At 34.2% G+C, this 72,089-nt stretch overlaps 3 protein-coding genes across 3 annotated transcripts; all 3 read right to left on the bottom strand.

Annotated features, from left to right (window-relative positions):
* Positions 1–14,277: 14,277 nt before the first annotated feature.
* Positions 14,278–15,210, bottom strand: LOC141522633 (olfactory receptor 13G1-like). Its single transcript, XM_074236174.1, has one exon. The coding sequence runs from the start codon at positions 15,208–15,210 to the stop codon at positions 14,278–14,280; it is 933 nt and encodes a 310-aa protein (XP_074092275.1).
* A 24,796-nt stretch (positions 15,211–40,006) lies between these two features.
* LOC141523044 (olfactory receptor 13A1-like) lies at positions 40,007–71,887 on the bottom strand. The gene is made up of 3 exons (XM_074236331.1): positions 71,803–71,887; positions 41,807–41,908; positions 40,007–41,047 (listed from the first exon to the last, which is right to left on the bottom strand). The coding sequence occupies exon 3, from the start codon at positions 40,931–40,933 to the stop codon at positions 40,007–40,009; it is 927 nt and encodes a 308-aa protein (XP_074092432.1). The 5' UTR covers positions 40,934–41,047; positions 41,807–41,908; positions 71,803–71,887.
* On the bottom strand, positions 67,560–68,492 carry LOC141522632 (olfactory receptor 13G1-like). Its single transcript, XM_074236173.1, has one exon. It carries the CDS (start codon positions 68,490–68,492, stop codon positions 67,560–67,562), a length of 933 nt encoding a protein of 310 aa, XP_074092274.1.
* Positions 71,888–72,089: the final 202 nt, after the last annotated feature.

Here is a 72,089-nt window from a genome sequence, read left to right as displayed (position 1 = left end):
AAAGAATTGTGGAATTACACAAAAAGACCAAAGACTACCTTTAATTTAAAAAAACTCATTACCTTATTATATAATTTTGCTCTCATACTTTATTATGATTTCTCTCTCATCACATTCAACTTAGATCAATGCATACCATGGAAACAATGTAAAGACTACCAGACTGCCTTCTGTGGGGGTTGGGGGAATGGAAGCAAGATTAGGGAAAAAATTGTAAAAGTCAAAGAAAATAATAAATTTAGAAAACACTAGAGCTTATGTGGATAAATGGATTTTACCTTAAAATTTCAAATAATATTTCTCTAAAACCTTCAGCAAGCTTTATCTATAATGAATAGAAGCTAGAAGCCTTCTCAATGCAATCAGGTCTGAAAGCATGACCATTATTACATCTATCGTTCAATATTGCTCTAGTAATGTTAGCAATAGCAATAAGAAGAAAAAGAATTCAAATAAATTAGAATAGGCAATGAGCGAATAAAAATAGCCCTCTGCAGAGGACATGATGTGATACTTAGAAAATCCTAGAAAACCAGCTAAAAGCTATTTGAAATTATTAGCAACTTCAGCAAAGTTGCAGTATACAAAATAATCCCCTATGTATTCTACACAGGTCTATATACTACCACCAAAGCACAGCAACAAGAGAAAGAATTAGAAATTCTATTAAAAAAACTGTTGACTATATAAGGAACACGGGAGTATTTCTACCAAGACAAACTCAGGAACTATATGAACACATCTATAAAACACTGTTCACACAAATAAAGTCAGATCTAAACAATTGGAAAAATATGAACTTCCTATGGGTGGACCAAGACAAGATAATTAAAATGACGATTCTATCTAATTTAATCTGTGTATTCAGGGCCACACCACTCAAACTATCAGAATTTATTGTATAGAGCTAGAAAAATATAATATTTCAAGGTCAAGGGAATTATTGGAAAAGTGCAAAAGAAGATGTCTAGTTAAACCATATCTACAAAGTGTATTATAAAGCAGTAGCTATCAAAATGATCTGGCACAGGCTAAAATTGAGTGTGCTTTATCGACGGAATAGCTGGGGCACGAATTACATTATAGTAAAAGACTATAATAATCTAGTATCTGACAAATCCATAGAATCAAATTTTTGCAGAAAAAATTAGAAAGCAGTAATGCAATAACTAGGTAGAAAGCAACATCTCATACTACTTACAAAGATAATGTCAAAATGGGTACATAATATACACATAAATGGTGATACCACAAGCCAATTAAGAGATTGTGGGATATTATTCCAGTCAGATATAAGGACAAGGGAAGAAATTCGAAACTAAAAAAGAGATTGTGAGTATTATGAGATATAAAGCGAATAATTTTGATATATAAAATTAAAAAGTTTTATCACAAACAAAATTAAAAGAAAAGACAAAAAGAGGGGAAATTTTTGGAACAAGTTTACCTGATAAAGGCCTCATTTCTCAAATATATAGGGAACTTAATCAAATTTATTAAAATACAAGTCATTTTTCAATGGATAATTGGTGAAAGAAATCAAAGATATCTGTAGTCATATGAAAAATGTTAAATCACTTTTGATCAGAGAAATGAAAATTAAAACAACTCTAAGGTACCACTTTACATCTACAGATTGTTATGACAAAAAAGTAAATTTATGGATATTGGAGGGGATGTGGAAAAACTGACAGTATTGCACTGTTGAAGTTGCAAACTGATTCAACTGTTCTGGAGAGAGATTTGAAAGTATCATCTTTACAAATGGACCATTATTGGGGCACCTAGGTAGTGCAGTGGATAGAGCACCGGCCCTGGAGTCAATAGTACATGAGTTCAAATCTGACCTCAGACACTTAATAATGAACTAGCTGTGTGTCCTTGGGCAAGCCACTTAACCCCATTGCCTTGAAAAAACTAAAAAAAATAAAAAACTAAATAAATAAATAAAGTATACCCAAAGGGCAATCAAACTGTCCAGTTATACCATTTCCAAGTCTATCTCCCAAAGATATCCAAAAAAGGAAACATTTTTTATTATAGCATTTATTATTATAGCACCCTTTTTGATGAATTAATATTGGAAATGATTGCAAATCAAAGGGATGCTCATCAGCTGGGGAATGACTGAATAAGCTGGAGTATATTATTATAATGAAATATTATTGTGTTATAAGAAATGACAAGCAGAATGATTCCAGAAAAACCTGGAAAGACCTACATGAACTGATATATAGTGAAATGAATATGACAAAGAGATCTTTGTACACAGTAACAACAATAATGTTTGTCCTTCATTTTCGAAGAATCCCATAACATCATGGAGGTGATGCCATGACAAGCATGTAAATTGGATGTGAGTGAGGGGGATGCTGTGTAAACCACAGCCTCGCTTTCTCCTTCATGTGGATCAGGATGACTGAAGAGGGTCCTGGGGGAGAGGCAATTGGGGTCAAATAACTTGCTCAAGTTTCCACAACTAGTTAAGAATTAAGTTTCTGGTTTGAAATTCAAACTCCTTCCTCCTGGCTAAAAAGTTAGAGTGGATAGAACACTGTAGCACCTAGCTGATGAAAACTGCAAACTACTTACCTATTCTCAGCAATACAATGATTCTCAGCACTACAAAGAGCTGATAGTGATACAGACTGAATCATATTGCTTTTCATTTTTTTTAAGTTTGAGTCTTCTTGTACAAAACGACTAATACATAAATGTTTTATATAATTGCATATGAATAATCTATATCTGATTGCTTACCATCCCAGGAAAAGGGAAAGAAAGGGAGGGTAGAAGAGATAGCAGTTGGGACTCAAATATTTAAAGAAAAATGCTAAAAAACTTGGAAAAATATCTCAGCCTCTTTGATTTCCTACTGAGTACTTTTTTCTATCCTGCTTCCTGTTTATTTTGTAAAAATATGTCCTGCACCATATCTTATGGTGCACAAAGATTATTTACAATAAACTTTTAGTGAATAGCTTAATAATAGTGCCTTATTATTCATGCCATTTTAAAACAGGACCAAATTCCACAATTAATATAGTCTTTTACTCATCAAACAATAATTTAATTGAATTAAAATATGTATATTAACCACCTATTGTGAGTCAGGGAGGAGGGAGAGGGAGGAAATATTAATTTTGTGACACATACTCCTGAAAGAACTCTTTGGTGCACAAAATCCCTCCCCAAAATAGTGTGAGACTTAGACTAAGACAGCTTACTTCAACAATAGAGCTATTGCAAGTTACCTTACTTCAGAGAAATGGTGATGAGTTCAAAGGCGCCATACATAGGTATACAAAACTTTTTGTTCACATTATTTATGACTTCGTTTATTTGTATTTATCATTAAACATTTTCCAAGTAAATTTTAATCTTGTTGGCTCTCATTCTGGGAGATTTGCAGGTCCCCCGTTTTGAGAGTTCCACACAGTCATAACAGGGGTGTCACATAATTAGACAAAAAAAAAAAGATTTCAGAGAAGCCATTGCTGACACCAAGTGATAGAACCTACTTTATTCCAGAGCCCAGTCTAAGAGAGGAGTGACCACACCTCAGCTTGAATCACATCGCCCAGGAAGCACCAAAAACTTACAGAATTCTATAACTAGCTAGAGAAATAGCTGCAGCAAATAAAAAAAAAACCTGAAGCATGGGAGAGTGACCTCTTTAATTTAGGTGCAGAGTCTAAAACTAATATAAAGATCAAAGTCAATTCATGTTCTGAAAAAATGAGCAAACAACAACAAAATTTGACCAGTAAATAGCTACCATTGTACCAGGGAAGATCAAAACCTGAACTCAGAAGAAGATAATAATGTCAAAGTAGCTACAAGTAAAGCCGCAAAGAAAAACTGTGAATTGGACTTGTCCTTTTTTTCTTTTCCACTTCAAAAAAAAAAAAAAAAGAAAAGAATAATCACTTATAAGTTACAAAAGCAAGTAAAATAAACTCTCTCAATGTCCACCTAAAATACATGTCTCATCCTGCATCTTGAATCCATCACCTATCAATCAGGGTGTAGTATATACTAGTCTCTTGTTAGAGCAATTATAATTATTGTAATTGAATAAATTCCATAAAATTCCATAGTCCTGGGGTGCTCACCTGGGAATTTTTTTTCAGTCTAAAAGATCCAAGATTCTTTATTCTGAAATTGAGCTCCTAGCATTATGGGAAAGGAGGCAAAAAGGACTTCAGTCAATTCCAAAACAATGTTCAGGGAGAACATAGTATATGATTTTTATAATGCCATCTTCAGGATACTATGCTAAGGAACAAATAATAAACCATTCTTTAAAGAGAAGGGTGGCACTAGACCTGAAGGAGATATACTACAATGTGCCACTTGAGATCTGGAAGGTGATTTACTGGGAAGGATGCCAAAGAAACAATTAAGTGCCTTAAGTACACTAAGGACTTTAGGAAAATAGAACTTATTTATAGGTCAGGACACCAAGGAAATATTCAGAGAAATAGGGACATTTAGTAAAAATTCCAACACCTCCTTTGATACCCACTACATATCTACTTACATTTAGTAAGAATTCCAACACTTCCTTTGACACCTACTACATAAGTGACCTGGGTCAATTCACAGAAATTTTTTGAACTTCAGTTTCCTCATCTGTAAAATGAGGAGATTAGACTAGAAATCCCATGAGGTCACCTATATACACCAATACTATAGTATCAAAATTTTCTTAAAAGAAAAATTAACAAGCAATAAGCAAAAAATGATTTAAATACTTTGGATATGAAATCCAGATTTTACAAGACCTACAACTTCTACACTAAAAGATCTTAGATCTGTGAATATTATGTATCAAATAGGAAAACAGCTGGGATTACATAAAAGAATAACTTATCTAGCAAAATTGCACATATTCATGGATTTTTTTTAAAAAATGACTTTATATTAACTGAAAGATTTTCAGTTATTTATGACAAAAAGACAAGAAGACAATGGAAAATTCTATATAAAAGGTCCAGAAGAAATAGAAGGAAAAAATTAAAAGCCAATTAAGGAAACTCATTGAAATAAAAATTCTTTTTTTATATGAAAATGTTGTCAATATTGTTCTTTTCGCAAGGGTTAAGTGATTTATCCAAGGTCACACAGCTAGGTAATTATTAAGTGTCTGAAAACATATTTGAACTCAGGTCCTCCTGACTCCAGGGCTGGTACTCTATCCATTGTGCCATATAGCTACCTCCAATGTTCTTAATTCTGTAATCATTATTAGGGTAGTTTGATAAAAAAAAAAAAAGATGAGCTGAGTTGTGTTGGATGGAGTGATTCTCAAAAACATAATTGGGTAGGGAAAGGTAAAAAGCATCAATTTTATCAAAAAAAATGACAGATGAGAGCAAAAAATAGTCCAGAAGAAGCAGGTGAAAATAAAGAATTCATAGTGCTGGAATTTTACTTTGATCAGATTTCAGCAAAGAGGGAAGAGCATATTCACCTAAAAGAGTACAAAAATCTTCTCAACTTATAAAGAAATAAGAAGTCTAGGAAACCTAGAAGAAGAACCTAGAAAGGATGGGAGATAAGATAAGGGAGGGACTCTTGGAGTGTGCCTGGAAAAAGGAATGGAAGGACAAAGTAATAGGGATGCTGAGAAGGACAATAGTAAGTAAAACTTAGGAAGGAAATTCACAAACAGTATTTATATCTCTGAATGTGAATAGGATAACTTCAGCCACTAAACAGAAACAGATAAAATAGATTAAAAATCAAAATCCAACCATATGTGTTCACAAGAGACTCATTTAAGAATTGAGAGAGACACACTCAAATTTAAGATGGTTTGGAGAAGAATTTATTATATTCAGCTGATGCAAAAAAGGAAAAGGTAGGAATCATGATCTCAAGCAAAGTTAAGGCTAAAATAGACAATAAAAGAAATAAAGGCCATACTTGTAATTTGTGAAAAGGTCCTTAGACAATGAAGCAAAATGCATACTTAGCCTATATACACCCAATCCTCTGGTATCAAAATTTTTAAAAGAAAAAATAAATGAATTGCAGGCAGGATAACTGTGAAGAGCTTTAAATTTCCCCTCTCAGCACTATATAAATCAATTAAATAAATAATAATGAAATCAAGGAAGTAAATAAAATTTCAGATAAATGGGATATGATTTATATCTAGGGAGAACTGAATGGGAATAAAAAAGAATATTTTTTTTTCTTAAGAGCTTATGGTACTTTTTTTTAGCTTTTTTTTTTAAGGCAAACGGGGTTAAGTGTCTTGCCTAAGGCCATACAGCTAGGTAATTATTAAGTGTCTGAGACAGAATTTGAACCCAGGTACTCCTGACTCCCAGGCTGGTGCTTTATCCACTACGCCACCTAGCTGCCCCTTGAGCTTATGGTACTTTTACAAAGCTTTTCCATATACTAGGACATAAATGTTTTATAGTTAAAGGTAAAAATATTAAAAGTATCCTTTTCCTATCATACTGCAATAATAATCATATGTAATAAGGGATCACAGAAATATAGATCAAAAACTAAATGGAGATTAAGCAACCTAACCTTAAAGAATGAATTGGTTAAAGAAAAAAAAATCACATAAACAATCAATTTCACCAAAATTTATAATAAAGCAGCATATTAAAAACTATGGCATACAGCAAAAAATATAATCAGAGAAAATTTATATCTCTAAATGTTTTCAACAATAAAATAAAGAGCAAACCAAAGAATTGAACATGAAATTTTAAAAAACCTTGAAAAGGAACAAAAAATCCTCAGTTTAACACTAACATGGAAATATTAAAACTTAAAGTGAGATTTAATAATATTGAATATAAGAGATCCATTGAATTAGTAAATAAAAATAGTTAGGGTGGAGCCAAGTTGACAAAGTTAAGGCAAGAACTTCCAAAAGCTATGCACCCTAACCACACCAAATACCTTTAATTCTAGAGAGGCAGAACCCACAAAAAAAACCATGTAAAATGATTTTCCATCCCAAGACAATTTGGAAGATATGAGAGAAGAGTCTATTATACCTGGGTTAGAAAAGATCGTTGGTGCAGCCTGGGCTACTCTGGAGGGAACTGGCTCCAGTCATCCAGGAACTAGTCCTCACTTTCCTGCACCCCTGGGGGCTTCTAAGCCTGCAGTGGTTTTCATTCTTCTCAGTCCAGGGATAGCCAAGGACAACTTGGAAGGTCAGCTGGAAAACTCTGCCAGAACAGAATGAGAAAGGAGCCTACAATCAGGATAACACAAGATTTAGCAGCTTTTACATTAAGGTCTTTTAGGGCTTGGAATGTGATATTCCAGAAGACAAAAGAGCTTGGATTACAACCAAGAATCAACTACCCAGGAAAAATGAGTATACACTTTCAGGGGAAAAGTTAGACATTCAATGAAATAGGGCACTTTCAAAGGTTCCTGTTGACATGACCATAGTTGAGCAGAAGGTTTGATCTTCAAGGACAGAAGTCAGGTGAAGCATAGGGAGAGTATACTGGATGGGCAAATTATGAGGGATTTAATGATGTTGAACTGCTTGTATTCCTGCATGGGAAGATGGACTTTTTAGACAAGGCACAGGAGAAAGTTGAATTTGAAGGTATAATATATTTTAAAAATGAAGTTAATATGTGAGAAAGAAATGTACTGGGAGAAAAGGAAAGGAAAGGTAGAATAGGCTTAGTTATTTCTTATAAAAGAGGCAATAAAAAGCTTTTTCAATGGAGTAGAAGGCAGGAAGGCGAGAGGAAGTGAGTGAGCCTTTGCTCCCATCAGAAGTGGCTCAGAGGGGTGGCTAGGTGGCGCAGTGGATAGAGTACCAGGCCTGGAATCAGGAGTACCTGAGTTCAAATCTGGCCTCAGACACTTAATAATTACCTAGCTGTGTGGCCTTGGGCAAGCCACTTAGCCCAATTGCCTTGCAAAAATCTAAAAAAAAAAAAAGTGGCTCAGAGAGGAAATAATAAACACACTCAATTTGGTATAGAAATACTTCTTAACCTAGAGGAAAAGAGGAGAAGAAATGGATGGGAGAAAGGGGAAAGGGGGAGGGAGGGCTGTAGGTGATAGAAAAGAGGGAAAATCATGGAAGAGGATAGTAAGATACAACACACTTTTGAGGAGGGACAGAAAGAAAGGAGAGAATAGAATAAATGGGGTTTGAGGGAATAGGATGGAGGTAAATATAGCTAGCAATGACAACTCTGAGGAAAAAAAATTAAAGCAATTTCTTTATGTACTTATGATAAAGAATGCTGTTCATCCCATAGAAAGAGCTGATGGTTTCTGAATATAGACTAACACACATTTTTTCCCTCACTATTTTTCTTGACATTTCTCTTTCTTTGTGTGGGGGGAATTGTGTTTACTTTTAAAAAATGACTATTTTACTTATGTAGTTCATGACTACATATTTTTCACCTACACCAAGTTACTCTATTTCTCAATGGGGGGCACAGTGTGGAAAGAAGGGAGAGAATTTGGAACTCAAGAAAATTAAAAATAAAAATGTAGTAGCTGATTTTATGAAAAAAAATCACTAGTATCAAAAGATGAAAAGACTGAACCGACCAGTAATGAAGTTGAAATTTGAAGAATTATAAGTGGTTATTTTGTCCAAGTATATGCCAATGAATTTAAAAATCTCAGTGTTACTACCAAAAGTAACAAAATGGGGAAATAGAATATCTAAATAGAACTGGTTTAGGAACAAAAATTGAACAAGGCATAAATGAGCTATCAAGAAAGAAATACCAGAATTAAATGGATTGACAAATTTTAGCAAACATTTAAAAATCAACTAATTTCAATACTAAGTAAATTATTTGGAATAGTAGGCTAAGAAGGGATCATACCAAAATTTTTATGAAACAAATATGATACTGCTACATAAATCAGGAGAAACAAAAACGAAAATTCTAGGCAATTTCATTAATGAATATGGATGCAATTATCCTAAATAAAATACCAAGAGATTACAACAATATCACATATTGGGGGTAACTGGGTGGCGTAGTGGATAAAGCACCAGCCCTGGAGTCAGGAGTACCTGGGTTCAAATCCGGTCTCAGACACTTAATAATTACCTAGCTGTGTGGCCTTGGGCAAGCCACTTAAGCCCATTGCCTAGCAATAAACCTAAAAAAAAAGATCACATATTATGACCAAGTAGGATTTTTAACTAGAATGTAAGGATGGTGTGACAGAAAGAAAAATATTAACATAATTTATTTTGACAGTAAGAAAAGTTTTTAAAACAATCATATAATTATATCAGTAGATGCAGAAGAAACTTTTGATAAAGTAAATCAAGCATTTTTATTTAAAAACAGTTGAAATATTGGTATTAATGGATTTTACTTATATTGATAAAAATGTATTTACCTTGTAAATTAAAGCTTCTCTAAGGTATCACTTCACACCTCTCAGACTGGCCAATATGACCAGAAAGGACAATGATCAATGTTTGAAGGGATTTGGGAAATCTGGTACACTATTACATTGTTGGTGGAGCTTTGAATTCATTCAACCTTTCTGGAGAGCAGTCTGGAACTATGCCCATAGGGCAACAAAAATGTGCATACCCTTTGATCCACCAATACCACTACTGGGTCTATACCCTGAAGAGATAATGAAAAAGGGTAAAAACATCACCTGTATAAAAATATTCATAGCAGCCCTGTTTGTGATGGTAAAGAACTGGAAATCAAGTAAATGTCCTTCAATTATATTTATGTCACAGAACACTATTGTTCTATTACAAAACAGGAGGAATGGGAAATCAGGAAAGCCTGGAGGGATTTGCATGAACTAATGCTGAGTGAGATGAACAGAACCAGAAAAACACTGTACACCCAAACAGCAACATGGGGGCAATGATCAACCTTGATGGACACACTCATTCCATCAGTGCAACAATCAGGGACAATTTGGGGCTGTCTGCAATGGAGAATATCATCTGTATCCAGAGAGAATTGTGGAATTTGAACAAAGACCAAAGACTATTACCTTTAATTTAGGAAAAAAACTGATATCTTATTCTCTGATCTTGCTATTTCTTATACTTTATGCTTCTTCCTTAAGGATATGATTTCTCTCTCATCACATTCAATTTGGATCAATGTATACCATGGAAGCAATGTAAACACTGGCAAATTGCCTTCTGTGTGGGGTGGGGAAGGGAACTAAGATTAGGAGAAAATTTGTAACACTCAAAATAAATAAAATCTTATAAAAATATATTTCCCTAAAACAATCAGCAAACATTAATTGTAATGGGGATAAGTTAACAGGTTCCAAGGAAAATCAAGTAGGAAAAAAAAGGATGCCCACCAATGTCACCAATATTATTTCAATATTGTATTGGAAATCTTAGCAATAGCAATAAGAGGATGAAAAAAGAAGCATCAGAAGATGGAATGAAGTAATAAACCTATCTTTTGGCAAATGATAATAAGAAATACTTTGAAAATCCCACAGACTCAACAAAAAAGTCAGTTGAAACAATTAATAGTTATAGCAAAGAAGCATGATATAATATAATCCTACATTAATAATCAGGATTCCTATATATCACCAAAGAATATCTTCAGGAAGGCATAGTAATAAATAGATCATTTAAATAATTCAAGACAGCATAAAATATTTGGGAATATACCTGACAAAAATATTTTAAAAGATTCATACAAATAATATCAGATTTAAATGTTTGGAGAAAATATTAACTGTTCATTGGTAGGCAAATCCAATATAATAAAAATGACAATTTTACAGAAGCTAATTTATTTATTTACTGACATCATAAATTATCAAAAATGATTTTAATGAATTTGAAAAAGAGAAAGAAGATTTAGTTTTACTAAACCTTAAACTATATCATAAGGCAGTAATAATTGAAACTGTGTGGTACTAAGAAATAGAAAGGTGGATCAGTGAAAAAGAGTAGACATAGAACTTATAAAACAAAATACATATACAAATCTTATATTTGAAAAATGTTTGTGATATGAATTCAAAATTAAGTGAAAATTTTGGAGAAAATGGAAAGCAGTCTGACAAAAATTGTTATAGACCAGTACTTATTTTCACTGTTTACTAAAGTAAGATGAAAATGAATACAAGACCTAGATACAAAGAGGGAGATTATAAGAAAATCTGAAGAATTACTAGACGTAGGAATAGACAAACTATTATGAATAAAGAAGAGATAGAGAGCAGAGTGAAGTATAAAACTGATAATTTTGATTGCATTAAATTATTTTTGTCAATATTTTTTCCAATTAAAAGATAATTCTCAACCTTAATTTTGTAACAAGATTGAGTTCCATATTTTATTCTTCCCTCCCTCCCTCTCTCCTATTCTCTTCCCCATGATGAAACGCAAACTGATATAGATTATACATGTGCAAACATGTAAAACATATTTCCATAGTAGTCATCTTGTGAAAGAAGAAACAGAGCAATTGGGGGAAAGCATGAAAAAAAATAAAAACAGTATGCTTTGATCTATACTGAGATTCCATCTGTTTTTTCCTCTGGATGCAATTATTTGCCATCATGAATCTTTTCAAATTATGTTGTATCATAGTTATACTGAGAAGAGCTATCTATAGTCTATCAAAGTTAACCATCATACAATGTAGGTGTCTGAACTGTCCTGTGTATAACTCTGATTCTGTTCATTTCACTCAGAATCAAATCATGCATGTTTTTTTTTAAATTTGACTGCTCATCATCTCTTACATCAAAATAGTATACCATTACAGTTTTATATCACAATTTGTTTACTCATTCATCAATAAATGGGCATCCCTTCAGTTTCTGATTCTATGCTATCACAAAAGAAAAGAACTAGTAAAAATGTTTTTGTTCATGTAGTTCTATTTCTCTATTGTACAATCTCTTTAGGATAAAGATCTAGTAGGGATCAAAAGGTATGTACAGTTTGTTTGTTCTTTGTGCATAGTTCCAAATTGTTCTCTAGAATGATTGGATCAATTCACAACTCCACCAATAGTGCATTAGTTTTCCAATTTTTCCAACATTTTCTCCAACATTTATCATCTTCCTTTTTTGTCAAATTAACCATTTTAGGTGGAAGGTGGAATCTCAAAGTTATTTTAATTTGAATTTTTCTAATCAATAGTGATTTAGAGCATTTTTTAATATGATCAAAGATAGGTTTGACTTCATCTAAAAAACTGCCAATTCATATCCTCAACCACTTCTCAATGGAAAAAGGAAAAATTTTGATTAAAATCAAATGTTCTTTCCAAGACTTAAGCTTTTCTTCTAATCTTGATTGCAGTCATTTTGTCTGTGCAAAACCTTTTTAATTTTACAAAATCAAAATTATCAATTTTACAGTTTCCCCTACAGTTTTTGTGAAATAGTGAATTCTTTTCCCCAGAACTGAAGCCTTTGGAATTATCAAAAAGAAGCTTAATATAGTCATTTATTATTATATCTTATATATATATATATATATATATATATTTCAGTAATCTACTGTATTTATCAGTATTAGTTTTCATGATTGCCACCTTAATATCAAAGTATTAGATCTGATATGCCTGAGCCACCTTCATTTGCATATTTTTCATTAATTCCCTTGATATTTTTGACATTTTTTCTTCCAGATTAATTTTATAATTATTTTTTTCCAGAGATATAATCTAATTTCTAGTAGTTTGATTGGTATGGCATAGAATAAGTAATTTAATTCAGGAACAATTGTCAAATTTTATTATATTAACTCTATCTGCCCATATGGAATTATATGTTTTCAAAAGTTTAAATCTGACTTTATTTGTGTGAAAAGTTTTTTGTAACTATGATAGTATAACTCCTGGGTTTGCTTTGGCTTATAGACTCCCAAATATTGAAAGAATCGTATAAGATATATAAATAGCTTCTTTGGAAAAAAAGATGGCATTAAGGCTTTAGATTCCCAGTGGTCTCAGACAAAACAGGGAGTCTTTACTCCTGGGTACAAAAGATTTATTTTCTAATCTTAGCAAGAAAAAAGAAAGAAAAAGAAAGAAGAGTGAGAATGAATGAGTGAGAAAGAGAGAGAGAGAGAAAAGAAAGAAAGAAGGAAAGAAAGGATTGGAAGGAAGGAAGGAACGAAAGAACGAAGGAAGGAACAAAGAAGGAAGGAGTAAGTCAGAGAGGGAGAAAGAAAAAGAAAGAGAGAGAGAAAGAGAGAGAGAGAAGGAGGGGAGGGAAGAAGGAAGGAAGGAAGGAGGGAAGGAAGGAAGGAAGGGAGGGAGGGAGGGAGGGAGGGAGGGAGGGAGGGAGGGAGAAAAAAAAAGGAAGGAAGGAAAGAAAGAAATGACTTGCCCAGGGAAGAATCTCTTACATTGTATACTACTTTGAAATTTTCCATGTACTTTCCTATACTTCAGGAAGACAGCTTGCCTACACAGGAAGATGTCTCTGGACTTAGAGAAAGAAGACGTGTTACATTCTTGATACTTATAGCTTTGGACAAGTGATAGAAACATTCAGAGTCTGTATCTCTTCATTTGAAAAACAGGAAAACTATTATGTATCCCAAAGCATTGTTGAAAGGATAAAATAAATTAAAATTTTTAAAAACAAGTTTAGATATAAATCCTAAAAGAAATGAGAAATCATTCTTTTAATTAGTGTCCATACACTGCTTTGGGAAAAAGGTAAGGCAAAGCTCAGATGAGGAAACTCAAGTCCAGAAAAAGTGATTTTTACAAAAGTAATGGCAGACATTTTTTAAGTGACATGGCAGTGAATTCATGGAATGATTTTTTTTTCTGAAAAAAAACAAGGATGGAAGAACATGCCCAAAAAAAGATAGAAAAAAAACAGAAAGTTGGAGGAGGGCAAAAAAGGGAATTCAATGACACCAATATCTAAGCCTGTTGTTATCTACTATACCTTTATCCCTCCAATAAGGTTTAAGGAATAACGGTAAGGACTTTTACAAATGAAGTATTCAAGTCCACTTCTGGACTGTTGTATATTATTCTTAGGAAAGACTCAAAAGTTTTCTTTCTCTATTACAAAAGATAATGGAGAAGAAATAGCAAAGAAAGCTCAGGAAAAGCTATTCAAACAAGTGGTGGGAGAAAAGTTCACACTTTTAAGTGTCCAGAAGAACAATATTTTTGAAAGTCAAAAAAGTGTGTCTCAGATTAGAAAGCCCTGTCACATCAGGAATGCCCGATCATTACTACAAAGCCGGATTATGGGAAGGGCATTTCGAGATGTCCTCAATTTCAGCTTCAGCGTCCGTAGAGTTCAACATCTCTTGAAGAAAGAGAAGACTTTCTTGAGCCCCACTTTGACATCTTTGTTCCTCAATGTGTAAATGAGAGGGTTGAGGGTGGGAGCCACTGAAGTGTAGATCACAGATACGACTTTATTCTTATCCAATGAATAGCTGGAAGATGGCCGTATGTAGGTATAAATCACGGTGCTGTAATACATGCTGACCACAATGAGGTGGGAGGAACAGGTAGAGAAGGCTCTCTTTTTTCCCTCAGTTGTGCGGATTTTCAGGATACTGGAGATAATGCAGGCATAGGAGAGCATTGTGATCATGAAATTCCCCACAGCAAGAAATATATCTGCTGTGAAGGCCATGGTTTCATTCAGATAAGTAGGAGTGCAGGAGAGCTTCAGTAAAGGGGGGATCTCACAGAAAAAGTGATTGACTACATTGGATTGGCAGAAAGACAGTCGGAACATAAGGCTGCTGTTGATGCTAGTGTTGAGGATGCTGATGGACCAAACAGCAGCAGCTAATAGCATACAGACCTTCTTGCTCATCATGGTGCTATAGTGGAGGGGGTGGCAGATGGCCACATAGCGGTCATAAGCCATGGCTGTGAAAAGCAACAATTCAGCCCCTAAGGACCAAGTGAAGAAATATAATTGGGCCATGCAGCCTTTATAGGATATAGTCTTCCTGCCCAACATGTTTTCAAGTAGCCTTGGGATAATTGTGGAGGTGCACAGGATATCAACCACAGCCAAGTTAACCAAAAAGAAATACATAGGGGTGTGCAGTGTAGGATTAAAGCTGATTGTTACAAAGATGAGGATATTCCCTGACAGGGCCACTGTGTAGAGGGAGAGGAAAAAGACAAAAAACAAGGACTGAAGATGAGGGGCTTCTGAGAATCCTTTCACAAAGAACTCAGTTACCAGTGTCTGATTCATCCATGCCATTGGGTGGGAGAGTCTTGACTATAACCTAGATTCCACTCACCTTTCAGTTTAATTTTGGCCTAGGAAAAGAAGAAAAATATGTTCTTTTGAATATTAGCATTGACCTATTGATAGCCAATCAGTGACAACAAGAATTATTTGGGTTTAAGGCAATGTCAAATAGTTCTAACTGAATCCCAATGAGCTTTATCAAAGTCTGTTTTTTTTTCCAGTGCTGTATTTCAAGAAATCATAAATGATACTGTATGGGGCAAAAGAGTTAATTATGCCAGTCTTTTGGGGGGTGGGGTCTTTTACCAAGTCTCACTCGGTCATTATTTGGTTTTGCTATCTCATAGAAAGTGTAAATAGCAGATTTTTTTCTCGTTAGATGTTTTGGGAGTTTTCTACTTCCAAAGTGGTCTTTTTTTGCTTCATTTCTCATCTAGTCTTCATCACTGATTGGGTTTTGCCTCAAATAAACTAAAACCTGAGAAAGAGTTTGGCTTAAAATGCTCAAGGTCTCTCATTGAATCCAGTGCCATCTCTAGTGATACTGAATTATACCTTGGCAATGGACCTGAATGGCTCTGGAGGAAAGAGTGAGGCTTGTGACTTTGAGCTGCCCTACCTCACTTAAATCCAATTCACTTTCAAGTCAAGATGACATTTTCCTAATGCTCTTTTAAGAATGAAAGACAAACTACATTTTGTGAGTAATAGAAACTATCTCACAGGGGATCCAACTAGCCAGTTTTGGGGGTGGGGATGCTTTTTCCTTCTTTACTTCCTTCTTTTCTTTCCTTTATTCATTTCCCTCGCTCCTTCCATCCCTCCATCCACTTTGGGAATCTTAATCTTATCTGAAATATAAATTTTTATCATTGAAATCTCACAAGATATTGTGGGGTTAAGGGACCAGCTTCTTTGTTCCTTCCCTATTTATTTATTCTATCACTTAATCACATGATAATGAGGCTCTGAAAGTAAACATGGGAGAGCACAGTGGTTCTTGAAGTGTGGTCTGAAGACATCTGGGATTCCTCAGGATACTTTCAATGAGTCCTCAAGGTCAAAATGATTTTCATAATAATACCAAAAGATGATTTACCTATTGAAATGCTTCTTCCTTTTCTAAGTACATATCTGTCTAAAACAGGTTTTATTCACATAATAATAGCTATGTTCTACAGCAGATGGAGTACCAGAATGAGTTGTGAAGACTCAACTTCTTGACCTCAAATCAGACCTCAGATACTTAGTGTTTGCCCTCAGCAAGTCACATAATTTCTGCATCTATAAAATGAATGGGAGAAAGAAATAGCAATCCATTCTTGTATCTTTGTCAATAAAACTCTACATGAAGTCCAAATAGATACAACTGAAAATGACTAAATAATAAAAGTATTTATAAAGTATTTTAACATTTTTGGAATACTTTAGAAATATTATCTCATTTGATCCTCACAATAAAGTTCTATCCCTATTTTACCTAAAGGAAAAGGGAGGCAGAGAGAAATTAAGTGACTAATCCAAACATTTTGGAGAGCCAAAAAATCTGGAATTGCACCCAAAGAGTTATTAAACTGCCTACAACCCTTAACCCAGTATTGCCACTACTAAGTCTTTTTCCGAAGATTAATAAGAGGAAAAAAAAAGAATCCATATGTTCTAAAATATTGAATGTACTCTTTGTGGTGACAAAGAACTGGAAATTGTTGGGATGCCTATCATTTGGGAATTACTGAGCAAATTGTGGTATAAAAATGTGACGGAGGACTTCCGGCCAAGATGGCGGAGAGAAGACAGACACAGTTCTAAAGTCTCCTGATCTCTTCCCCATCTACCACATGAAACAAACCTCTTAAAAGCAATCCGACTCAAAAAAACCCAGAAAGAAAATCCAGAAGAAAGAACATCTACCTCAGTATTTGTCTCCAGCAGGAGCTGTGGCTGAATTCTGGTGGGTGAGTCTGGGCCCAGAGGGAAGATGAGCCCAGATCAACCAGTGTAGCAGCTAAATTGGAACTGGGAGTCTGAGGGCCTGAGAATTGGACCTGCTGGATCAGAGGTGGGGCTGGACCACAGGGGCCTGAGTCTTCGGGGGAGCAGAGGCGCTGGTGTTGGAGCTGTCCCCCTGCAGATCTTGGACAGGGCTGGGGGTAGAATTCTGGAGCAGGGGAGCTGTAGACACCATCCCTGGGATCCTCTGGTCTGAGTCCCATTACAACTCAGACTTCTCCCCTAACAAACAAATGCAAACTACTTCTGCCTCAGGCCCTGGTGTGTGAGTAGAAGAACCAACCCAGCTGAGGAGTGACCTCAGGCCAGGGTAAAGCCCACCTTTCATTGAAGGCAAAAGAATTCAATACCTCCAACTCCTCCCTTCAAGGAAAAGGAGAGGGCCTCAACCAAGGTCACAGACTCCAGAGAGAACAACCAGTACCTCCTACTGGCCAGCCAGAGAAACTGCACTCAGTGAGTAAAGCCTTTAGTGATCCCAAGGCCCTGTGAACCAGCCCCTCCAAAACTCAGGTCTCAGCAAAATGAAGAAGGGCCAGCGGAAAGGTGAATCCATAGAAAAATTCTTGGAAGGGAAAGACACTAACTCAGAGAGACCTGGAACCTCTGAGGAGAATACAATCTGGTCTTCAGCACAGAAAGACTTCCTTGAAAAAATAAGGAAGGAGTTTAAAAATCAACTAGAAAATTTGGGGGGAGACAATTAGTACTTTGCAACAAGAAAACAAATCTGTCAGATCTTCAAATGAGCAAATGCAAAAAAGAAATTAATTCTCTCAAAACCTCAATTGGTCAAATGGAAAGCTCTTTCAAAAGTAGAATTGAACAATTAGAAAAGGAGTTTCAAAAGGTTAACGAAGAAAACTCCTCCCCCCAAAAAAGAATGGAGTCTATAGAAACTAATGACTCCATGAGACAGCAAGAGTCAGTTAAACAAAATCAAAAAATAGAAAAAATAGAAGCAAATGTAAAATACCTCATCAACAAAACCACTGACCTCAAGAATAGATTGAGGAGGGGCAACCTGAAAATTATAGGACTTCCTGAAAACATTGAAGAGAAAAAAAAAAGGCTGGACTTAATATTACAGGATCTAGTGATGGAAAACTGCCCTGATATCATGGAATCAGAGGGCAAAGTAGTTATTGAAATAGTACATCGATTCCCACCAGAAAAAGATCCTAAAATGAAAACACCAAGGAATGTTGTGGCCAAACTGCAGAACTATCAGATAAAAGAGAAAATCCTGCAAGCAGCCAGAAAGAAACAATTTAAATATCAAGGAGCCACAGTAAGGATCACACAGGACCTGGCTGCAACAACTTTAAGGGATTGAAAGGCCTGGAACGAGATATTTTGAAGAGCACAGGAGCTTGGAATGCAGCCAAGAATCTACTTTCCTGCAAAGCTGAGCCTTCTCTTCCAGGGAAAAAGATGGACATTTAATGAAATGGAAGAATTCCAAAACTTTCTGATGAAAAGCCTAGAGCTAAACAGAAAATTTGGGTATCAAACAGGAGGTTCAAGAGACACAAGAAAAGGTAAAAAAAGGGGGGGTGGCGGTAAATTGAAAAATAATTGCAATCCAGTAAGTTGAAACTGGCTATATCCCAGCATGGGGGTAAAAAAAAAAGATTCTCATAAACCTTGAGAAATGTAACTCTAACAGAGAGAATACACCTAGCCAGAAATGATGGACATTCATAACCTATCCATGAGACTACTATCTAATGGAAGGTAACTGGCTTTAACTCCACTTGGGAGAAAGACTCTAATAACTCAGGAATTTTGACTCTATTCGATAGAATATACAGAACTAAAAGGGACAGACACTTAGAATTTTCTATGACTTAGAATGATCTAAAAAAACCCACTACTGCCCTAAAAAGGGGGACAGGAAAGAGATGAGAGGAGGGAGGGGATTGAATGGGGTAAATCTCATTACACTAAGAAGTACAAAAAACCTATGGTAATAGTGGGGAAGAAGGGAGCAGAGAAGAAACACTTGAATCTTCTTCTCATCAAACCTGGCTTAAAGTCAACCTACACATACTCAGTTAACTTATAAAACATCTAACCTTTCAAGTATTAAAAGGGGAAAAGGGGAGGGGGGATGGATAAAGGGAAGGGGAGTGGGGGAAATAAGGGGAAATAGCAAAAGGAAGGGAAGGGAAAAGGGAAAAAAGGAAAGGGGAAAGAAAGGGGAGGGCGTGATATAGGAGGGCAAACACACTGAAGGGGGTGATTTTCAGAAACAAAAGACTGGGGAATATGGATAAAAGGTGGGGAAAGGGGGAAAATACAAACAGAGGGAAGATAGCATGGAGGGCAATAAAGAATTAGTAATCATAACCTTGAATGTGAATGGGATGAACTCTCCCTTAAAACATAAGCAAATAGCAGAGTGGATTAAAAACCAGAATCTTACAATATGCTGCTTACAAGAAACTCATTTGAAGCAGAGAGATACATATAGAGTAAAGGTAAAAGGCCAGAGCAAAATATAATTTGCTTTAGCTGATGTAAAAAAAGCAGGGGTAGCAATCCTTATCTCAGACAAAGCAGCAGCAAAAATAGACAGCGTTAAAAGAGATAAGGAAGGAAACTTTATCCTCCTAAAAGGTACCATAGACAATAAAGTCATTTCAATATGGAATACATATGCACCCAGTGGGACAGCACCCAAATTCTTAGAGGAGAAGCTGAAAGAATTACAGGAAGACATATACAGCAAAACTCTACTAGTGGGAGACCTCAACCTCCTGCTATCAGATCTAGATAAAGCGAGTCATAAAACAAACAAGAAAGAAATTAGGGAGGTAAATAGATTGTTAGAAAAATTAGATATGGTAGACTTATGGAGGAAACTGAATGGGGATAGGAAGGAATATACCTTTTTCTCTACAGTACATGGAACTTATACAAAAATTGACCATGTACTAGGACATAAAAACCTAATGACCAACTGCAGAAAGGCAGAAATAGTGAATAAATACATCTTTCTCAGATCACAATGCAATAAAAGTCATATGCAATACTGGGCCAAGGAGATATAGACCCAGAACAAATTGGAAACTGAATAACCTCATTTTAAAAAATGAGTGGACTAAAAAACAAATTATGGAAAGAATTAACCATTTTATCCTAGATAATGATAATAATGAAACAACATACCAAAACCTATGGGATTCATTCAAAGCAACTTGCAGGGCATATATTATAGCTCTAAATGTTTATATGAATAAATTGGAGAAAGAGGAAATCAATGAACTAAACACACAACTAAAAAATTAGAGAAAGAACAAATCAAAAATCCCCAATTAAATACCAAATTTGAAATTCTAAAAATTAAAGGAGAAATTAATAAAATTGAAAGCAAAAAACTATTGAATTAATAAATAAAACCAAAAGTTGGTATTATGAAAAAACCAATAAAATTGATAAACCTCTGGTCAATTTGATTAAAAAAAAGAAAGAAGAAAACCAAATTGCTAGTATCATAAATAAAAAGGTGAACTCACCACCAATGAGGAGGAAATTAAAGTAATAACTGGAAATTATTTTGCCCAACTCTATGTCAATAAATTTGATAATCTAAGTGAAATGGATGAAAATTTACAAAAATATAAGTTGCCCAGGTTAAATGAAGAAGAGATTAAATACCTAAACAACCCTATCTCAGAAAAAGAAATTCAACAAGTCATTACTGAACTCCATAAAAAAAAATCTCCAGGGCCTGATGGATTCACAAGTGAATTCTACCAAACATTTAAGGAACAATTGGTTCCAATCCTATATAAAGTTTTTGGAAAAATAGGGAAAGATAGAACTCTGCCTAACTCTTTCTATGAAACCAATATGGAACTGTTATCTAAACCAGGAAGAGTTAAAACAGAGAAAGAAAATTATAGACCTATCTCCCTGATGAATATAGATGCAAAAATCCTAAATAAAATCTTAGCAAAACGATTACAACAAGTCATCACTAAGATAATACATTATGATCAAGTAGGATTTATTCCAGGAATGCAGGATTGGTTCAATATTAGGAAAACTGTTAGTATACTCAATTATATCAACAACAAACCTATCAGAAATCATATGATCATATCAATAGATATTGAAAAAGCTTTTTACAAAATATAGCACCCATTCCTATTAAAAACACTAGAGAATGTAGGAATAAATGGACTTCCTTAAAATAATTAGCAGTATCTATCTGAAACCATCAACAAGCATTATACTAAATGGGGAGAGGCTAGAGGCATTCCCAATAAGATCAGGGGTGAAACAAGGGTGCCCATTATCACCACTACTATTCAGTTATTGTATCAGAAATGTTAGCATCAGCAATTAGAGAAGAAAAATAAATTAAAGGAATCAGAATTGGGAAGGAAGAGACAAAATTCTCACTCTTTGCAGATGACATGATTGTCTACCTAGAGAATCCCAAGAAATCATCTAAAAACTACTGGAAACAATTAGCAATTTTAGCAAAGTTGCAGGTTTTAAATAAAGCCTCATAAATCCTCAACTTTTCTATATATGTCTAGCAAGAAACAGCAGGAAGAGCTGGAAAGAGAAATCCCATTCAAAGTAACCTCAGACAATATAAAATATTTAGGATTCTATTTGCCAAGACAGAATCTTTTTGAAAACAATTATAAAACACTTCTCACACAAATTAAATTGGATTTAAATAACTGGGGAAATATCAACTGCTCATGGATAGGTAGAGCTAATATGATAAAAATGACAATTCTACCAAAACTAAACTATCTGTTTAGTGCCCTACCAATCAAAATTCCAAAAAAAAATTACTTTAGTTTAGAAAGAATTGTAAGTAAATTCATATAGAGAAATAAAAAGTCAAGAATTTCCAGGAGCCTAATGAAAAAAAGTGTAAAAGAAGGTGGCTTAGCCCTACCAGATCTAAAATTATATTAAAAAGCATCAGTCATCAAAACTGTTTGGTATTGGCTAAGAAATAGAGTGGTGGACCAGTGGAATAGACTAGGTGTAAAAGCAGGAGATGATTATAGTAATCTGCTGTTTGATAAACCCAAAGAGTCTGGCCATTGGGATAAAAACTCCCTCTTTGATAAAAATTGCTGGGAAAATTGGAAGTTTGTATGGAATAAACTTAGATTAGACCAACACCTCACACCCTTTACCAAGATAAGATCCCAATGGTTACAGGACATAGACATAAAAAACAATACTATAAGCAAATTAGAATATCAAGGACTAGTCTACCTGTCAGATCTATGGAAAGGGGAGCAGTTTATGACTAAGGAAGAGTTGGAGAACATCACCAAAAACCAATTAGATGATTTCGATTACATTAAATTAAAAAGCTTTTCCACAGATAAAACCAATGTAACCAAGATCAAAAGAAATGTAGTAAATTGGGAAACAATCTTTACAACTAATGATTCTGACAAAGGACTCATTTCTAATATATACAGAGAACTGAGTCTTATTTTTAAAACAAAAAGCCATTCTCCAATTGACAAAGGTCAAAGTATATGTAAAGGCAATTTACAGATGAGGAGATCAAAGTAATCCATAGCCATATGAAAAAATGCTCTAAATTATTAATTATTAGAGAAATGCAAATTAAAGCTTCCCTGAGGTACCACCTCACACCTCTCACATTGGCCAGTATGACCAGGAAGGATAATGATCATTGTTGGAAGGGATGTGGGAAATCTGGGACACTATTACACTGTTGGTGGAGCTGTGAACTCATCCAACCCTTCTGGAGAGAAATTTGGAACTATGCCCAAAGGGCAACAAAAATGTACATACCCTTTGACCCAGCAATACCACTACTGGGTCTATACCCTGAAGAGATGAGGAAAAAGGGTAAAAACATTACTTGTACAAAAATATTTATAGCCACCCTGTTTGTGGTGGCAAAGAATTGGAAATCCAGTAAATGTCCTTCAATTGGGGAATGGCTTAGCAAACTGTGGTATATGTATATCATGGAACACTATTGTTCTATTAGAAACCAAGACGGATGGGATTTTAGGGAAGCCTGGAGGGATTTGCATGAACTGATGCTGAGTGAGATGAGCAGAACCAGAAAAACACTGTACACCCTAACAGCAACATGGGAGTGATGTTCAAGCTTGAAGGACTTGCTCATTCCATCAGTGCAACAATTGGGAACCATTTGGGGCTGTCTGCAAAGGAAAGTACCATCTGTATCCAGATAAGGAGCTGTGGATTTTGAACAAAGTACGAGGACTATTCCCTTTAATTTAGAAAAAAAACAACTTATTGTCTGATCTTGTTACCTCTTAGACTTCTCTTTAAGGATATGATTACTCTTTCATCACAACCAATTTGGATCAAGGTACAAAATGGCAACAAAGTAAAGATTGACAGAGTGCATTCTGTGGGGGGTAGGGGGGAGGGAAGCAAGATTGGGGGAAAAAATGTAAAACTCAAATAATATCTTTAATAAAAATAAATTTAAATTAAAACAATGTGATGGAACAGTACTGTGATATAAAATATGATTAATTCAATGATCTCAGAAAAACATGGATAGACTAGGTGGTATAGTGGATAGAGCATTAGCCCTGGAGTCAGGAGAACCTGAGTTCAAATCCAGCCTCAGACACTTAATAATTGCCTAGCTGTGTAATCTTAGTTTAGTCACTTAAACCCGTTGCCTTAAATAAATTTTAAAAAACTTAAGTGACTTATCCAGTGTCACATAGGTAATACGTTAATTTGAACTCATTCTTCCTTACTCCAGATCCAACAAACTCTCTCCATTTATTTCAAACAAAATAACTTGCCTCAATATATTGAATCCAGAAGCATAAATGCAAAACTAGCTATTCTCTATAAGGCAGACATTAAAAAAATTACAAGAATGCATAAAACAATGCCACTGTTCTCACTGGAATTAAAAATAAATAGCTATTTTTCATAAAAATATGTTATTTTGGGGCAGCTAGGTGGTGCAGTGGATAAAGCACCGGCCCTGGAGTCAGGAGTACCTGGGTTCAAATCCGGTCACAAACACTTAATAATTACCTAGCTGTGTGGCCTTGGACAAGCCACTTAACCCCCTTTGCCTTGCAAAAACCTTAAAAAAATAAATAAATAATAAAAATATGTTATTTTGTTAACATATGATGGCGCTGTGACTATTGTTGAAGAGTAACTCAATTCTAGGTCAACTCTCCAGGAGAAAAGTTCCTAAAATCATTCACAGAACTTTAGAAGAGGAAGAACTGTCAATGATCATCTATCTTCTACCCATTTTACATATAAGGAGCCTGAGATACATAGAGTAAAAATGAGTTAAGTCATGGAATATATCAGTTGCAGAGTTGGAACTGGAAGCCAGACCTTCTGTTTTCTAGTACATAAGTCATTACTATGTAATTTTGAATTCTAAAAGAACTGTTGACAAGCAACATTATATTAATATTCCTTCTTTATCAGCTGTGGCCTTTAGAGAAATTGAAATGCAATAGAAAATATCAGGGAATAAAAATTGCCTGGTCTAGCCACTGTGTCACCACTAACAGTCTTTTCTAAATCCCTGTGTTTCTCTGTACCTCAGGGGCAAGGACTTTTTGGATTCTGTATTTTCAGACCCTGGACCTTGTACAGGGTCTTGAACAAAACAAGTGCTGAATAAATGTTAATTGATCGAATGATTTCTAAGGTTTCTCAGCTTCAGAGAATCAGAACAGAAGAATTTAAGAGTCATATTTCATGAATCCCCCAGAAAGTAAGAGATAAACAGAATTTAATCATCAACATGTTATTGTGAGAAAGGGTTGGGCAATTCCTATTGAAAAGAGCAAGTTAGTGTCACATTGGAAGCATTTTTGTGTTCCAGTTTTGAGTGACCATGAGACTTGGAAACGATGGAAGACAATGTATTAAAGACCTTAAAGTGTGTTGACCTGTATATCTCTCAAGGGAACCAGTAACACTCCCTCAAATCAGAAAGGGCAACAATAAGGCAGAGGTTCAAATGATGGTGAGAATAAATATGAACAATCAAGGGCACTAGAGGAACATCACTAGACCAACTGTAGAGAAGAAGGGAATCAATGACAGCCAATTGCATATGGGGCAAAATGGGAATCAAGAGAGTTAATGGATTATGCCAAAGGTGGGGAAGAGGAAGAGACTAGAGCAAGGAAAATAGACAGGTTTTTGGAGATGAATTTATAGAGGTCTTTGATAGAGAGATCTTCCATTCAGGAAAAAAAGTAGTGTTACCTTATGTTAAACACTACTGTTCTACAAATTTACTTTCTGGAAAATTTTTCTACTGCTATTTGACATAACTGAGATTTCATTGCTTCACCTTCCATAGATAATAACTGTGCTAATACCTCACAATTAAACACTTCAAATTTATTAAAGTTTTTTCCTGCTATTTTGGTAAATAAGGTACTAGATTGGGCTCAAGTTATACTTAGAATTGCTTTGAATGATAATAATGGGAAATTTCAGTATGAATGAAGTATGTTCATTGTGGGAAAAATGATCAAATGAGTATGAATTATTTTTAAAACATAAAATGTTGAATTTCTTTACTCTATTGATATTTAAGAACACTAACAATGGATTTTATTATTAATTTTTTATTATTTTTCAGCTGACATTTATTTGAAAAATCTGCATTGTTAGGCAATAAAAATTACCATATTGTCTCTATCTGAAATTTTGTTTCATTCCTTATGTTTAGTTTATCCATTCTTTACATGGCAGTGGTTAGCATTCTTCATCATCAGTCCTCTAAGATCATAGCTGATCATTACATTCATTAAAGTTCTTAAGTCTTACAAATTTATCATTGTACCTTTTGTCATTTTTGTGGCACCAGGATATTTCATTACATTAATATGCCAGAATTTAATCAGCCATTTTCCAATTGATGCTTACCTCATTAAGTCCCAGTTTTTTCAACATCAAAAGAATTTCGATAAATAGTTTTACCCATATAAGTACTATTCTTTTTTATGACTTTCTGGAGAATTGATAACAATATGATTGGGCCAAAGGTTTGGTGCCTTTAGAGGCATAGTTCCAAATTGGATTCCAGAATGACTGTACCAATTGAAAGCTTCACAAATAATGTACTAATTTGCTTACATTCAAAAGCTATTCCTTTTTTATTTTCTTTAATTTAATGATAGTTATTTATCACTGACTAGATGAAAAGACACTATGCTACTGCTGAGAAACAAAGCATTCTTGCCCTTGAGACAATAGCCTATATTTTACTAAGGAAAAAAATACATGCAAAGATAAATGTAATTCAGTGCAGAATTTAGTGAGTGAAGCATAGAAATCCTGACAAAAAAAAATTTAAGAAAATTTGGAACTAGTACCAGATTACAGATGATATTATAAAGTAGTGATATAATAAGTAAATTAGGATAGCATGGGAAAATATACCTGTCATATGGATAAGGGAAGAGATTATGAGCAAATAAGAGACTGAGAGGACCATGGGAAGTACAATGGATAATTTTGCTTAAATGTGATTGAAAAGTTTTTAATAAATAAAATTAATACAGCAAAAATTATAAGTAAAATAGAAAAGAGGAGAAAATTTAAGGAAAGTTTATGTATATATATGTGTGTGTGTGTGTGTGTGTGTGTGTGTGTGTGTGTGTGTGTGTGTGTGTGTGTGTATGTGTGTGTGTGTGTGTATAGATATAAAGGTCTCACTTCTCAAATAAATTCGAAATTCACCCAAAATTTTTTTAAATAAGACTAGGGAGCCTAGGTGGCACAGTGAATAGGTCACCAGCCCTGGAGTCAGGAGTACCTGAATTCAAATCCGGACTCAGACACTTAATAATTACCTAGCTGTGTGGCCTTGGGCAAGCGCTTAACCCCATTGCCTTGCAAAAACCTAAACAAAAAATAAGACTGATACACTAATTGATAAGTGGTCAAATGGTATGAAGAGTCAGTTTTCAGAAGAAATCAGAAACAATAATTATAAAAAAATCTCTAAATACTTATTGGTTATAGAAATCAAAAGTAAAACAAATCTGATATAGTAATTAGCATTTATCAAATTGAATAATTTGACCAAAAGGAAAAATGACAAATCCTAGAGGGTTGTGGAAATATTGGGATACTAACTGGTGGAGTGGTGACCTTGTTGAACTAGTATGGATAACAATTTAGAACTATGTCCCCAAAACTATAAAACTATGTTTACCTTTTGACCCAGCAAAGTCATTGCTGGAACTTAATCACAAAGCAATCAAAAAAGAGGGGAAAGGAGTTATATTTATAGCAGTTCTTAGTAGTGGTAAGGATTTGAAAATTGAGTCAATGTCCATTATTTGGGGAATGACCAAACAATTTGTGGTATATGATTCTGACAAAAAAAAAACTATTTCATTAAAAAACTTGACAAGAATGCTGGATTCAGAACAATCAATGATGACCTGTATGAATTGCTGCAAAGACAAATGAGAAGAACCTAAAGTAAATTATTCATAGTAATAGAAATATTATAAGGAAGACCTTACAGAAAGATGTACCTGCTTTGATCAAGACAATGTTCTAAGACAATTCCAAGGTTACATTATGAAAAATGTTATACACCCTCAGAAAGAATAAGTATAAATTAATTAAGTACAAGTATATATTGTAGGATACATTTTTACCATTTTTCTCATGTGTATGTTTTCTCTTTTGTATATAGCTAATATGGAAATATATTTTACATGACCTCACTTGTATAATTTATATCAAAATGTTTGTCTAAAAGAGAAGGAAAGGGGAAAAGAGAGAGAGAGAGAAATGTGGAATAATGTTTTTTTTAATGAAATCTAGTATATTTATATACAATTAAGAAAAATTGAAAATAAATTGTTTTGCAAAAAATGGAGAGAATACTTTCAGCTGAAAGAGATCAGTTGAGATATTTAGGGAACAAGGAGACATCTAACTTCATGCTGAGTTTGGTAAACAAAGCAATACTTAGAAAAGCATAGCTGAAGAGAAATAAATCCTCATAAATCCTCAACTTTTCTATATATGTCTAGCAAGATACAGCAGGAAGAGCTAGGAAAAGAAATCCCATTCAAAGTAACCTCAGACAATATAAAATACCTGGGAGTCTATTTGCCAAGGCAGACACAGCAACTTTTTGAAAACAATTACAAAACACTTCTCACACAAATTAAATCAGATTTAAATAACTGGGCAAATATCAACTGCTCATGGATAGGTAGAGCTAATATAATAAAAATGACAATTCTACCAAAACTAAACTAGTTCTTTAGAGCCCTACCAATCAAAATTCCAAAAAAATTACTTTAATGAATTAGGAAAAAATTGTAAGTAAATTCATATGGACAAATGAAAAGTCAAGCATTTCCAGGAATTTAATGAAAAAAGTGCAAAAGAAGGGGACCTTAGCCCTACCTGATCTAAAATTATATTATAAAGTATCAGTTATCAAAACTGTTTGGTATTGGCTAAGAAATAGAGTGGTGGACCAGTGGAATATACTATGAGAAAAAGTAGGAGACGATTATAGTAATCTGCTGTTTGATAAACCCAAAGAGTCCAGATATTGGGAAAAAAAAATCTCTGATGAAAACTGCTGGAAAAATTGGAAGTTAGTATGGAAGAAACTTAGATTAGACCAACACCTAACACCCTTTACCAAGATAAGATTCAAATGGATACAGGACGTAGACATAAAAAACAATACTATAAGCAAATTAGAAGATCAATGACTAGTCTACCTGTCACATCTATGGAAAGGGGAGCAGTTTATGACTAAGGAAGAGTTGGAGAACATCACCAAAAACCAACTAGATGATTTCGATTACATAAAATTTAAAAGCTTTTGCACAGGAAAAAAACCACTCTAAACAAAATCAAAAGATATATAGTAAATTGGGAAAAATTTTTGCAACTAGTATTTCTGACAAAGGATTCATTTCTAAAATATACATAGAACTGAGCTATATTTTTAAAACCAAAAGCCATTACCTAATTGACAAATGGTCATAGGATATGCAAAGGAAATTTGCAGACGAGGAGATCAATGCAATCCACAGCCATATGAAAAATTCCTCTAAATCATTAATTATTAGAGAAATGCAAATAAAAGCTTCTCTGAGGTACCACCTCACACCTCTCAGACTGGCCAATGTGATCAGAAAGGATAAGGATCATTGTTGGAAAGGATATGGGAAATCTGGGACACTATTACACTGTTGATGGAGCTGTGAACTCAGCCAACCTTTCTGGAGAGAAATTTGGAACAACACCCAAAGGGCAACAAAAATGAGCATATCTTTTGACCTAGCAATACCACTACTGGGTCTATACCCTGAAGAGATGATGAAAACGTGTGAAAACATTACTTGTACAAAAATATTTATAGCAGCCCTGTTTGTAGTGACAAAGAATTGGAAATCAAGTAACTGTCCTTCAATTGGGGAATGGCTTAGAAAACTGTGGTATATGTATGTCATGGAACACTATTGTTCTATGAGAAACCAGAAGGGAGTGCAATTCAGGGAAGCCTGGAGGGATTTACATGAGCTGATGCTGAGTGAGATGAGCAGAACCAGAAAAACAATGTATACCCTAACAGCAACATGGGGGTGATGTTCAACCTTGAAGGACACACTCATTCCATCAGTGCAATAATCAGGAACAATTTGGGGCTGTCTGCACAGGAGAGTGCCATCTGTATCCAGATAAAGAGCAGTGGAGTTTGAACAAAGTTCAAGGACTATTCCCTTTAATTTAAAAAAAAACAGATATCTTATTGTCTGATCTTGTTACCTCTTAGACTTTTTGTCTCTTCCTTAAGGATATGATTTCTCTCTCATCACACTCAATTTGGATCAATGTATAACATGGAAAATAGTAAAGACTGACAGATTGCTTTCCGTGCAGGGGTGGGGGGAGGGAAGTAAGATTGGGAGAAAAATTGTAAAACTCAAATCTTAAATAAAATCTTTTAAAAAAAGGTCTTATGTCTTACAAAATTATCATTTTACCTTTTGTCATTTTTTTGTGGCACCAGGATATTTCATCACAGTAATATGCCAGAATTTAATCAGCCATTTTCCATTAGTTCTGTTTTTTTACAACATCAAAAGAATTCCAATAAATAGTTTTACCCATAAAAGTTCTTTTCTGCTTTTTTATGTCTTTCTGGAGAATTAATAGCAATATGATTGGGACAAAGGTTTAGTGCCTTTAGAGGCATAGTTCCAAATTGGATTTCCAGAATGACTGAACCAATTGAAAGCTTCACAAATAATGTACTAATTTGCTTACATTCAAAAGCTATTCCTTTTGTATTTTCTTTAATTTAATGATAGTTATTCATCACTGACTAGATGAAAACATACTAGGCTACTGCTGAGAAACAAAGCATTCTTGCCCTTGAGACAAGAGCCCATATTCTACTAAGGAGAAAATACATGCAAAGATAAATGTAATTCAATGCAGAATTTAGTGAGTGAAGAATAGAAATCCTACAAAAAATTTTAAGAAAATTTGGAGCTAGTACCAGATTCCAGATGATATTACAAAGTAAATTAGGATAGCATGGGAAAATATACCTGTCATATGAATAAGGGAAGAGATTATAACCAAATAAGAGACTGAGGACCATTGGAAATCCAATGGATAATTCTGATTAAATGTAATTGAAAAGTTTTTAATAAAATTAATACCACAAAAATTATAAGTAAAATAGAAAAGAGGAGAAAATTTAAGGGACATTTCTCTATATATAAGGGTCTCATTTCTAAAATGAATTAGAAATTATCCAAATTTATTTAAAAAAATAAGACTAATACACTAATTGGTAAGTGGTCAAATGTTATGAAGAGTCAATTTTCAGAAGAAATCAGAGCAATCAATAATTATGAAAAATTCTCTAAATAATTATTGATTATAGAAATCAAAAGTAAAACAACTCTGATATAGTAATTGGCATCTATCACATTGACTAACTTGACCAAAAAAGAAAAATGACAAATCCTAGAGGGCTGTGGAAATATTGGGATACTAAGTGGTGGAGTGCTGACCTTGTTGAACTAGTATGGATAACAATTTAGAACTATGTCCCCAAAACTATAAAACTGTGTTTACCTTTTGACCCAGCAAAGTCATTGCTGGAACTTAATCACAAAGCAATCCAAAAAGAGGGGGAAAAGAGTTATATTTATAGCAGTTCTTAGTAGTGGTAAAGATTTGAAAATTGAGTCAATGTCCATTATTTGGGGAATGACCAAACAATTTGTGGTATATGATTCTGACAAAAAAAACTATTTCATTAAAAAACTTGACAAGAATACTGGATTCAGAACAATCAATAATGACCTGTATGAATTGCTGCAAAGAGAAGTGAGAAGAACCTAAAGTAAATTATTCATAGTAATAGAAATATTATAAAGAAGACCTTACAGAAAGATGTACCTGCTTTGATCAAGACAATGTTCTAAGACAATTCCAAGGTTACATTATGAAAAATGTTATACACCCTCAGAAGGAATAAGTATAAATTAATTAAGTACAAGTATATATTGTAGGATACATTTTTACCATTTTTCTCATGTGTATGTTTTCTCTTTTGTATATAGCTAATATGGAAATATATTTTACATGACCTCACTTGTAAAATTTATATCAAAATATCTAAAAGAGAAGGAAAGAGGAAAAGAGAGAGAGAGAAATGTGGAATAATGTTTTTTTAAATGAAATCTAATGTATTTATATACTATTAAGAAAAATTGAAAATAAATTGTTTTGCAAAAAATGGAGAGAATACTTTCAGCTGAAAGAGATCAGTTGAGATATTTAGGGAATAAGGAGACATCTAACTTCATGCTGAGTTTAGTAAAGAAAGCAATACTTAGAAAAGTATAGCTGAAGAGAAAGTGCATTCCAGGAATTTAAAACTATCTGTATGGATATATGGAGAGTTCCATAGACTTAGAGGTAAAAGAGATCATATCATTAATTTATACCTGAAAACATTCCAGATATCATCTACTCCAAGACTGATTTCATAACTGAAAAATTGCAACAGAGAGATGAAGTGGTTTGTTCAAAGTTAGAATATTTTGAAGAGCTAGAAATTCTTTCTTTGTTTCAATTGTGATTTTATTTTATTTTTTTCCAATTACACATTTTGAAAGCTTTTCAACATGATTAAGTCCCTCATATCCACCCTTTCTTGGTTTGTTCTTGTCCTTCCTTTTTGAAGAAGATCAAAATGACATTATAGTGACGTTTGAGACAAATTATAGTATGTCTGACTATAGCTGATAAGACCAATACCAGATTGGAATGCTCTACCACAGGTCAGACACAAATAGTCCATGTGAACATTTTGGGATGTTTACTCTAAACTTATATATGCCACTTTTCCTTTGAACTGCTTCAATTCTTCCTTGCTCATATAATGTGGCACTTTCACTGATGAGGGCATGTGTAATTGGGTGATCCTGTGCCAGTGTCCAACTACGGCTTCTTCTGACCCTCTTGTGAACACTGGCCCTGGGTGAGTTCTCCATAAAATAATGTTTTGACAAACTTACATCTGTGATTCCTACAAAATGTCCAGCCCATTGCAGTGGAGCTCTCTATAATAATGTTGGAATGCCAGGTAGGTTAGATCAAGAAAAGACCTCAATGTCAGGTATCTTCTCATGCCAGATGAATCTTCGTATAAGATCAGCATAGCAACTCTGTAGACCTTCAATTTGGTAGTTAATCTAGTATCTCTTCTCTCCCAATCTTTCTTATGTAGCCTCCCAAATAATGAACTACCTCTGGCAATGTGTGTGTCAAACTCATTGTCAATATGTACCTCCTTGGGAAGTACATTGCCAAAGGGAGTTCACTTACCACCAGGTCTATGCTTCACCTAAGTCCTCTACTTGAAGATCAAACTTTCCGTTCAGCTCTGGTCATTTCAACAGGAAAGTTTGAATGTCCTTCTTTTCTCCTGAAAGAGGATGTTCAATTTTGCTAGCTAGTTGATTCTCAGTCAAGTTCTTTTGCGATCTGCAATATCATATTCCAAACTCTATGACCTCTTCATGTAAAAGATGTTAAATCCTGTAATTCTGATTTTAACTTCACAATATTTGAATTTTCTTTCTACCTGTTTGTAATGTTTTCTCCTTGACTTAGAAATTGTGGAATTTGGCCATAATATTCCTGGGAGTTTTTATTTTGGAATATCTATCCAGAGGTGATCAGTGGATTCCCTCAATTTCTATTTTTCCCTGTGCTTCTAGGATATCAGGGGAATTTTGCTAGCAATTTTTCATTCTTAAAAAATGAAGACTAGGATCTTTTCCTGGTCATGACTCAGGTAGCCTAATAATTTTTAAATTATCTCTTCTGGATCTGTTTTACAGGCTAGATGTTTTTGCAATGAGATATTTCAGATTTTCCTCTAGTTTTTCATTCTTATGGTTGTTTTATTGTTTCTTGATTTCTCACAAAGTCTTCACCAGCCATTGGTTCTATTTAGTTCTTAGTTCTAAATTTGAAGGAAATATTTTCTTCAGAGCACTACCCTCTTGCCTATTCTGCTTTTCAAGATATTCTCTTCATTGACCTTTTTAACTGATTTTTCCATTTGACCTAAAATAGTTGTTAACATATTATTTCCTTCAGTATTTTTTGTATCTACTTCAAGCTTCTGATTTGTTTTTCATGATATTCCCTGCATCACTCTCATTTTGTCTTCCTGTTTTTTACTCTACCTGCCATACTTGAGTTTTGAAAATCTTTTTCTTGCAAAGGAAGATGATACTGAAAATTCATATGAACCTTCTCATGTATTAGAACATTTATTAAAAGCTGCATACATGTATATATAGACAAGGCATAGAATGGAGCTGAATATGAAGGCATAATATATTATAAAGATGCAGTTAACAGATGAAAAATGAATGTACTGGGAGAAAGGGAAAGGAGAGCTAAAATGGACTAAAATATTTTACATAAAAGAGGCAAGAAAAACTTTGTGGAAGGGGGGAAGATGAGGGGGAAGGAGTGAGCCTTCATTCTCTTCAGAAATGACTCAGAGATGGGGGACCAGTGGAATAGACAGAGAGGTAATAACACACACAATCAATTGAATGTACAAGTCTAAGTTACACTAGCAGGAAATAGGAGAGGAAAGGAATGGATGAAAGAGGAGAGGGGGATGGGAGGTAGGTGTAGGTGATAGAAGAGAGAGAGAGAGAGAGGGAAGATCACTTCTGGGGAGGGGAAAGGATGAAAGGAGAGAAAGAATAGAATAAATGGTGGTAAGGAGAAATAGGATAGAGTGAAATACAACTAACAATAGTCACTGTGGAAAAAAAATTGAAGCAACTTCTCTGATGGACTTATGATAAAGAATGTGATTCATCCTAGAGACAGAGCTGTTTGTATCTGAATACAGACTGAACTACATTTCTTTTTTTCTCTCACTTTATTTTTCTTGCAGTTTCTCTATCTTTGTGTAGGGAGAGGGGATTCCATTTACTTTTACAACAATACTACTGTAGTAATGTAAAAATAAATTGAATGCAAAAAAATTTCAAATAGAAAAAAGATTTAAATTTGCACAGCACAGATGGTTTTTCATCATTCATCCACATGCATATGAATATTTTTATGTTACATAATTTTCTTCCACCCTCCTGCCACTCCTCTCCCCTCAGCTACAATCAGGTGAATATTACACATGCACATTTGTGTTTAATGTATTTACAGATTAGTCATTTTTAATATGAGGAATTAGGATTTAGGGAAAAGAAAAAAATCATTAGATAGGAAAGAAATACACAAGAGAAATTTGAATGTAAAGTTCAGATTCTGTAGGGCATTTTTTGTTATTTTGTTTTGTTTTTCTTCTTCTGGTTGGGGACAACATTGTCCATAGCTAGTCTCCTAGGATTGTCCTACCTATCTGAACTGCTAGGAGAAGCTGTATCCATCGAAGCTGATCAACTCACAGTGTAGTTGTTAATGGATACAATGTTCTCTTGGTTCTCTTCCCTTTGCAGCTAGATTTTCAATCCATTTCTTTTGAATCCAAATCCAGTACTTTTTGCCCAGAAAAATATCAATAGTAATGATAACAAAATATTGATCTAACTCTTTTAGATTAAAAAAGGCATATGATATATCTACTATATTTCTAGACTTTTACAATGATTCTATAAGGCAAGCCATATTATCCTCATTTAATATAGGATGCTGAAGTTGACAGAAATTGCCTATGGTCACAAAGCTAATAGATATCTCAGAATTCAAATTCAGGTTTCCTAACTGCAGGTCCAATGTCTCTCCACTCTGCCACTTAACTGCCTTTAACCCACCAGGGATGGGTAGAAAATGAAATGTGCAAAAACAATGCTATAAAAGCATAGATGAAAACATATGGTTTTAGATAGTGAGAGTGCAGAAAGGCAGAAATAGTGAATACATCTTTCTCAGATCACAATGCAATAAAAGTCATATGCAATATTGGTCCAAGGAGATATAGATCCAGAACCAAATGGAAACTGAATAACCTCATTTTAAAGAATGAGTGGACCAAAAATCAAATTATAGAAAGAATTAATCATTTTATCCTAGATAAAGACAATAATGACACAACATACCAAAATTTATGGGATTCACTCAAAGCAGCTGTCAGGGGCTATATTATATCTTTAAATGCTTTGATGAATAAATTAGAGAAAGAGGAAATCAATAAACTAAATATGCAACTAAAAAATTAGAGAAGGAACAAATCAAAAATCCCCAATTAAATACCAAATTGGATATTCTAAAAATTAAAGGAGAAATTAATAAAAGCGAAAGCAAAAAATTATTGAATTAATAAATAATTGGTTGGTTTTATGAAAAAGTTGGTTTTATGAAAAAACCAATAAAATTGATAAACCTCTTGTCAATTTGATTAAAAAAAGAAAGAAGAAAACTAAAATGAAAGTATCATAAATGAAAAAGGTGAACTCACCACCAATGAGGAGGAAATCAAAGTAATAATTCTAAATTATTTTACCCAACTCTATGCCAATAAAATTGACAATCTAAGTGAAATAGATGAACATTTACAAAAATATAAGTTGTCCAGGTTAAATGAAGAGATTAAATACCTAAACAACCCTATCTCAGAAAAATAAATTCAACAAGTTATCATTGAACTCCCTAAGAAAAAATCTCTAGTGCCGGATGGATTCACAAGTGAATTCTACCAAACATTTAAGGAACAATTGGTTTCAGTTCTATATAAACTCTTTGGAAAAAATAGGGGAAGATGGAACTCTTCCTAACTCTTTCTATGAAACTAATATGGTGCTGATACCTAAACTAGGAAGAGTTAAAACAGAGAAAGAAAATTATAGATCCAAATCCCTTATGAATATAGATTCAAAAATCTTAAATAAAATCATAGCAAAATGATTACAAGTTATTACTGGGATAATACATTATGATCAAATAGGATTTATCCCAGGAATACAGGGTTGGTTCAATATTAGGAAAACTGCTAATCAATTATATCAACAGCAAACCTATCAGAAATTATATGATCATATCAATAGATGTTGAAAAAACTTTTGACAAAATACAGCACCCATTCGTACTAAAAACACTAGAGAGTGTAGGAATAAATGGACTGTTCCTTAGAATAATTAGCAGTATTTATCTGAAACCATCAACAAGCATTATATTCAATGGGGAGAGGCTAGAGGCATTCTCAATAAGATCAGAGGTGAAACAAGGGTGCCTATTATCACCACTACTATTCAATATTGTATTAGAAATGTTAGCTTCAGCAATAATAGAAGAAAATGAAATTGAAGGAACTAGAATTGGGAAGGAAAAGACAAAACTCTCACTCTCTGCAGATGACATGATGGTAAACCTAGAGAATCCCAAGAAATCATCCAAGAAATGACTGGAAACAATTAGCAATTTTAGCAAAGTTGCAGGTTATAAAATAAATCCTCATAAATCCTCAAATTTTTTATATATGTCTAGCAAGATACAGAAGGAACATCTAGAAAGAGAAATCCCATTCAAAGTAACCTCAGGCAATATAAAATATAAAATATAACAATATAAACATAATATAAACAATATAAAATACCTGGGAGTCTATTTGCCAAGGCAGACACAGAAACTTTTTTGAAAACAATTATAAAACACTTCTCACACAAATTAAATCAGATTTAAATAACTAAGTAAATATCAACTGCTCATGGTTAGGTAGAGCTAATATAATAATATAATATATATCTAATAAATATAATAAAAAAATGACAATCCTACCAAAACTAAACAACATGTTTAGTGCCCTACCAATCAAAATTCCATAAAATTACTTTAATGAGTTACAAAAAGTTGTAATTTCATACGGAAAAATGAAAAGTCAAGAATTTCCTGGGATTTAATGAAAAAGGTGCAAAAGAAGGGGGATTACACCTACCTGATCTAAAATTATATTATAAAGGATCAGTCATCAAAACTATCTGGTGCAATAGCAGGAAATGATTATAGTAATCTGCTGTTTGATAAACCCACAGAGTCCAGCTATCAGGATTAAAAACTCTCTCTTTGATAAAAACTACTGGGAAAATTGGAAGTTAGTATGGAAGAAACTTAGATTAGACCAACACCTCACACCCATTACCAAGATAAGATCCAAGTAGATACAGGATTTAGACATAAAAAACTATCCTATAAGCAAATTAGAAAATCAAACACTAGTTTACCTGTCAGATCTATGGAAAGGGGAGCAGTTTATGACTAAGGAAGAGATGGAGAACATCACCAAAAACCGACTAGATGATTTTGATCACATTAAATTAAAAAGCTTTTGCACAGAAAAAACCACTCTAACCAAGATCAAAAGAAATGTAGTAAACTGGAAAACAATCTTTACAACTAATGATTCTGACAAAGGACTCATTTCTAAAATATACAGAGAACTGAGTCATATTTTTAAAACAAAAAGCCATTCCCCAATTGACAAATGGTCAAAGGATATGCAAAGGCAATTTATAGATGAGGAGATCAAAGCAATCCATAGTCATATGAAAAACTGCTCTAAATCATTACTTATGAAAGAAATTCAAATTAAAGCTTCTCTGAGGTATCACTTCATACCTCTCAGACTGGCCAGTATAACCAAAAAGGATAATGATCATTGTTGGAATGGTTGTGGGAAATCTGGGACACTATTACACTGTTGGTGGAGCTGTGAACTCCACCAATCTTTATGGAGAGAAATTTGGAACTACCCCAAAGGTCAACAAAAATGTGTATACCCTTTGATCCAGCAATACCACTACTGAGTCTATACCCTGAAGAGATGATGAAAAAGGGCAAAAACATCACTTGTACAAAAATATTCATAACAGTCCTGTTGGTGGTGGCAAAGAATTGGAAATCAAGTGAATGTCCTTCAACTGGGGAATGGCTTAGCAAACTATGGTATATGTATGTCATGGAACACTATTGTTCTATTTGAAACCAGGAGGGATGGGAACTCAGGGAAGCCTGGAGGGATTTGCATGAACTGATGCTTGGCAAGATGAGCAGAGCCAGAAAAACACTATACACCCCGACAGGAACATAGGGGTGGTGATCAACCTTGATGGACTTGCTCATTCCATTAATGATATAATCAGGAACAATTTTGGGCTGTCTACAAGGGAGAATACCATCTGTATCCAGATAAAGAACCGTGGAGCTTGAACAAAGTTCACGGACTATTCCCTTTAATTTAGAAAAAAACTGTTATCTTATTATCTGATCTTGTTATCTCTTATACTTTTTGTTTCTTCCTTAAGGATATAATTTCTCTCTCATCACACTCAATTTGGATCAATGTATAACATGGAAACAAAGTAAAGACTGACAGATTGCTTTGTGGGGAGGTGGGAGTAGGGAAGTAAGATTGGGGGAAAATATGTAAAGCTCAAAATAAATAAAATCTTCAAAAAAAGTAAACAAAAATATGGTTTTAGGTAGTGAGACTGGAAATATCCTTGACCTGGAGGATAAGGAATTTGTCTTCTCTTTTACAGTTTGTCATAAGGATCTTTATCTTTGTGCAAGGCAGATGGTGTTAAGTGGCTTGCCCAAGGCCACACAACTAAGTAATAATTAAGTGTCTGCAACCAGATTTGAACCCAGGTCCTCCTGACTCCAAGGCCGGTGCTTTATCCACTACACCACCTAGCCGCCCCTCATAAGGATCTTCTAAAACTTATTTTAATGAAATGGCATGGCTAACACCTGCACTTTAGGATAGTTATTTTTGAAGACAGAATTGCATGGGAGAAGGAAGGAAGATATTAGTGGAAAAAAATAGTAATGAGATATACTTTAACTGATATAAATAATGAGGATAGTATCCAGTATCTATGCTTTGAATGAAACAAAGAGAAATGATGAAAGAGATACTGTGAAATAAAAATCAACACTGATTCAATGTAAAAAAAACAGTAAGGGGATAAACATAAATAAATTTAATGAGACTGAGAGAGTGTTGTATAATGTAAAAATGAAATAAAGTAGCTAGGAGTAGAGCAGGAATGTGATGAGGCTCAAGTTCATTACAAAGATCCATTCTAGTTCTGAGATTCTGATTGAAAATCACTCTAATTTATCTAATAACTGAGGTTCCTAGAATCTAAATATCTTCTTTATATCATCTTTTTATACTGAAATTTCAAAAACAAAATGATAACAAATCATGTGGAGAAATGATAATTATTTATTTAGGGAATGGAAACATTTTCTTCAGGGCTGTTTTGAAATCCTTGTTGCGTAGAGTGTAAATGAGAGGGTTTAAAGTTGGGCTAATAGTGGTGTATAGAACAGCCACTACTTTGCCATTATCCATGGATGACCCAGAGCCTGGGAGAATGTATGTGTATATAATTGTGGTGTAATATATGGTGACCACGATGAGGTGGGAGGAGCAGGTAGAAAAGGCTTTCTTCTTACCTTCCTTGGTGCGGATTTTCAGGATACTGGAAATGATGAAGCCATAAGACACCATTGTGAGCATAAAATTAATCACTCCAAAATATACATCTGCAATGACTATCATGATATTGTTCACATATGTGGAGGTGCAAGAGAGCTGTAACAAAGTGGGGATTTCACATAAAAAGTGCTTAATTATATTTGAGCCACAGAAATCTAATTGTACCATAAGGCCAGTGTGTACCGATGTGTTAATGGCACCAATGGACCACATACCACCAGCTAGGAGGCTACAAACCATTATACTCATCATGGTGGTATAATGGAGAGGGTGGCAGATGGCAACATACCTATCATAAGCCATGGCTGTAAAAAGCAGGAGTTCAGAACCCAAAAACCATGTAAGGAAATACACCTGAGTCATGCACCCACCATAGGAGATGGATGTCTTGCCTGAAAGTATCTGCAACAATTTGGGCAGAACAGTAGTGGTGCAACCAATATCTAAGATGGCCAAGTTGGCAAGGAAAAAATACATGGGTTTATGGAGACCTGAATCTAGGCTTATTGCCATCACAATGAGAGCATTGCCTGCTAGAGCCATGACATAAAAGAAGAAGAAAATGTAAAAAAAAGCAATCTGATTTGAAGGTATTTCAGAGAAACCCTGCAGGATAAATTCAGTCACCAGTGAGTAATTGTTCAGTGCCATTTAACCAGAAGATGCCTCCTGGATCCACCAGCAGATGTCTTCAAAAGGAGATGTTCCCTCAGGTGATAATAAATGAGTCAGCTGACCTTTACCAGGAGCAAAATTTGGATTTTCCTTTAAAATTCAAAAAATATTTGGGTTAGTAATAGATAGCACTTAGTGCAAATATACAAATTAGAAATTGTTATTAACTACGAAATCACATAATGAAAATACCAGTATTAGCATCTGCCCCAAAAGAGAGTAAGACAAAATTCATTCCCTAACCAATGTCTTTTTGTTTTTAGGTTTTTGTTAGGCAATGGGGTTAAGTGGCTTGCCCAGGACCACACAGCTAGGTCGTTATTAAGTGTCTGAGACCAGATTTGAACCCACGTACTGCTGACTCTAGGGCCAGTGTTTTATTCACTGTGCCACCTAGCCTCCCCTCCAATGTCTTCTTTAAGTCATATCACTTCCCCAAAATAAGCTTTCTTCTTTTTTGAAAAAATTGCTTTCCTCTGTTTTTCATTACACCTGTGTCCCATTGTTTTGCCTTTGACTATTTTTGCTCCTAGATTATTTATATTGATTCTTCTTATTAAATACAATAAATATTCAAGTCCCTGTAGATTAAAAAGCAAGAGATTATCATGAATAGTACAGAGAAAGAGTAACAACTAACCATTTTTCTTAGAATCCAAAGATGGTTTTGAGTTGCAGCTTAGACACCTTTAAGAAGTGTGATCTTAAATAAATCAACTTGGCCTCTTTGAACCTTGGTTTTTCCATCAATAAATAGATTATTTTAAAATTTTAGGGCTGCTAGGTGGTGCATAGAGCACTGGTCTTGAGAATAGGAGTTCAAATCCCACCCCAGCACTTGACACTTACTTGCTGCGTGACCTTGAGCAAGTCACTTAATCTTGGTTGCCTCGCATCCAGGTTGTTCTCCAGTCATCCTGATCCATATCTGGTCACTGGACCCAGATGGCTCTAAAGAAGAAAGGGAAGCTGGTGACTTAGGACAGCATCACCCCACTCGAATCCAATTCATGTGCTTGTCATGGCAGCACCTCCCTGATGTTGTGGACTTCTTTGACAATGAAGGATGCACATTATTATTATTATTATTATTATTAAATTTTATACCAGTGATCTAGAGCTAAAAGCAACCTGAGATATGACTGAGACGAACTTCTTACTTTTACAGGAGAGAATATGAGTTTCTATGAGATTGCTTGAGCAAGGTCACAAAGACTTAAATGGCAAGTCAGGTGTTAATCTCAGGTTCTGCAAACGAGTTAGGATTACATCCAAGTATCACTTATGCAGTAAAATTGAATATAAACCTTTAGGGGGAAATGAACATGTGACAAAACAGAAGACCTATAAGCACTTATAATTAAAAGACAAGAGCTGAATAAAACCACTCGACTTCCAAATATAAGGTTCAAGAGAAGCATAAAAATGGCAAAAAAAACCAAGAACAATGAGTAAATATAAGAAATTCAATAGACTTAAATTGTTTATATTTCTAAATGGCAAGATAAGTGTAACTTTTAACAACTTTAATGCTATAAGAGCATTTAGAATTAATATATGTTAATACAGGTTGTTGCATATAAGATAATATTGATGTGATGATACCTCAAGAAAAGCCACCAAAATAAATGAATGTGAAAGAAAAATTGCACAGAATGCAGAAGAGAGATTGAATGGAATAAATTATTCCACATAAAAGAGGCACAGAAGAGTTAATCTAATGGAAGAAAAATGTGGGTTGGGGTGACCGACAAACCTTAAACCTTACTCTCCTCAAAACTGACTCCATAAGGGAAGAACTTAAACACTCAATTAGTTATAGAACTCTATCTACCTTATAAAGATGCAAAAAAGGGACAAGGATAGTAGAAGGGGAATGGGAAGGTGTTAAAAGGGAGGGTACATTAGGGAAGTTGGTGAGAAGAAAGAAAACACCAGTGAGAAAGAAAAGGGGTAGAAGTCAAGAGGCAGGATAAACAATCAAAAATAGCTTGGAGAGAAATATGCAATTAGCTATCATAGCAATAAATGTGAATTGGATGGTCACCTATAAAATGGAAATGGCCAGCAGAATGGATTAAAAATTAGAATTCTACAATGTGTTGTTTGCAAGAAACTTTTGAAGCAGAGAGAAATGTACAGTGTAAAGTTAAGGAACTGAAGCAGAATCCACTATCAGTCAGATGAAGGAAAAGAAAGCAAGAAATTTGAGACAACTAAAAGCAAAAAATAAGTGTAATTAAAAGAGAGAAGGAAGGAAATTATATTTTGCTGAAAACTCCATAGACAATTAAATCATATCAACATTAAATTGATTTGCATCAAATGGTACGGCATCTTAATTTTTGGAGAATTTGAATGAGTCATAGGAAGAACAAAATAATAAAAAACTATAGTAGTAGAGAAAGCTCAAGTTTCGCCTGTCAGAAAAAGATGAATCTACACACAAAATAAACAAGAAAAAAATTAAGGGAGTGATTAAATTCTGGAAAAGTTGGATATGATGTATCTCTGGAGAGAAATGGATGGGAATAGAAATGAATATGCTTTATTCTCAGCAGTATATGGCACACACACAAAAATATAATTGACTATCTATTAGAACCTAAGCCTCACAACCAAATGCAGAAAAGCAGACACAGTAATCACATTCTTTTCATAATTTAATAAAAACTGCATTTAATATTGGAAAATAGATTAAAAATTATTTAGAAGTAAAATAATTTAATCCAAAGAAACAAGTACATCAAAAAAGAAACCATAGAAAAAATCAACAATTTCATTTTTATAGAAAAAGACAACTATGAGGCAATATACCAAACTTTACTGCATGTAGACAAAATGATATTAGAGGAAAATTTTAAAGGCTTTATTGCTTACATCAAATAAATAGAGAAAAAGCAGATCAATGAAATGGGAATATTAGACAAGCTATAAAAGTAGCAAACTAAAAATCCCCAATAAAAATTCAAAATCATGAAAATCAAAGGAGAGTTTAATAAACCTGAAAGCAAGATTACCACTGAACTAAAAATAATTTGATTTTTAAAAAATAAAATTGTCAATTTACTAGTATAAAAATGAAAGAGTCTCATTTAACCACCAATAAAAAGCACATTAAGACAATTGTTTACAGTTACTTTGCCCAATTATATGACTAAAAATTTGATAATATGAATAAAGTGGAAGAATATTTACAAATATATAATTACCCAGATTATTAGAAAGAAGAAATTAAAAGCTTAAATAATGCAATAAAAAAATTTGAGTATGTCATCAATGAACTCCCAAAGAAAGTAAAGCCAGAGCCAGATAGATTCCCAAGTGAATTGTATCAGACATTTAAAGGATAATAAATCTCAATAAAACATAAACTACTTGGAAAAATAGGCAAAGACTCAGACCTACAAAATTACTTTTATTATACAAAAAGGGTGCTGATTGTGAAGAAGATAGTTAACACAGAGAAAGAAATTATAGAACAATTTCCCTAATGAAAAGTGATATGAAAATGTTAAATTAAAAATTAGTGAGAAAATTACAGCAATATATCACAAGGATCGTATATTCTGATTAGGCAAGAGTTATAAACAGAAATATAGGGTTCGTTTAATATTAGAAAAAGAATCAGCATAATTGAACATATTACTAAAACAAAAAAGAAATCTTTTGATTATCTCAATAGATAAAGTAAAAGTCTCTGATTAGAATGTAGCACCCATTACTATTTAAAAACACTAGAGCTCAGAGGTGAGGAGAACCAGAAGAAAATTGAGTGGTCCAATAGTAACATGGAGGTGATAATCAACCTTAATGGATTTGCTCATTCCATCAGTGCAACAATCAGGCACAATTTGGCAATGTCTACAATGGAGAATACTATCTGTATCCAGAGAAAGAATTGTGGAGTTTGAAAAAAATACCAAAAACTACCATTAATTTAAAAAAAAATCCACTTTCTTATTATGTAATTTTGCTCATACTTTATTTTTTCCCTTAATGATATGATTTCACTCTCATCACATTCAACTTAGATCAAAGTATGCAATGGAAGCAATGTAAAGACTGACAAACTAATTTCTGTGAGGGTGGGTTATGGACGCAAGATTAGGGGGAAAAATTGGAAAAGAAAAAGAAATTAATAAATTTAGAGATCACTAGAGCTTATGTGAATAAATGGATTATAACTTAAAATTTTAAGTAATATTCCTCTAAAACCTTCAGCGAGCTTTATCTGTAATGAATAGAAGCTAGAAGCTTTCCCAATGCAATCAGGTCTGAAAGCATGGCCATTATCATATCTATCATTCAATATTGCTCTAGAAATGTTAGCAATAGCAATAAGAAGAAAAAGAAAAGAAATTAGAATAGGCAATGAGCGAATAAAAATAGCCCTCTGCAGAGGACATGATGTGATACTTAGAAAATCCTAGAAAACCAGCTAAAAGCTACTTGAAATTATTAGCAACTTTAGCAAAGTTGCAGGAAACGAAATAATATCCTATAAATTCTACACAGGTCTATATACTACCAACAATGAACAGCAACAAGAGAAAGAATTGGAAATTCTATTAACCAAATTGTTTACTATATAAGAAATTTGGGAGACTATCTGCCGACAAACTCAGGAACTATATGAACACATCTATAAAACACTTTTCACACAAGTAAAGTCAGATCTAAACAACTGGAAAAAATATTAACTTCCCATGGGTGGAACAAGGCAATATAATAAAAATGATGATTCCATTTAATCTATGTATTCAAGGCCATACCACTCAAACTATCAAAAATTATTGTATAGAGCTAGAAAAAATATATTTATCTGGAAGAACCAAAGCTCAAGGTCAAGGGAATTAATGGAAAAGTGCAAAAGAAGATGTCTAGTTACACCATATCTCCAAGTGTATTATAAAGAAGTAGCTACCAAAATGATCTGGTACAGGCTAAAAATTAGTGTGCTTTATCAATGGAATAGCTGGGGCACGAATTACATTAGAGTAAAAGATTAAAACAATCTAGTCTCTGATAAATCCATAGATCCGAATTTTTGTAACAACTAGAAAGCAGTATGGCAATAACTAGGTAGAAAACAGCATCTCACACTACTTACAAAGATAATGTCAAAATGGGTACGTAACATACACATAAAGGGTGATATCACAAGCAAATTAGGAGATTGTGGGATATTATTCCTGTCAGATATAAGGACAAGGGAAGAAATTCGAAACTGAAAAGAGAATGTGAATATCATGAGATATAAAGTGAATAATTTTGATATAAAATTATAAAGTTTTTCACAAACAAAATTAAAAGACAAAAAAGGAGGGGAAATTCTTGGAGCAAGTATGCCTGATACAAGCCTTATTTCTCAAATATATAGGAAACGTAATCAAATTTATTAAAATACAAGTCATTTCTCAATGGATAATTGGTGAAAGAAATCAAAGATATCTTTAATTATATGAAAAATGCTCTAAATCACTCTCGATCAGAGAAATGAAAATTACAATAACTCAAAGGTACCACTTCACATCAATCAGAATGTTAAGACAAAAAAGGAAAATGCTGGATATTAGAAGGGATATGGAAAAACTGACACTATTGCACTGTTGAAGTTGCAAACTGATTCAAGTGTTCTGGAGAGTGATTTGAAAGTATACCCAAAGGGCAATCAAACTGTCCAGTTAAAACACTTCAAAGTCTATACCCCAAAGATATCAAAAAGGAAATATTTATATTAAAATGTTTATAGCACCTTTTTGATGAATTAATTTTGGAAATTACTGGAAATCAAAGGGATGCCCATCAACTGGGGGATAACTAAATAAGCTGTAGTATATTATTATAATGAAATATTATTGTGTTATAAGAAATGACAAGCAGAATGACTCCAGAAAAACCTGGAAAGACCTACATGAACTCATATATAGTGAAATGAATACGACAAAGAGACCTTTGCACACTTTAACAACAATAATGTTTGTCCTTCATTTTCGAAGAATCCCATGACATCATGGAGGTGATGCCATGAAAAGCATGTAAATTGGATGTGAGTGAGGGGGATGCTGTGTAAACTACAGACTCACTTTCTCCTTCATGTGGATCAGGATGACTGAAGAGGGTCCTGGAGGAGAGGCAATTGGGGTCAAATAACTTGCTCAAGTTTCCATAACTAGTTAAGAATTAAGTTTCTGGGTTCAAATTCAAACTCCTTCCTCCTGGCTCCAAAGTTAGAGTGGATAGAACACTGTAGCACCTAGCTGATGAAAACTGCAAACTACTTGCCTATTCTCAGCAATACAATGATTCTCAGCACTACAAAGAGCTGATAGTGATACAGACTGAATCATATTGCTTTTCATTTTTTTTTAAGTTTGAGTCTTCTTGTACAAAATGACTAATATGTAAACGTTTTACATAATTGCATGTGAATAATCTATACCTGATTGCTTACCATCCCAGGAAATTGAAAGAAAGGAAGGGTAGAAGAGGTAGCAGTTGGGACACAAATATTTAGATAAAAATGCTTAAAAATTTGGAAAAATATCTCAGAGTCTTTGATTTCCCACTGAGTACTTTTTTCCCTATCCTGCTTTCTGTTTATCTTGTAAAATCTGTTTTGCACCATATCTTATTGTGCACAAAGATTATTTACAATAAAGTTTTAGAGAATAGCTTAATAATAGTGCCTCATTATTCATGCCATTTTAAAACAGAACCAAATTCCACAGTTAATATAGGCTTTTGCTCATCAATTTATTTAATTGAATTAAAATATGTATATTAACCACCTATTTTGATTCAGGGAGAGAGTGCAAATATTAATTTTGTGAGACATACTGCTGAAAAAAACTTTGGTGCAAAAACTCCCTCCCCCAAATAAACTTAAGACTTAGACTTAGACAGCTTACTTCAACAATGGAACTAATGCAAGTTACCTTACTGTCAAAGAAATGGTGATGAGTTCAAAGGGGCCATACATAGGTATAGAAAACTTTTCATTAACATTATTAATGATGTAGTTTATTTGTATTTATTATGAAACATTTTCCAAGGACATTTTAATTTTGTTAGCTCTCATTCTGGGAGTTTGGAGGTACTCCAGTCTTGAGAGTTCTACACAGCAGGAGGGTCACATCACTAGTCAAAAAGAAAAGGATTTCAGGGAAACCTTTGCTGACACCAAGTGACAGAATCTGTTTTATTCCAGAGACCAGTCTAAGAGAGGAGTGACCACACCTCAGATTGAAACACATCAACCAGGAAGCACCAAAAATTTACAGAATTCTATCACTAGCTAGGGAAATAGCTGCAGCAAATTAAAAAAAAACACCTGAAACATGGGAGAGTGACCACTTTAATTTAGGTGCAGAGTCGAAAACTAATATAAAGATCAAAGTCAATTCATGAACTGGAAAAAAACGAGCAAACAACAACAACAAAATTTGACCAGTAAAGAGCTACTATTGCACCAGGGAAGATCAAGACATGAACTCAGAAGAAGATAATAATGTCAAAGTAGCTACAAGTAAAGCCGCAAAGAAAAACTGTGAATTGAACTTAAGTCCTTTTTTTTCTTTTCCACTTCAAAAAAAAAAGAATAATCACTTATAAGTTACAAAAGCAAGTAAAATAAACTCTCTCAATGTCCACCTAAAATACATGTCTCATCCTGCATCTTGAATCCATCACCTATCAATCAGGGTGTAGTGTATACTAGTCTCTTGTTAGAGCAATTATAACTATTGTAATTCAATAAATTCCATAAAAATCCATAGTCCTGGGGTGCTCACCTGGGAATTTTTTTTCAATCTGAAAGATCCAAGATTCTTTATTCTGAAATTGAGCTCCTAGCATTATGGGAAAGGAGGCAAAAAGGACTTCAGTCAATTCCAAAACAATGTTCAGGGAGAACATAGTATATGATTTTTATAATGCCATCTTCAGGATAATCTGATAAGGAACAAATAATAAACCATTCTTTAAAGAGAAGGGTGGCACTAGGCCTGAAGGAGATATACTACAATGTGCCACTTGAGATCTGGAAGGTGATTTCCTGGGAAGGATGCCAAAGAAACAATTAAGTGCCATAAGTACACTAAGGACTTTAGGAAAATAGAACTTGCTTATAGGTCAGGACCCCAAGGAAATATTCAGAGAAATATTCTTACATTAAGTAAGAATTCCAACACTTCCTTTGATACCTACTACATAAGTGACCTGGGTCAATACATATATTTTTTTGAACTTCAGTTTCGTCATCTATAAAGTGAAGAGATTAGACTCGAAATTCCCTGAGGTCATCTATATACATCAATACTATAGTATCCAAATTTTTAAGAGAAAATTTACAAGCAGTAAGTAAAAAGTGATTTAAATATTTTGGTTATAAAATCAAGATTTTACAAAACCTAAAACTTTTACACGAAAAGACAATAGGTCTGGGAATATTATCAAACAGGAAAACAGCTGGGATTACATAAAAGAATAATTTATCTAACAAAATTGAGCATATTCATGGATTTTTTTTAAAAAAATGACTATATTAACTGAAAGAGTTTCAGGTATTTATGACAAAAGACCAGAAGTCAATGGAAAATTCTACATAAAAGGTCCAGAAGAAATAGAAAGAAAAGATTAAAAGCCAATTTAAAAACTCATTAAAATCAAAATTCTTTTTATATATGAAAATGTTATCAATATTCTTTTTTTGTTTTGTTTTTTGCAAGTGTTAAGTGATTTACCCAAGGTCACAGAGCTAGGTAATTATTAAATGTCTGAATCCAGATTTGAACTCAGGTCCTCCTGATTCCAGGGCTGGTACTCTTTCCACTGTGCCACCTAGCTGCCTCCAATATTCTTAATTCTGTCATCATTATTAGGGTAGTTTAAAAAAGAGATGGACAGAGTTGTGTTGGATGGAGTCATTCTCAAAAACATAAATGGGTAGGGAAAGGTAAAAAGGATCAATTATTCTCAAAAAATGACATATGAGGGGAAAAATAATACAGAAGAAGCAGGTGAAAATAGAGAATTGATAGTGCTGGAATTTTACTTTGATCAGATTTCAGCAAAGAGGGAAGAGCATATTCACCTAAAAGAGTACAAAAATCTTCTCAACTTATAAAGAAATAAGAAGTCTAGGGAACCTAGAAGAAGAACCTAGAAAGGATGGGAGAAAGGATAAAGGAGGGACTCTTGGAGTGTGCCTAGAAAAAGGAATGGAAGGACAAAGTAATAGGGATGCTGAGAAGGACAATAGTGAGTAAAAATTAGGAAGGAAATTCAGAAATAGTCCTTATATGTCTGAATGTGAATACAATGACCTCAGCCACTAAACAGAAACAGATAAAAGAATAAATTAAAAATCAAAATCCAACCATATGTGTTCACAAGAGACTCATTTAAGAATTGAGAGACACTCAAATTTAAGATGGTTTGGAGAAGAATTTATTATATTCAGCTGATACAAAAAAGGCAAAGGTAGGAATCATGATCTCAGGCAAAGTTAAGCCTAAAATAGACAATAAAAGAAATAAAGGCCATAACTGTAATTTGTGAAAATGTCCTTAGACAATGAAGCAAAATGCATACTTAGCTTATATATACCCAATCCTCTGGTATCAAAATTTTTCAAAGAAAAAATAAATGAACTGCAGGTAGAATAACTGTGAAGAACTTTAAATTTCCCCTCACAGAACTAGATAAATCTATTAAATAAATAATTATGAAATCAAGGAAGTAAATAGAATTTCAAATAAATGGGATATAATAGAAATCTAGAAAGAATTGGATGGGAATAAAAAAGAATATTTTTTTTTCTCAAGGGCTTACGATAAGCTTTTCCATATACTAAGACATAAACATTTTATAGCTAAAGGTAAAAATATTAAAAGTATCCTTTTCTTATCACACTGCAATAAACATCATATTAAGGGATCACAGAAATATAGATCAAAAACTAGACAGAGGTTAAGCAACCTAATTTTGAAGAATGAATTGGTTAAAGAAAAAAATCACATAAATAATCAATTTCATTAAAATTTATAATAATAAAGCAACATATTAAAAACTATGGCACACATCAAAAAACTATAATCAGAGAAAATTTATATCTTTAAATGTTTTTATCAATGAAACAAAGAGCAAACCAATGAATTGAACATGAAATTAAAAAAAAACTAGGAAAAGAACAAAGAATCCCCAGTTTAAATCTAACATGGAAATCTTAAAACTTAAAGTGAGATTTAATAATATTGCATAGAAGAAACCCATTGAATTAATAAATGAAAATAGTTAAGGTGAAGCCAAGATGACAAGCTTAAGGCAGGAACTCCCAAAAACTATCCAACCAGACCACACAAAATACCTTTAAATAATGACTCTAATCAAATTCTAGAGAGGCATAATCCACAAAAAACTTGGTAAAATAATTTTACATCACAAAACAATTCTTATAATGGCATTAGAAAAGATCCTCAGTGCAGCATGGGCTATTCTGGAGGAAACTGGCACTAGTCATCCAGGAACAACCCCTGACTTTCCTGCACACCTGGGGGCTTCTGAGTCTGAAGTGGTTTTCATACTTCCAGTCCAGAAATTACCAAGGATAACTTGGAAGGTCAGCTGGAAAACTCTGTAGGTTAAAGTGAGAACAGACTCTAGTCCAGCACAAGCCTCAGTGCAGATCCAGTCCCAGAGGACCAAGGAGCAGGCCCAGGGAGATTGGGGGGGGGGGCTGGTGTTAGACATTAGGTGTTTCCAAATTTCTCAGCACAAGGATGGTAAAGGGTTTGGGGGTGATTGCAGAGGTCTTTTTGCTATCCCCGAGACAAAACTCTGTTGCTTTTCTCACACTCAGATCCAAGTCACAATCGGGGGCCCCAGTATCAGGGGAAAGGAGTTTTACAGCCTTAGCAGTGCAGGGACACTTCTCACAGTTCATAGGCAGAAAGGAGAAATTATGGTCATCCAGAGTCCATAGAATAGATCAGGAGAGCATACAGAGGCTCTAAAATGACCTTGGATGAAATGAGGTCCCTGGAGGTGTCCCTGAAAGCTACAAAAACCTTAAAAACTAGGGACAGTGTATCCTCTATACTGAAATCAGAGCTCTACCTTAACAAAGAGTTAAAATCCAGTCATAGACTGGAGAGATAACAGATGAAATAAATGTCCAACCATAGGGGTGGCTAGGTGCCATAGTGGATAGAGCACTGGCCCTGGTGTCAGGAGTACCTGGGTTCAAATCCAGCCTCAGACACAATAAAAATAAGCTAGCTGTGTGGCCTTGCCCAAGCCACGTAACCCCATTTGCCTTATAAAAAAACCTAAAAAATAAAAAAAATAAATGTCCAACCATAGACAATAACTTTGTTCCTATAGAGGATAAAAATACATAGTCAGAAGATGACAACATCAAAGCCCCTACATGCAAAGTCTCCAAGAAAAATATAAATTGGACTCAGGTTATGGAAGAACTTAAAGAAATTTTGAAAATCAAGTAAGGGAGGTTGACAAAAAATTGGAAAGAGATAAGGCAAAATCATGAAAACCAAGTCAATAGCTTGGGGCAGGAATTACCAAAAATGCTGAAGAAAATAAAATCTAAACAACTAGTTTGAGTCTAATGGTAAAAGTATCCCAAAAGACCAATGAGGAGAAGAATGTCTTAAAAAGCAGAATTGGTCAAATGGAAAAGGAGATACAAAAGCTCTCTGAAGAAACTACTTCCTTCAAATGAAAAATGAATTTGTGAGAAATTAAGAAACAATAAAACAAAAACAACAGGATGAAAACTATAAAAATATGAAATATCTCATTGGAATAATAACTGACATGTAAAACAGATCCAGAAAAGATAATTTTTAAATTATTGGACTCCCTGAAAGTCCTAATCAAAAAAAAATAATACCTAGACCTCATTTTTCAAGAAATAATTCAGGAAAACTGCCCTGGTATCCTAAATGCAGAGAGTAAAATAGAAATAGAAAGAATCCACTGAGCACCTCATGAAAGAGATCCTAAAATGAAAACTGCCAAAAATATTATAGCCAAATTCCAGAACTCCCAAGTCACGTAAAAAACATTACAAGCAGACAGAAAGTAACATTTCAAATATAATGGAGCTACAGTCAGGATAACACAAGATTTAGCAGCCTTTATATTGAGGTCTTGTAGGGTTAAAGAGCTTAAATTGCAACCAAGAATCAACTACCCAGCAACACTGAACAAATACTTTCAGAGGAAAAGTTAGACATTCAATGAAATAGGGAACTTTCAAATGTTCCTGTTCACATGACCATAGTTGGCCAGAAAGTTTAATCTTCAAGGACAGAACTCAGGTGAAGCATAGGGAGATTGTACTGGTTGGGCAAATTATGAGGGATTTAATGATGTTGAACTGCTTGCATTCCTGCATGGGAAGATTGTAGTGATAACTCAGTTATAGTTGTTACAAAGAGCCTTTTTAGACAAGGCAGAGGAGAAAGTTGAATTTGAAGGTATAATATATTTTTAAAATGAAATTAATATGTGAGGAAGAAATGTACTGGGAGAAAAGGAAAGGAGAGGTAGAATAGGCTTAGTTACTTCACATAAAAGAGGCAAGAAAAAGCTTCTGCAATGGAGTGGAAGGCAAGCAGGTGAGAGGGAAGTGAGTGAGCCTTTGCTCTCATCAGAAGTGGCTCAGAGGATCGGCTAGGTGACACAGTGGTTAGAGCACTAGCCCTGGAATCAAGAGTACCTGAGTTCAAATCTGGCATCAGACACTTAATAATTACCTAGCTTGTGTGGCCTTGGAAAAGCCACTTAACCCCATTGTCTTGCAAAAATCTAAAATAAATACTGGTTCAGAGAGGAAATAATACACACACTCAATTTGGTATAGAAATCTTTCTTAACCTAGAGGAAAAGAGGAGAAAAAACAGATGGGAGAAAGAGGAAAGGGGGAGGGAGGGTTGTAGGTGATAGAAGAGAGGGAAAATCATGGGAAAGGATACAGCACATTTTTGAGGAGGGACAGAAAGAAAGGAGAGAATAGTATAAATGGGGATTCGGGGAATAGGATAGAGGGAAATATAACTTGCAATGACAACTGTGAGAAAAAAGAATATTGAAGCAATTTCTCTATGTACTTAAGATGAAGAATGCTGTTCATCCCAAAGAAAGAACCGATGGTTTCTGACTACAGACTGAAGCACATTTTTTCCTTCTCTCTGTTTTTCTTGAGGTTTCTCTTTCTTTGGGTGGGTGGGGGTTTGTATTTAGTTTTACCAAATGATTATTGTTCTTATGTAGTTCGTGGCTACGTATATTTCACCTACACCAAGTGACTTGATTTCTCAATGGTGGGGAGTGGTGTGGGAAGAAGGGAGAGAATTTGGAGCTCAAGTTTTGAAAGTAAATGCTGAACCTTGCATTTATTTGTAGATGGGGTAAAAAAATTAAAAATAAAAATGCAGTAGTTGATTTTAATGAAAAAAATAAATTATTGATTAATTTTTTAAAAAGATGAAAAAAGCAAATCACTAGTATCAAAAGATGAAAAGACTGAACAGACCATTAATGAAGTTGAAATTCGAAGAATTATAAGTGGTTATTTTGTCCAAGTATATGCAAATGAATTTAAAAATCTAAGTGTTACTACCAAAAGTAACAAAAAGGGGAAATAGAATATCTAAATAGACCTGTTTTAGGAACAAAAATTGAACAAGGCATAAATGAGCTATCAAGAAAAAAAAATACCAGAATTATATGGACTGACAAATTTTAGCAAGCATTTAAAGATCAATTAATTTCACTACTAAGTAAATTATTTGGAACAGTAGGCTAAGAAGGGGTCATACCAAAATTTTTATGAAATAAATATGATACTGCTACATAAATCAGGAGAAACAAAAACAAAGAAAATTCTAGACAAAATTTCAATAATGAATATAGATGCAATTATCCTAAATAAAATACCAATTGAATACAACAATATTACAAAGATCACATATTATGACCAAGTAGGATTTTTAACTAGAATGTAAGGATGGTTTCACAGAAAGAAAAATATTAACATAATTTATTTTGTCAGTTTAAAAGTTTTTAAACAATTCTATAATTATATCAGTAGATGCAGAAGAAACTTTTGGTAAAATAAATCATGAATTCTTATTTAGAAACAGTTGAAAATATTGGTATTAATGGATTTTTCTTATATTGATATAAATGTATTTACTTTCCTTGCAAATTAAAGCTTCTCTGAGATACCACCACACACATCTCAGACTGGTCTATATGACCTGAAATGGTAATGATCATTGTTGGAAAGGTTGTGGGAAATATGTAACACTATTACATTGTTGGTGGAGCTGTGAACTCATCCAACCATTCTGGAGAGAAATTTGGAAATACATCCAAAGGGCAACAAAAATATGCATACCCTTTGATCCAGCAATAACACTACTAGGTCTATACCCTGAAGAGATGATGAAAAAGGGTAAAAACATCACTTGTACAAAAAATATTCGTAGCAGCCCTGTTTGTGGTGGCAAAGAATTGGAAATCAAGTAAATGTCCTTCAATTGGGGAATGGCTTAGCAAACAGTGGTATAGGTATGCCATGGAACACTATTGTTCTATTAGAAACCAGGAGGGATGGGAATTCAGGAAAGCCTGGAGGGATTTCCATGAACTGATTCTAAACAAGATGAGCAGAAGCAGAAAAACGCTATATACCCTAACAACAACATGGGGGTAATGATTAACCTTGATGGACTTGCTCATTCCATCAGTGCAACAATCAGGGACAATTTGGAGCTGTCTACAATGAAGAATACCATCTGTATCCAGAGAGAATTGTGGAGTTTGAACAAAGACCAAAGACTATTACCTTTAATTCAGGAAAAAAAAAAAAAACTGATATCTTATTGTCTGGTCTTACTATCTCTTATACTTTATGCTTCTTCCTTAAGGATATGATTTCTCTCTCAACACACTCAACTTGGATCAATGTATAGCATGGAAACAATGTAAACACTGGAAAATTGCCTTCTGGAATGTGGGGGGAGGGAAGTAAGATTAGGAGAAAAGTTGTAAAACTCAAAATAAATGTATTTAAAAATGTATTTACCAAGGGGCGGCTAGGTGGCGTAGTGGATAAAGCACCAGCCCTGGAGTCAGGAGTACCTGGGTTAAAATCCGGTCTCAGACGCTTAATAATTACCTAGCTCTGTGGCCTTAGGCAAGTCACTTAACCCTGTTTGCCTTACAAAAACCTAAAAAAAATGTATTTACCTAAAACAATCAGCAAACATTAATTGTAATGGGGATAAGTTAACAGCATTCCAAGGAAAATCAAGTAGAAAAAAAGGATGCCCACTATCACCAATGTTATTTCAATATTTAGTTGAAAATCCTAGCAATAGCAATAAGATAAGAAAAAGGAAGCATCAGAACATGGAATGAAGTAATAAAACTATCTTTTTGCAAATAATAAGAAGAAATACTTTGAAAATCCCACAGACTCAACAAAAAAGTCAGTTGAAACAATTGATAAATTATAGCAAAGTAGCATGATATAATGTAATCCTACATTTATAATCAGAATTCCTGTATATCACCAAAGAACATCTTCAGGAAGAGATAGTAATAAATAGCACTTTTAAATAATTCAAGACAGAATAAAATACTTGGGAATATACCTGACAAAACAGAAATTATATGAATAAAATTTTTTAAAAATACATACAAATAAAATCAGATTTAAATGTCTGGAGAAAATATTAACTGTTCATTGGTAGGCAAAGCAATATAATAAAAATGACCATTTTACAGAAGATTATTTATTTACTGTAATCATAAATTATCAAAAATTATTTTAATAAATTTGAAAAGATATCATTGGGAAAACAAAGTCTAGAATGTCAAAGGACAATTAAAATATAGAGAAAGAAGATTTAGTATTAACAAACATTAAACTATATCATAAGATAGTAATAATTGAAACTATGTGGTACTAAGAAATAGAAGGGTAGATCAGTGAAAAAGAGTATACACAGAATTTATAAAGCCAAAGAAATATAGAAATCTCATATTTGAAAAATGTTTGTGATATGAATTCATAATTTAGTAAAACTTTGGAGAAAATGGAAAGCATTCTGGCAAAAAATTGTTTTAGAGAAGTAGCTTATTTTCACTGTTTATTAAAGTAAGATAAAAATGAATACAAGACCTAGATACAAAGAAGGAGATTGTAAGAAAATGTGAAGAATTGACTTCCGGCCAAGATGGCGGAGAGAAGACAGGCACAGTTCTAAAGTCTCCTGATCTCTTCCCCGGCTATCACATGAAACAAACCTCTTAAAAGAAATCTGACCCACAAAACCCAGAAAGTAAAGCGAGGAGAAAGAACATCTACCTCAGGATTTGTCTCCAGCAGCAGCTTTGGCCAAATTCGGGTGGGTGAGTCTGGGCTAAGAGGAAGGATCAGCCCCGGATCAACCAGATTTCCAGCTGAATTGGAACAGGGAGTATGATGACCCAAGAGCCAGACCTGCTGCATCAGAGGTGGGGCTGGACTGCGGGGGCGTGAGTCTGCAGGGGAGCGCAGGTGCTGGTGTTGGAGCTGTCCCCCAGGAGATCCTGGACAGGGCTGCCAGGAGAGTTATGGAGCAGGAAGGCTTTGGACACATCCCTGGGCTCCTCTGGTCTGAGTCCCATTACTACTCAGACTTCTTCCCTAACAAACAAATGCAAACTACTTCTGCCTCAGGCCCAGGTGTGTGAGCAGAAGAACCAGCCTAGCTGAGGAATGACCTCAGGCCAGGGTAAAGCCCACCATTGATGGAAGGTAAAAGAATTCAATAGCTCCAACTCCTCCCTTCAAGGAAAGGGAGAAGGCCTCAGCCAAGGTCACACACACTCCAGGGAAAGCAACCAACACCTCCTACTGGTCAGCCAAAGAAACTGCACTCAGTGAGTAAAGCCTTTAGCGATCCCAAGGTCCGGGAAATAGCCCCTCCCCAACTCAGGTCTTAACAAAATGAAGAAGGGTGAGCGGAAAGGTGGATCCATAGAAGAATTCTTGGAAGGGAAAGACCCTAACTCAGAGAGACCTGGAACCTCTAAGGAGAATACAATCTGGTCTTCAGCACAAAAAGACTTCCTTGAAGAAATAAGGAAGGAGCTTACAAATTTGGGAGAGACAATAATACATTGCAACAAGAAAACAAAACTTTAGGAATTACAATTGGACAAATACAAAATGAGAAAAAATCTTTCAGATCCTCAAATGGGCAAATGCAAAAAGAAATTAATTCTCTCAAAACCTCAAATGATCAAATGGAAAACTCTTTCAAAAGTAGAATTGACCAATTGGAAAAGAAGTTGCAAAAGGTTAATGAAGAAAACTCCTCCCCCTCAAAAAGAATGGAGTCTACAGAAACTAATGACCCCATGAGACAGCAAGAGTCAGTTAAACAAAATCAAAAAATAGAAAAAAAAATAGTAGCAAATGTGAAATACCTCATCAACAAAACCACTGACCTCGAGAGTAGATTGAGGAGGGGCAACCTGAAAATTATAGGATTTCCTGAAAACATTGAAGAGAAAAAAAGTGTGGACCTAATATTATAGGATCTAGTGATGGAAAACTGCCCTGATATCATGGAATGAGAGGGTAAAGTAGTTATTGAAATAGTACATCGATTCCCACCAGAAAAAGATCCTAAAATGAAAACACCAAGGAATGTTGTGGCCAAACTCCAGAACTATCAGACAAAAGAGAAAATCCTGCAAGCAGCCAGAAAGAAAGAATTTAAATATCAAGGAGCCACATTAAGGATCATGCAGGACCTGGCTGCATCAACATTAAGGGATTGAAGGGCCTGGAATGAGATATTTCGAAGAGCAAGGGAGTTTGGAATGCAGCCAAGAATCTACTTTCCCACAAACCTGAACCTTCTCTTCCAGGGAAAAGTTGGATATTTAATGAAATGGAAGAATTCCAAAAATTTTTGATGAAAAGACCAGAGCTAAACAGAAAATTTGGTCATCAAACAGGAGGTTCAAGAGACACTTGAAAAAGTAAAAAAAAAGGGGGGTTTGGTAAAAGGAAAAAAAAATGCAATCCAGTAAGTTGAAACTGGCTATATCCCAGCATGGGGGGGAATTCTCATAAATCTTGAGAAGTGTAAATCTAACAGAGAGAATACACCTAGCCAGAAATGATGGACTTTCATGACCTATCCATGAGACTGCTATCTAATGGGATGTAACTGGATTTAACCCCACTTGGGAAAAAGACCCTAATAACTCTCAGGAATTTTGACTCTATTTTATAGAATATACAGAATTAGAAGGGACAGACACTCAGAATATTCTATGACTTAGATAGAATGATCTAAAAAACATTACCTTCTTAAAAAGGGGGACAGGAAAGAGACTGGAGGAGGGAGGGGATTGAATGGGGGTAAATCTCATTACACTAAGAGGTACAAAAATAACGGATGGTAACAGAGGGGGAAAAAGGGAACAGATGAGAAACACCTGAATCTTCTTCTCATCAGACTTGGCTTAAAGTCAACCTACACATACTCAATTAACTTATAAAACATCTAACCTTTCAAGTATTAAAAGGGGAAAAGGGGAGGGGGCACAGAGAAAGGGAAGGGGAGTGGGAGAAAAGGGGAAATAACAAAAGGAAGGGAAGGGAAAAGGGAAAAATGGAAAGGGGAAAGAAAGGGGAGGGTGTGATATAGGAGGGCAAACACACTGAAGGGGGTGGTATTCAGAAACAAAAGACTGGGGAATATGGATAAAGGTGGGGGGAAAGAGGGAAAAATACAAATGGAGGGAAGACAGCACTGAGGGCAATAAAGAATTAGTAATCATAACCTTGAATGTGAATGGGATGAAGTCTCCCTTAAAACTTAAGCAAATAGCAGACTGGATTAAAAACCAGAATCCTACAATATGCTGCTTACAAGAAACTCATTTGAAGGAGAGAGATACATATAGAGTAAAGGTAAAAGGTTGGAGCAAAATATATTTTGCTTCAGCTGAAGTAAAAAAAAGCAGGGGTAGCAATCCTTATCTCAAACAAAGCAGCAGCAAAAATAGACGGCGTTAAAAGAGATAAGGAAGGAAACTTTATCCTCCTGAAAGGTACCATAGACAATAAAGTCACTTCAATATTGAATATATATGTACCCAGTGGAACAGCACCCAAATTCTTAGAGGAGAAGCTGAAAGAACTACAGGAAGATATAGACAGCAAAACTCTACTAGTGGGAGACCTCAACCTCCTGCTATCAGATCTAGATAAATCAAATCATAAAATAAACAAGAAAGAAGTAAGGAGGTAAATAGATTGTTAGAAAAATTAGATATGGTAGACTTATGGAGGAAACTGAATGGGGATAGAAAGGAATATACCTTTTTCTTTGCAGTACCTGGAACTTATACAAAAATTAACCATATACTAGGACATAAGAACCTAATGATCAACTGCAGAAAGACAGAGATAGTGAATAAATACATCTTTCTCAGATGACAATGCAATAAAAGTCATATGCAATACTGGGCCAAGGAGATATAGACCCAGAACAAATTGGAAACTGAATGACCTCATTTTAAAAAATGAGTGGACCAAAAAACAAATTAGAGAAAGAATTAACCATTTTATCCTAGATAATGATAATAATGAAACAACATACCAAAATCTATGAGATTCATTCAAAGCAACTCTCAGGGAATATATTATAGCTCTAAATGCTTACATGAATAAATTGGAGAAAGAGGAAATCAATGAACGAAACATGCAACTAAAAAAAATAAAACCAAAAGTTGGCATTATGAACAAACCAATAAAATTGATAAACCTCTGGTCAATTTGATTAAAAAAGAAAGAAGAAAACCAAATTGCTAGTATCATAAATGAAAAAGGTGAATTCACCACAAATGAGGAGGAAATTAAACTAATAATTGGAAATTATTTTGCCCAGCTCTATGCCAATAAATTTGATAATCTAAGTGAAATAGATGAATATTTACAAAAATATAAGTTTCCCAGGTTAAATGAAGAAGAGATTAAATACCTAAACAACCCTAACTCAGAAAAAGAAATTCAACAACACATTATTGAACTCCCAAAAAAAATCTCCAGGGCCTGATGTATTCACAAGTGAATTCTACCAAACATTTAAGGAACAATTGGTTCCAATTCTATATAAACTCTTTGAAAAAATGAGGAAAGATGGAACTTTGCCTAATTCTTTCTATGAAACCAATATGGTGCTGTTACCTAAACCAGGAAGAGTTAAAACAGAGAAAGAAAATTATAGACCTATTTCCCTGATGAATATAGATGCAAAAATCCTCAATAAAATCTTAGCAAAACAATTACAACAAGTTATCACTAGGATAATACATTATGATCAAGCAGGATTTATTCCAGGAATGCAGGGTTGGTTCAATATTAGGAAAACTGTTAGTAAACTCAATTATATCAACAACAAACCCATCAGAAATCATATAATCATATCAATAGATGCTGAAAAAGCTTTTGACAAAATACAGCATCCATTCCTATTAAAAAACACTAGAGAGTGTAGGAATAAATGGACTGTTCCTTAAAATAATTAGCAGTATCTATCTGAAACCATCAACAAGCATTATATTAAATTGGGGAGAGGCTAGAGGCATTCCAATAAGAGCAGAGGTAAGACAAGGGTGCCCATTATTACCACTACTATTCAATATTGTATTAGAAATGTTAGCATCAGCAATTAGAGAAGAAAAAGAAATTGAAGGAATTAGAATTGGGAAAGAAGAGACAAAACTCTCACTCTTTGCAGATGACATGATGGTCTACCTAGATAATCCCAAGAAATCATCTAAAAAACTACCAGAAACAAATAGCAATTTTAGCAAAGTTGCAGGTTATAAAATAAACCCTCATAAATCCTCAACTTTTCTTTATATGTCTAGCAAGATACAGCAGGAAGAGCTAGAAAGAGAAATCCCATTCAAAGTAACCTCAGACAATATAAAATACTTGGGAGTCTATTTGCCAAGACAGACTCAGAATCTTTTTTGAAAACAATTATAAAACACTTCTCACACAAATTAAATCAGATTTAAATAACTGGACAAATATCAACTGCTCATGGATAGTTAGAGCTAATATAGTAAAAATGACAATTCTCCCAAAACTAAACTATCTGTTTAGTGCCCTACCAATCAAAATTCCAAAAATTACTTTAATGAGTTAGAAAAAATTGTAAGTAAATTCATATGGAGAAATAAAAAGTCAAGAATTGCCAGGAGCTTAATAAAAAAAAGTGTAAAAGAAGATGGCTTAGCCCTACCTGATCTAAAATTATATTAGAAAGCATCAGTCATCAAAACTGTTTGGTATTGGCTAAGAAATAGAGTGGTGGACAAGTGGAATAGACTAGGTGTAAAAGCAGGAGATGATTACAGTAATCTGCTGTTTGATAAACCCAAAGAGTCCAGCCATTGGGATAAAAATTCCCTCTTTGATAAAAACTTCTGGGATAATTGGAAGTTAGTATGGAAGAAACTTAGATTAGACCCACACCTCACACCCTTTACCAAGATCAGATCCAAATGGTTACAGGACTTAGACATAAAAAAACAATGATATGAGAAAATTAGAAGATCAAGGATTAGTTTACCTGTCAGATCTATGGAAAGGGGAGCAGTTTATGACTGAGGAAGAGTTGGAGAACATAACCAAAAACCAATTAGATGATTTCAATTACATTAAATTAAAAAGCTTTTGCACAGATAAAACCAATGTAATCAAGATCAAAAGAAATGTAGTAAATTGGGAAACAATCTTTACAACTAATAATTCTGACAATGGACTCATTTCTAAAATATACAGAGAACTGAGTCATATTTTTAAAACAAAAAGCCATTCCCCAATTGACAAATGGTCAAAGGATATGCAAAGGCAATTTACAGATGAGGAAATCAAAGCAATCCATAGCCATATGAAAAAATGCTCTAAATCATTGATTATTACAGTAATGCAAATTAAAGCTTCTCTGAGGTACCACCTCACACCTCTCAGATTGGCCAATATGACCAGGAAGGATAATGATCATTGTTGGAAGGGATGTGGGAAATCTGGGACACTATTACACTGTTGGTGGAGCTGTGAACTCATCCAACCCTTCTTGAGAGCTATTTGGAACTATGCCCAAAGGGCAACAAAAATGTACATACCCTTTGACCCAGCAATACCACTACTGGGTCTATACCCTGAAGAGATGAGGAAAAAGGGTAAAAACATTACTTGTACAAAAATATTTATAGCAGCCCTGTTTGTGGTGGCAAAGAATTGGAAATCAAGGAAATGTCCTTCAATTGGGGAATGGCTTAGCAAACTGTGGTATATGTATGTCATGGAACACTATTGTTCTATTAGAAACCAGGAGGGATGGGATTTCAGGGAAGCCTGGAGGGATTTGCATGAACTGATGCTGAGTGAGATGAACAGAACCAGAAAAACACTGTACACCCTAACAGCAACATGGGAGTGATTTCAACCTTGAAGGACTAGATCATTCCATCAGTGCAACAATCAGGAACAATTTTGGGCTGTCTGCAAAGGGGAGTGCCAGCTGTATCTAGATAAGGAGCTGTGGAGTTTGAACAAAGTTCAAGGACTATTCCCTTTAATTTAGAAAAAATCAGATATCTTATTGTCTGATGTTGTCACCTCAGACTTCTGTTCTATTCTTTAAGGATATGATTTCTCTCTCATTACACCCAATTTTGATCAAGGTACAACATGGAAACAAAGTAAAGATTGACAGAGTGCTTTCTGGAGGAGGGGAGGGAAGCAAGATGGGGGGGAATTGTAAAACTCAATATCTTTAATAAAAATTAATTTAAATAAAGAAAATTTAAAGAATTACTAGACTTATGAATAGACAAACTATGAATAAAGAATAGATAGAGAGCAGAGTGAGGTACACAATTGATAATTTTGATTGCATTCCTTTATTTTTGTAAAGATATTTTCCAAATAAAAGATAATTCTCAACATTCATTTTGTAACAAGATTGAGTTCCATATTTTATCCCTCCCTCCTTCTCTCCTATGCTCTTCCCCAAGATGGAATGCAAAGTGATATAGATTACATATGTGCAATCATGTAAAACCTATTTCCATAGTAGTCATCTTGTGAAAGAAGGAACAGAACAAATGGGGGAAAGCATGAAAAAAATAAAAACAGTATGTTTTGATCTATATTGAGATTCCATCTGTTTTTTCTATGGATGCAATTATTTGCCATCATGAATCTTTTCAAATTCCCTTGTATCATAGTTATGCTGAGAAGAGCTATCTATAGTCGATCAAAGTTGAGCATCATACAGTGTAGCTGTCTGAATTGTCCTGTGGTACAAAACTGTTTTTGTTCATTTCACTCAGAATCAATTCTTGCATGTTTTTTTTAATTTGACTGTGCTCATCATCTCTTACATCAAAATAGTATGCCATTACAGTTTTATATCACAATTTGTTTACTCATTCATCAATAAATTGGCATCCCTTCACTTTCTGATTCTATGTTATCACAAATGAAAAGAACTAGTAAAAATGTTTTTGTACATGTAGTTCTATTTCTTTTTTGTATAATTTCTTTAGGATAATGATCTAGTAGGGATCAAAAGGTATTCACAGTTTGTTCTTTGTGCATAGTTCCAAATTGTTCTTTAGAATGACAAGATCAATTCACAACTCCACCAATAGTGTATTAGTATTCCAATTTTTGCCACATTTTCTCCAACTTTTATCATCTTCCTTTTCTGTCAAATTAACCATTTTAGGTGGAAGGTGGAATCTCAAAGTTATTTTAATTTGAATTTTTCTAATCAATAGTAATTTAGAGCATTTTTTCATATGATCAAAGATAGGTTTGACTTCATCAAAAAATTGCCAATTCATATCCTCTACCATTTCTCAATGGAAAATTGAACATTTTTAATTAAAATTAAATGTTGTGTCCCAGACTTAAGCTTTTCTTCTAATCTTGATTGCATTCATATTGTCTGTGCAAAACCTTTTTAATTTTACATAATCAGAATTATCCATTTTACAGTTTTCCCCTATAGTTTTTGTGAAAAAGTGAATGCTTATCCCCAGAACTAAATTCTTTGGAATTATCAAAAATAAATTTAATATAGTAATTTATTATTATATCTTGTATAGATATATATATTTCAGTGATCCATTGTATTTATCAGTATTCAATAGTTTTGATGATTGCCACATTACATATCAAAGTATTAGATCTGACATGACTGGGCCACCTTCATTTGCATATTTCTCATTAATTCCCTTGATATTTTTGACCTTTTGTTCTTCCCGATGAATTTTCTAATTATTTTTTCTAGCTCTATAAACTAATTTTTTGGTAGTTTGATTGGTATGGCATAGAATAAATAAATTAATTTAGGAACAATTTTCCAATTGTATTATATTAACTCTATCTGCCCATATGGAATTATATATTTTCAAAAGTTTAAATCTGACTTTATTTGTGGGAAAAGTTTTTTGTAACTCTGATAATATAACTCCTGGGTTTGCTTTGGCTTATAGACTCCCAAATATTTTATGATGACACAGATATTTTAAATGGAATTTTTATTTTTATCTCTTGGACTTTCTTGAAAGTTAAGAGAAATATCAATTATTTATGTGATTCTATTTCATATCCTGCAACTTTGCTAAAATTGTTAATTATTTCAAGAATTTTCCTTTATCTTGATCTTGGTTTTAAAAGAAAGGGCTGAACTTCAATGTAAAATCAATTCAATTTTCTTTTTAAACATAGACTAGAACTACTCTAATCTTCAGTCCTTCAAGTAGAAGTGGAGACTATTTCTCACAAGTTTTAATTGCATGCAGATTGTGTCTGGACTTGTTATATCATTAGTAGAGGTAGCTCTAAAGTGAGGAAATTTCTGTTACCAATCTAGTTCAGTACCTCCATTACAAGAGAAAGAACTGAGATATTAGACCACAAAGAGGTTAAGCGAGTTATGCCTTTCATCCTGAATTTGAGGCGCACTCTCTTTATTTTTTGTTTCCATTCTTATTTTTTTAGTACAAAAGATGAAATAGATTTTAAATTTAATGCATTTCTAAAAGGTGCATTTTGCCCATTTTGCACAATGTGGAGTTATGAGACAAGTGTGGAATATAGAGTTATGGGACGAGAAAGAAAAGATGAAATTGAAAGATCCTATAAGATATATAAATAGCTTCTTTGAAAAAATAATGGTACTAAGGCTTCAGGGTCCCAGTGGTCTGAGAAGAAACAGGGACTCTTTACTCCCCAGTACAAAATATTTATTCTCTAATCTTAGCAAGAAAAAGAAAGAAAGAAAGAAAAAAGAAAGAAAGAAAGGATTCAAAGGAATGAAGGAAGGAGGAAGGGAGAGAGAAAGAAAGAAAGAAAAAGAAAGGAAGGAAGAAAGGAAAGAAGGAAGAAGGAAAGAAGGAAAGGAAAGAAGGAAGGAAGGAAGGAAGGAAGGAAGGAAGGAAGGAAGGAAGGAAGGAAGGAAGGAAGGAAGGAAGGGAGGGAGGGAGGGAGGGAGGGAGGAAAAAAAGGAAGGAAGGAAAAAAAGAAATGACTTGCCCAGGGAAGAATCTCTTACACTGTATACTACTTTGAAATTTTCAATGCACTTTCCTATACTTCATGAAGACAGCTTGGCTACACAGGAAGATGTCTCTGGACATAAAGAAAACAGACATGTTACATTCTTGATACTTATAGCCTTGGACAAGTGATAGAAACATTCAGAGTCTGTATCTCTTCATCTGAAAAATAGGAAAACTATTATGTATCCCAAAGCATTGTTGAAATGATTAAATAAATTAATATTTGTAAAAAACAAGTTTAGATATAAATCCTAAAAGAAATGAAAAACACTTCTTTTATTTAGTGCCCATATACTGCTTTGGGAAAAAGGTAAGGCAAAGCTCAGATAAACAAACTGAAGTCCAGAAAAAAGTGATTTATCCAAAAGTAATGGCAGACATTTTTTTTAAGTTATATGGCAATAAATTCATGAATTTGTTTTCTCTGAAAAAAAAAACAAGGATGGAAGAGCCTGCCCAAAAAAGATAGAAAAAAACAGTTGGAGGAGGGCAAAAAGGGGAATTCAATGACACCAATATCTAAGCCTGTTGTTATCTACTATACCTTTATCCCTCCAATAAGGTTTAAGGAATAACAGTAAGGACTTTTACAAATGAAGTATTCAAGTCCACTTCTGGACTGTTGTATATTATTCTTAGGAAAGACTCAAAAGTTTTCTTTCTCTATTACAAAAGATAATGGAGAAGAAATAGCAAAGAAAGCTCAGGAAAAGCTATTCAAACAGGTGGTGGTAGAAAAGTTCACACTTTTAAGTGTCCAGAAGAACAATATTTTTGAAAGTCAAAAAAGTGTGTCTCAGATTAGAAAGCCCTGTCACATCAGGAATGCCCGATCATTACTACAAAGCCGGATTATGGGAAGGGCATTTCGAGATGTCCTCAATCTCAGCTTCAGCATCCGTAGAGTTCAACATCTCTTGAAGAAAGAGAAGACTTTCTTGAGTCCCACTTTGACATCTTTGTTCCTCAATGTGTAAATGAGAGGGTTGAGGGTGGGAGCCACTGAAGTGTAGATCACAGATACGACTTTATCCTTATCCAATGAATAGCTGGAAGATGGCCGTATGTAGGTATAAATCACGGTGCTGTAATACATGCTGACCACAATGAGGTGGGAGGAACAGGTAGAGAAGGCTCTCTTTTTTCCCTCAGTTGTGCGGATTTTCAGGATACTGGAGATAATGCAGGCATAGGAGAGCATTGTGATCATGAAATTCCCCACAGCGAGAAATATATCTGCTGTGAAGGCCATGGTTTCATTCAGATAAGTAGGAGTGCAGGAGAGCTTCAGTAAAGGGGGGATCTCACAGAAAAAGTGATTCACTACATTGGATTGGCAGAAAGACAGTCGGAACATAAGGCTGCTGTTGATGCTAGTGTTGAGAATGCTGATGGACCAAACAGCAGCAGCTAAGAGCATACAGACCTTCTTGCTCATCATGGTGCTATAGTGGAGGGGGTGGCAGATGGCCACATAGCGGTCATAAGCCATGGCTGTGAAAAGCAACAATTCAGCCCCTAAGGACCAAGTGAAGAAATATAATTGGGCCATGCAACCTTTATAGGATATAGTCTTCCTGCCCAACATGTTTTCAAGTAGCCTTGGGATAATTGTGGAGGTGCACAGGATATCAACCACAGCCAAGTTAACCAAAAAGAAATACATAGGGGTGTGCAGTGTAGGATTAAAGCTGATTGTTACAAAGATGAGGATATTCCCTGACAGGGCCACTGTGTAGAGGGAGAGGAAAAAGACAAAAAACAAGGACTGAAGATGAGGGGCTTCTGAGAATCCTTTCACAAAGAACTCAGTTACCAGTGTCTGATTCATCCATGCCATTGGGTGGGAGAGTCTTGACTATAACCTAGATTCCACTCACCTTTCAGCTTAATTTTGGCCTAGGAAAAGAAGAAAAATATGTTCTTTTGAATATTAGCATTGACCTGTTGATAGCCAATCAGTGACAACCAGAATTATTTGGGTTTAAGGCAATGTCAAATAGTTCTAATTGAATCCCAATGAGCTTTATCAAAGTCTGTTTTTTTTCCAGTGCTGTATTTCAACAAATCATAAATGATACTGTATGGGGCAAAAGAGTTAATTATGCCAGTCTTTTGGGGGGGGTCTTTTACCAAGCCTCACTTGGTCATTATTTGGTTTTGCTATCTCAGAGAAAGTGTAAATAGAAGATTTTTTTCTGTTCTGGTTAGAGGTTTTGGGAGTTTTCTATTTCCAAAGTGGTCTTTTTTTGTTTCATTTCTCATCTAGTCTTCATCACTGATTGGGTTTTGCCTCAAATAAACTAAAACCTGAGAAAGAGTTTGGCTTAAAAAAGCTCAAGGTCTCTCATTGAATCCAGGGCCATCTCTAGTGATCCTGAATTATATCTTGGCAATGGACCTGAATGGCTCTGGAGGAAAGAGTGAGGCTTGTGACTTTGAGCTGCCCTCCTTCACTTAAATCCAATTCACTTTCAAGTCAAGATGACACTTTCCTAATGCTCTTTTAAGAATGAAAGACAAACTACATTTTGTGAGTAATAGAAGCTATCTCACTGGGGACCCAACTAGACAGTTTCAGGTGGGTAATGCTTTTTCCTTCTTTTCTTCCTTCTTTTCTTCCTTCTTTTCTTTCCTCTTTTCATTTCCCTCTCTCCCTCCATCCCTCCATTCACTTTGGGAATCTTAATCTTATCTGAAATATAAATTTTGATTATTGAAATCTCACAAGATATTGTGGGGTTAATGGACCAGCTTCTTTGTTCCTTCCCTATTTATTTATTCTATCACTTAATCACATGATAACGAGTCTCTGAAAGCATGGGAGAGCACAGTGGTTCTTGAAGTGTGGTCTGAAGACATCTGGGATTCCTCAGGATACTTTCAATGAGTCCCTCAATGTCAAAATGATTTTCATAATAATAGCAAAATATGATTTGCCTATTGAAATGCTTCTTCCTTTTCTAACTACATATCGGTCTAAGAACAGGTTTTATTCACATAATAATAGCTACATTCTACAGCAGATGGAGTACCAGCACTAGCCGGGAAGACTCAACTTCTTGACCTTTAATCTGACCTCAGATATTTAGTGTTTGATCCTCAGCAAGTCATTTAATTTCTGCATCTATAAAATAAACTGGAGAAGGAAATAGTAATCCATTCTCGTATCTTTGTCAATAACACTCGACATGAAGTCCAAATAGATGCAATTGAAAAACGACTAAATAATAAAAGCATTTATGAAGCATTTTTAACACTTTCGGAATACTTTCCAAATATTATCTCATTTGATCCTCACAATGAAGCGCTATTCCCATTTTACCTATAGGAAAGCAGAGGCAGAGAGAAATTAAGTGACTGATCCAAACATTTTGGAGAGCCAAACAATATGGAATTGCATCCAACGAGTTATTAAACTGCCTACAACCACTACTAAGTCTTTTTCCAAAGATTAATAAGAGGGAAAAAAAAGAATCCATATGTTCTAAAATATTCAATGCACTCTTTGTGGTGACAAAGAACTGGCTATTGTTGGGCTGCCTATCATTTGGGAATTACTGAGCAAACTGTGGTATATAAATGTGATGGAACACTATTGTGCTATAAAATATGATTAACTCAATGATCTCAGAAAAACATGGATAGACTTGCATGAAAATGAAGAAACAAATGAGCAGAAACAAGATAACGCTGTTTAAAGTAATAGTAATATTGTTTCAAGAACAATTATCATTAATTCTCAAATAAACTACAAATAACAAATGAATACACTATTTGCATTCAGAAAAAGAACTGATAAATAAAATTAATGTAGAATGATTTTAAATATATTACAAAACATATTTATATATTTGTATCTAATGGCAACCATCTCTAGAGGGATGGGAAGAAAATTATATCATAACTTTATTATATATTTTTAAAAAGGAATAAAAGTAACATGTATATAATTTATTTGCAGTTTTATGTGCAATCATCTTTCTATTTCATTGTTATGGAAATGTTTGTTTAATTTCTATATAAATTAAATTTTAAACACTTAAGTGACAAGGACAACTAGGTAGCATAGTGGATAGAGCATCAGCCCTGGAGTCAGAAGAACCTGAGTTCAAATCCAGCCTTAAACAATAATAACCTAGCTGTGTGACCTTTGGTGAGTCACTTAACCCTATTGCTTTAAACAAATTTTTAAAAAAGGGTCACACAGGTAATGCATTAATTTGAACACAGTCTTACTTACTACAGGTCCAACAAACTGTCCCCATTTATTTCAAACAAAATAACTTACCTTAATATAATGAATTCAGAAGCATAAATGCAAAACTAGCTATTTTCTACAAGGCAGACAATAAAGAGAATTACAATAATGCAAAAAATGCCACTATTTTCACTACAATTAAAATATATATCTATTTTTCATAAAATATGTTATTTTGTTCATGTATGAGTGTATTAAGTGAAATAAATATTTTTACATTTATCAGCTTTAATACCTAAGATGGAAGATATAAACTGATGTAACTGACATAAACAAAACCTCTTCAAAGTCCTCTATTTTTAAGAGATAAAAGTATCTCAGAGATGAAAAGTGGGAACCTGCTAGTATAATTTATAATGCGTTGACTAACAACCTCAATGTTCAGTCCTGCCTTTGGCACATAATAAGCATTTGAACTGAGGCAAGTTATAACTTCTCTAAGCTTCAGGCAATTCTTTTAGATTTATCCATGAAGTTGAATAAATTGTTTTGGTCTGCGTAAAGTATACCACCAGGAAAATCACAAAGACTCAGCCAATTTATGAGGCTCTGCTTCCCCAATAGACCATAAAATTGGCTCTTCCAATTCTTTCCCTGCTACCATAGTGTAATGCCATCTAGCAAGGGCACACCTAGGAGAATAGAAAAGAACCCAAAAGGTTTTGGTAAAGACACAGCATCCAAGGACCTTGAGTCACAGAGGCACAATCATTATTCACATTCTTCATTGTTCTCTACCATCCACACAAGACTCCTTAGGTACAAAGACGCTGGGTAAATGACCAAGGAATTACCACTCTCTGTAGTTTAAGTGTTTTATCACAAAATAGTTTCTACTAGCTCAGTATTTTTCCTTAGTTCTGAGACAAATAACTACAAAAAAGGTTACCTTAAGGAGCACCAGAGGACAAGGTACAATATAACAAACACCAATCCAGTTGGTCCATCTCTCCCTGCATGCATGTTCAAACAACCTCAGAATAAAAGAGAATAAAGGTCCTTATTAAGATAGTTGGGGGAGCAGTGGCTAGGTGGTGCAATGGACAGAGCACCAGCACTGGAGTCAGGAGTACCTGAGTTCAATTCCGGCCTCAGACACTTAATAATTACCTGATTGTGTAGCCTTGGGCAAGTGACTGAACTCCATTCTCTTGTAAAAAATCTACCAAAAAAAAA

Source organism: Macrotis lagotis, chromosome 4 (genome assembly GCF_037893015.1).
Source record: "Macrotis lagotis isolate mMagLag1 chromosome 4, bilby.v1.9.chrom.fasta, whole genome shotgun sequence".
Lineage (NCBI taxonomy): Eukaryota > Metazoa > Chordata > Mammalia > Peramelemorphia > Peramelidae > Macrotis > Macrotis lagotis.
The sequence above is the reverse complement of the archived record's forward strand: the minus strand, read 5'-3'. Positions and strand labels throughout refer to the sequence as shown.

What these genes read in the sequence shown, in the direction of transcription:
- LOC141522633 (XM_074236174.1), bottom strand. Translation starts at nt 15,210, where the DNA reads ATGGCATGGATGAATCAGACACTGGTAACTGAGTTCTTTGTGAAAGGA.
- LOC141523044 (XM_074236331.1), bottom strand. Translation starts at nt 40,933, where the DNA reads ATGGCACTGAACAATTACTCACTGGTGACTGAATTTATCCTGCAGGGT.
- LOC141522632 (XM_074236173.1), bottom strand. Translation starts at nt 68,492, where the DNA reads ATGGCATGGATGAATCAGACACTGGTAACTGAGTTCTTTGTGAAAGGA.